General features: G+C 42.9%; 1 protein-coding gene across 1 annotated transcript; it reads right to left on the bottom strand.

Annotated features, from left to right (window-relative positions):
- Positions 1–46,560: 46,560 nt before the first annotated feature.
- NDUFA12 (NADH:ubiquinone oxidoreductase subunit A12) lies at positions 46,561–71,413 on the bottom strand. The gene is made up of 4 exons (XM_080811862.1): positions 71,181–71,413; positions 70,153–70,235; positions 66,405–66,492; positions 46,561–46,845 (listed from the first exon to the last, which is right to left on the bottom strand). Exons 1-4 carry the CDS (start codon positions 71,402–71,404, stop codon positions 46,665–46,667), a joined length of 576 nt encoding a protein of 191 aa, XP_080667988.1. The 5' UTR covers positions 71,405–71,413; the 3' UTR covers positions 46,561–46,664.
- Positions 71,414–72,089: the final 676 nt, after the last annotated feature.

The raw sequence follows: 72,089 nt of genomic DNA, 5'->3' as shown, positions 1-72,089 counted from the left end.
GGATTTGGAGAAGATAACTGGGGAGCTCTCTCTCTCTCTCTCTCTCTCTCTCTTTTTAATTTTTAAAAATTTTTTAGGGTAGGCTCCACACCTGGTGCCAAGCCCAACACAGGGTCTGAACTCACAACCCTGAGATGGAGACCTGAGCTGAAATCTAGAGCTGGACACTTAACCAACTGAGCCATCCAGGTGTCCTGAGGAAATTTTTTAGAGGCTTTTGGTCTGCTTTAACGTCTCCTCTTTGGACCTCAGCCAAAAGAGGCTAAGCACACACAGCCAGATATCCAGGGGCTGAGCAGAGTTGAAAGAGACCACCCTGAGTGGAGAGCCATCCACCTGAGTCAAGGGAACTGTGGGAGAGGGGGCTGCAGGGAACCTCCAAAATTCCTACATAGGAGCCCTGAGAAAAGAACCAGCTGGAACCATCTAAAGTCCCCCTAGGAGTCACCAGCTTTAATCATCTGCAAGGCCTGGAGAACACAGAGCCACCAAACACTCACTCACTTGCCCCTCGCTCCCTCTCCTCCCTACCCTGCCTTCAGCCTTGGAGGAGCAAGAAGATGGCAGCTACAGCAGGTAGAGGTGAAGGTAGGTGGGGAGAGAAAGAGAAGCTATGGGAGCTGATGGAAGTCTCGTCCACATGTGGGGGAGGATCCTCTCCTCCTCCTCCAGCCTCTGAGTGAAGTTTAAAGAATTAGTGGAAGGGAAATACAAAATTGCACTTTTTAAAAGTAACCTCTGCACCAGTGTGGGACTTGAACTCACAACCCCGGGATCAAGAGTCACACGCTCTACCAACTAAGCCAGGCGTCCTAATATAAAATTGCATTTTGATTATATCATGACTTGTGCTCAGAGCCGTCCCTGGCACCCAGGGGCAGAACAACAGAAATATTCCTATGGTCACACAGAATGAAATGCCTGGTAAAAGCAAGGCTCTGGCAGATCATGGAGGGAAGAAGATGAAGGCTAAGAGGTGAACAGTTTCATCGAACTGCACGATAACATTTGAAGGAAAAAGAAATCACAGGCTCAGGATTTAAAATCTCGCTTCAAAGCATGATCAGGGAATGAAGAGGTTTCTGTGACTTCCCTCAAATAGTCTTTCTGTCACTCAGGCAGAGGGTTAATGAAGCCGAAGATCAGAGGCAGAGATGGATCCTCGAGACCGACGAATTACAGAACAGACTGAATTCACCGTTTCACCAGGCCCTGCACGGTATTTGTTGGGGAAAGTGGTTCTTCCCTTGAGTGCTGGGATGGAGTTATTTTGTAGGTGTCAGATAACTTTGAAACTCACAGAGCTTTCTGCACTAACAAAAGCAGCTTTTCTTCCTATTCTGATGAGGCGGGCCCTGTCTGGTTCAAAAACACTGCAAGTTCATCGACTGGTCACCTTGCAAGGGGACGTCCTCGTGGCCCACCCCATTTCTGCTCATTGACTCCAGACACACAAGGAGAGTCGGACTACCATACGCCCTGAGACCAAAGTCAGACCTGGGAAGAAAAGGCTGACATGACAAAAGCATTATGGGAGAGATTGTGGGAGAGAAGTGTTCAGAGAGTGTTGGCAAAAGAAGAAAATAATTTTAGATCGGATCAAATTTATATTACATGTGTCCTCACTGAAACTTCTGGATTCAGTGTGCTACATGAGACAACTGGAATGGGTTTACATGTCTTGCTTGATTGTCTGAAATGGGGGCCCATGCCCGTGAAGTTCGGATGCTCTGCCTTCCTTAATGACAAGGGAATCCAAAGGCTTAAAGGAGAAAGGAACAGTAGAGCGGATTCATAATACCTCATCTACTGGCCAGCTTTGGAAAGAGGAAAACCACAAAACAAAATACCCCACACAGTGGTGAGAAAAGTATTAGCATTCTGGAAAAATACTTGCCCAAAAATACTTGCCCTCTGTAGGCCAAGGATGATAACTTGAAATGCTTCCACGGACAATGTTTTCCTGAAGGGGTTAACAATCCGAGGGAGTGGGGCCTGATTCCTGAAACAAGTAAAAGGCTTAGGTGTGACTGATGATGATGATGCCTCATAGATCCCAGGGTCTTTAGGGCTAAAATACACAGGCACTAAAATGTTTGTACTTTTTTTTGTATTAATTTATATAACAACAACAAAATCTAAGTCTCGGGAACAGAGGACTGACTTGAGTCACAAAGATGGAGAATCACGGTCTTCACCCAATTCCCAGACCTTGAGGCACCTTCCAGACCCAGAGCCCCTTGAGGAAAGAGGACCAGATGCTCTTGAGGACGACCCTCCAACAGTGCCCAAGTATATACCAATGATTTCCTCCTTTCCTTTTTTTAAATTAAAGTTCAATTAATTAACATATGATATATTATTTGTTTCAGGGGTCCAGGTCTGTGATTCATCAGTCTTATATAATACCCAGTGCTCTTTATAACACATACCTTCCCTCATGTCCATCACCCAGTTACCCCATCCCTCACTTTCCTCTCCTTCAGCAGTCCTTACACTGTTCCCTATGATTAAGAGGAATGGTTTGTCTCCCTCTCTGGTTTCATTTTGTTTCATTTTTTCCTCTCTTCCCCTATGATCCTCTGCCTTGCTTCTTAAATTCCACATATCAGTGAGATATGATAATTGTCTTTCTGTGATTGACTTACTTGGCTTAGCATAACACCTTCTAGTTCCATCCATGTCGTTGCAAATGGCAAGATTCCTTTTTGATGGCCGAGTAATATTCCATCGTATATGTGTATGTACATATATGTATATGTATGTATCACATCTACAAGGGCAACTGAGCCCTGAGAAAAGAGACTTAAACAGGCCTGACGGGATTATTACTATCTCCTAGCTAATGCTAATCCCCAGAGGATCCAAATGCCGTCTCTGGTTAGCTCTGGTAGGTATAAGCAAATTTATGGGAAACAGGCGATAGCAGGGCTGACTCCCAGCAGGACCATTCACGGTGAGACTCTTGGACCCCTGCACCCACCCCATAGTGATTCCCTCAGTGCTTAGTTGTAGCTGAAGTCCTAGCAGATAGCCATGCTGACTCCCTGACCTGTGATGTGAATCTCACTATGGTAGGAAGGGTTAAATGGAAGCCTCTGGAACGATCCCTCTATACTGAAATAATAAAGATGCTTTGTATATATGAAATCATTTAATCTTCACAATAAACCTGTGATGTAGGATCTATTATCATCCCCATTTACTGAGTGATGAATGAATGAAACTGAGGTGCAGAGTAGTTAAGCAATTTGGCCAAGTTGACACAGCTAGTAAGCCTGGATTCAAACCCAGTCAGACCCTACAGTCCATACACCAAGTAAAGTCCATACATCTAGTCAACTGAGATGTTTGCTGCAGAGAGAAGGAACAGAAAACAGGTGGCGGAGGAAGGATGTTCTAAACACCGAAGGTGCCTTTGTGAATGTTGTAGAAATGAGGGTTGTCGTGGCTGTTCATGGCGAGAGAAGTACAGTAAAGTGGGTAAGGGCATAGGATTTGAAGCCAGACTGCATGGGTTCAAATCTCACATTTACTGCGGAAGACTTTGGGCAAGCCTCTTAACTTCCCTTTTGGTCAATTTCCCCATTCACAAAATGATAGTCCCTACTTAGTAGAGTTTTTATGAAAATTAAATGAGTTCACAGGTAAATAAAGTACCAGGAAGGTAGTGTTTGCTATTATTACCTTCCTTGCCTTATCATGTGTATTTTAATGCAATTAACTGATTTTGTTCTTCTCTTACTATTTTATCTAGGTTGTCTTAATGATGATTAACCTTAAAACTTAGTCCAGGGCTGGGACGCCTGGGTGGCTCAGTTGGTTGAGCAGCTGCCTTCGGCTCAGGTCATGATCCCATCATCCTGGGATCGAGTCCCACATCGGGCTCCTTGCTTGGCAGGGAGCCTGCTTCTCCCTCTGCCTATGCTCGCTCACTCTCTCTCCCTCTCTCTCTCTCTCTCTGACAAATAAATAAATAAAATCTTTAAAAAAAAAAAAAAAAAAAAAAACTTAGTCCAGGGCTGCCTGGGTGGCTCAGCGGGTTAAAGCCTCTGCCTTCGGCTCAGGTCATGATCCCAGGGTCCTGGGATCGAGCCCCTCATCGGGCTCTCTGCTCAGTGGGGAGCCTGCTTCCCCCTCTCTCTCTGCCTGCCTCTCTGCCTACTTCTGATCTCTGTCTGTCAAATAAATAAATTTTAAAAAAATCTCTTAAAAAAAAAAAACCTTAGTCCAAAGGTCATAGAATAACAAGATGGGCTTGTTACTAACCTTGAAAAAGAATGTCCGCCAGTCAGGGGTGCCTGGGTGTCTCAGTGGGTTAAAGCCTCTGCTTTCAGAGGCTTTCAGAGATCAGGTCATGATCCCAGGGTCCTGGGATTGAGCCCCACATTGGGCTCTCTGCTCAGCAGGGAGCCTGCTTCCTCCTCTCTCTCTCCCTGCCTCTCTGCCTACTTGTGATTTCTGTCTCTTAAATAAATATATAAAAACCTTTAAAAAAAAAAAAAAAGAATGTCCACCAATCAGAAATCCTGAACTTAGAGCCAGAGTCAGACACCACTATGACTTTAGTTCCCTCCTTTTGGAGAGACGCCAAGTATGTTCGCATTTTTACAAGGAATAATGGCATTATCTTGGGCTACAGAAAACTGCACAGCTTAAAGGTAGATTTCTGTGGATGCTTTACTGAAAAAAAGAAATTATGATCATGGTGAATGTTCAGTGATAGTCATCTATAGTCATCCAATTTGTTATACTGGTCATGGACCCAAATGTAGATGGTAGTTTTTTTTTTTTTTTTAATTTTATTTTTTCAGTATCCCAAGATTCATTGTTTATGCACCACACCCAGTGCTCCATGCAATCTGTGCCCTCCTTAATACCCACCACCAGGCTCACCCAATCCCCCACCCTCCTCCCCTCTAAAACCCTCAGTTTGTTTCTCAGAGTCCACAGTCTCTCATGGTTTTGACGGCAGTATTAAGTGCAGAGTTCATATTGTAATTATTTGTCGAATGACATTCTGATGTGTTTTTTCCAATGCCATCAACCAATTCTTCAGTTCTCAGCAGACACTGACTGGGTGTTTAACTCAGTTCTTATGCTGTCTGCCTGCAGATAAGCATCAGTTCGCCCCAGTTAAGGGCTCACTCCCACAAGACTGTCCCACTTCCAATGCCAATCAAAAGTCTAGGCTTTCACTCATGCTTCTGACCAACTAGCTATAAATTAGAGGTTCCCAAAGCTCCTTCCCCAAGTCTAATTTGCTAGAACAGCTCACAGGACTCAGAGAAACATTTGCTTATATTTACCAGCTTATTATAAAGGATATGAATAGAAGCCAGGGGAAGAGGTACATAGGGTGAGATCTGGAAGGGTCCTGAGCTCAGGAGCTTCTGTCCCCATGGAAGGGGACAGAAGGTGCACCATTCTTCCAGGACGTAAGTGTGTTCGCCAAGTTCATCAAATCTTGTTGTTCAACAGTTTTCACAGAGCTTAATCTGCAGTGCCCCCTCCTCTCCTTCCCAGAGCTCAGTGGAAGGGGCTGAAAGTTCCAGACTTTTAATCACTTGGTTTTCTGGTGGTCATCCTCATCCTGAGGATATTTAGGGGTCCCACCCTAGGTCACCTCATTAACACAGACTCTGGTGTGCTCAAAAGAGGCTCCTTATGAATCGAAACAAGACACTCCTATCACTTAAGAAATTCCAAGTGTTTCAGGAGCTCAGTGCTAGGAACCAAAGATGAAGACCAAAGATATATTTCTTGATATAAATCACAATATCACAGTCATCCATGTCATGAGATTGTAAGTTCCATGAAGACCCATTTTCTCTCTTGTTCACTGAGGTATCCCCTGGGCTAGTGCAGGGTTCTACACATGGGATTATATCAATAAATATTGGCATTTGTGACCCATTGGTTCTGAATATGCTAATTGTATTATCTATTGCTGGATAACAAATTACTACAAATTTAGCAGCTTAGAATGACATACATTTATTATCTCCCAGTTTCTGCGGGTCAGGAGTCCAGGCATGGCTTCATTGAGTCCTCTATGCCAGGGTGTCCCCAGAGAGCTATAACCACAGTCTTGGCCAGGGCTGCAGTCCTACCACAAGGTTCGACCAGGGGACGATCTACCCATAAGCTCATGTGATTGTTGGCAGGAATCAGCGCCTTGTGGGTTGTTGCACTAAGGGCCCCAGTTTCCTGCCTGCTGTCAGTTGGAGATTAGCCTTGGTTCCTAACATGTGGCCCTCTCCATAGGGCAGCTCACCCTGTGGCCCCTTGCTTCATCAAAGCCAGCATGGAAAAGGGTCTGTCCGGAAGAGGGGCATTGTAATCATATGTAACGTACTAACATATATGTCATCACATACATTCCATTACCTTTTGGTCAAAGGCAAGTCGTAGGACTTGCCCACACTCAAGGGCAGAGAATTCTGCAAGAGCACAAGTACAAAGAGGCAGGGATCACTAGACACCATCTCAGAATCTGTCTGCTTCAAGAATTCGCCAGTAAATACCCTCATCAACTGAGCTAAGTTGTAGCCATTCTCTAGGGAAGGCAGGATAGTGAATGTCTGAGAAAGGCCAGAGGGTTCTCATTAGCTCTGACTTCACTGTCTAAGGCCCTGCTGTTGTCAGGTTGCACAGGGAGGCAAAGGTCATCTGAAGATGAAAATATTCACTAATATCAAATTAGTCCCCATGCAAACAAACCCCTCTCCTCTTTTTTTTAAATTTTTATTTTTTTTAGATTTTATTTGACAGACAGAGATCACAAGTAGGCAGAGAGGCAGGCGGGGGTGGGGGGGAAGCAGGCTTCCTGCCGAGCAGAGAACCCCGATGCGGGGCTTGATCCCAGGACCCTGGGATCATGACCCGAGCCAAAGCAGAGGCTTAACCCACTGAGCCACCCAGGCTCCCCCAAACCCCTCTCCTCTTAATGCTAGGATATGTCCATGTACGTCTCATCTTGCCAGAGCTGCCTCTTGCTAATTGTGTGAGTCTGCAATGCAAATACCATCCAGCCAATTGCACAGATGCTCAAAAGAAAATTACTTGAATAAAAAGAAAGAAAGAAAGAAAATTATTTGAGTACCAGAGCCTTAGAAGAGGCTCTTGGGAAAACTGATGAAGCCCTCAAATAATTTTGCAAAACAGATTCTTGTTTTGATCGTGTTGGGTAATTTAAGGATAAAATGTATCCTGTTATCATACTATTTGGGAATAAATAAAATGAAAAAACATAAGCAAAATGGATATTTTTTTCATTCTAAGGAAATTGTCTGGATGCAAAATAACCTAAACAATGTAATCTTACATGGAAGAAAAAAATAATAACACTGTCCCATAATTTTATTTTATTTTTATTATTTATTCTAAATAAATTTTATTATTTATTCTAAATTATTTATTCTAAATTCTAAATTTTATTATTTATTCTAAATTTTTATTATTTATTCTAAATTTATTCTAAATTATAAATAAATTATTCTAAATTTATTCTAAAATTATTTTTATTATGTATTCTAAATTCTAAATTTAGAATTCTAAATTCTAAATTATTCTAAATTTATTCTAAATGTGTGATCTTGGCCAAGTTACTTAACTTTTCTGTGTCTCAGTTTACACAGATAGATCATGAAGAGGCTGGTAATAATGATGCCCGTATCACCCACTAGGCCATCACCTACTTTGACCCTACTAACAAGGCCAATATCGAGGCAGGTGTCCATGACATTTACAGTTGGGGAGAGATGCCCAGATGTCCCTTTTCTGTCTCCAAAAGGCTGGGCCTCAGCAGCATAAACCAGAGTGGCCGAGTAATGAAGGGCAGGAGGGCTTCAAGTTCAGGATAACTTCTTCTCTAGCCACTTTTGGAAAAAGTCCATCTACCATGAATCCACCTACAACAAAGACCAAATAATATACTGCCCCTCGAAAGATTCAAGAGCATATAAGTAACTTTCCAAAGGGCAGCAGATAGCAAGGAGTGGACTCAAAGCCAGTTGTAAGTCACTCCAAAGCCCAATCTGATGCTTTTTTTCATATACTTCTCTTTGCACAGTCTAGTGGGTTGGAGGACAGGCAGGGAGAACTGACCTGACTGGGGGAAATGCAATAGCACTTGGAAAATAAGGGGTCAGATCAATAGCCAACCCAAGAACATCAATAGCCTTGCTTATCCTTCCCCCCTCGACAAACCCTTCCATCTCTCAGCTCTCCCCTGCCTCCGCCCCTCCTCTCATGTCCCTCCAGTGTGCTGCTTAAGATTTGTGAATGGTCATGATCCCAGGGTCCTGGGATCAAGCCCCACATCGGGCTCTCTGCTCCGCGGGGAGCCTGCTTCCCCCTCTCTCTCTGCCTGTCTGCCTGCCTACTTGAGATCTCTGTCAAATAAATAAATAAAATCTTTAAAAAAAAAAAAAAGATTTGTGAATGGTACTCTTGAGATCTTAAGGGAAGAGAAACCATCTAAATCAAAAAAGCAAATAGGGGCGCCTGGGTGGCTCAGTGGGTTAAGCCTCTGCCTTCGGGTCGGGTCATGATCTCGGGGTCCTGGGATCGAGCCCTGCATTGGGCTCTCTGCTCAGCGGGGAGCCTCCTTCCCCCTCTCTCTCTGTCTGCCTCTCTGCCTACTTGTGATCTCTCTCTGTCAAATAAATAAAATCTTTTAAAAAAAAAAAAAAAGCAAATAAATAGAAATGGAACCATCTTCCAGATGCTCTGTTTGAATAAAGAGGGAAACCCAAAACCAGGCCCAGGAGTATTAAAGTTCATTTTCAAAACACAGTGCATGCAGGGCTCATTCTTAATAAACCTGTGGAATGAGACAGAATCTAAGGGAACTCATGGGAGGGTCACTGCTTGGCAGATCGATGACACGGACGTAAGCGGCGGAGTCCACACGCAGGCAAACTCAGCGGACTGAGGCGCTGTTTGGCCCTTCTTATCTGCAAGTCAGGGTACCTCTGTTCTTCAGACGTGAAGTAGAGAGTAAACAAGGTCCTTGGAGGCCCAGCTTGGAATGGACAGGGAAATGCAGTGTTTCTATCCTAGTGGTACTGCCTTGGGAAAAAGGCACTAAGGGGACAGGAAGTATTGTTCTCTAGCTGGGGCAGGGTGCAAGCTGGGACTAAAATCAACTCGTGCCACTGTGGAAATATTCTCGTTCAGCTTTAACTGAGACTAAGAGACCGAAGGTAACACACCAGGCGGTATTTACCTGTGTCTCATTGACGAAAGTACATCAGGACTTCGACATCCTGAGCTTATCTTCCTCTTCTCAGTAAAATGATGAAAGGGGATTAGAGAATATTTACACCCCAGAAACCTCAGAAAAACAAGGAACAATAAATATCATCCAGGTGGGTCAAATATCTTAGGTTAAAAATCTGATCTCCCATAATCCTGATCACTACAGTTTCAATGTTTAAGGGTAAAAAACTCTCCAAAACACAGGGGGCACCTGGGTGGCTCTGTTGGTTAAGCCTCTGACTCTTGATTTCAGTTCAGGTCAAGATCTCATGGTCGTGGGATCCAGCCCCACGTAGGGCTCCCCCCTCAGCTGAGGGAGCCTGCTTCTCTCCCTCTCCCACGGCACCTACCCATGCTTGTGCACACTCACTAAATAAATAAATAAATAAATAGAATCTTAAAAACAAAACAAAAAAAACCCCTCTCCAATATAGTTAACAATTTATTACACATGTGTGAAAACTTTAAAAAATATACTTTTGAGGGGCATCTGGCTGGCTCAGTTGGTGAAGCATGTGACCCTTGATCCTGGGGTTGTAAGTTCAAGCCTCAAGCTGGGTGTCGAGACCACTTAAAAATAAAAATCTTCAAAATCAATAAATAAAATCTTTAAAAATATACAGTCTTTACCCTAGAGTCTCTAACGTCTACAAAGTTTGTAAAACATGTCTGTTATATGTATTAGATTATAAATTACATGCATCAGGATGTTATGGGAAATGAGATGTTCTTACTGTCTTTGATTGTACTCCCTAGAAGTGGAGCTTGAGACAGGGACTGGAATGCACACAGTTTTCCTAAAGGAGCACACTCAGGAGAAAGGGATCGAGGGAGGACAGGGCAGGAGAAGAACTAAGCAAAGGCAGGGTCCCAGCTGGATATGGGCTCCAGAACGGTCCCACGAGGAGCTCTGCAAGTTTAACTTGCATCTCCGAGTTGGTCTCATACTGTGGTAAGGGAGCCAGGCTTTCATACTTCTGTGTCAATTAGCCACTGGCTACTGGTTAGCCCTAGGGATGGGGGTACTTTCCTGAGTGTGATGGCTCCCTTTGGGCTGAGGGCAATTCTGTGAAGAAGGGAGGCAGCCAGGAAAAGTCACCCGGCCAGTGCACCAGCCCCAGCCATTACGCTCATGACAACTGCAAAATAAACACACTTGCCAGGGCTGAGAGTAACCCACTGTCTAGAACCCCACGAGCTGGGGACGAAGGGATCTTACCACTGTCGGTATGGTATAGATTTCTTGGTGGTCAGTCACTGGTATTAGCTTCCTCCGTGAAAGCCTGTTCAAAATAAACACTTTGGCAGGTTCCAGTCCAAATACAAGAGAAATCTTCATTTTCCCACAGCTACAGACAAAAACCAATTCAAAACGGATAAGACTAAATAATATTAAAAATCAAACAGTGAAAAACTGGAAGAAAATAAAATTAAGTATTTTCATCATTTTCAAAGAAGGGGGTGTTTTTCGTTTTTTTTTTTAATGCCTGGAAGTAAGGAGGAAAAATATCATAAAGGAAAAGATCAGCAGTTTTTACTACATGAAAACAGAGAACTTCTATCCGTCAGGGAAAAAGAAACAACTCTTCATAAACAAAGTCAAATAGTAAACAAAAATTAGGAAAGAATGTTTCTGCAAACTTAAAAAAAAATAAAAAGAAATCCTTGACAAATAGAGATCGCTAATTTGGCAAGGGGAGCATTTTCACAGCACGCTCCTTGCCAGATTCTGGAATAAAATCCTCGATGAGCAAAAGGGATTAAAAAGGGATTAAAATATCCCTTTTCAAGTGCTCCCTGGGACTAACCTTGCACAAGTTACTTTATTATTCTGTACCTCAGTTTCCTTATCTGTAATATGGTGATGACAACAACAACAACAACAACAACAGGGGGCTAAAACAATAGTAATAATGCCTACCTCTTCTTTTTGTTGTCATTCTTGGGGCTTCAAGAACCAGGTGGTCTACAAAAAATTGCCCGCGCTTGTAAAAAGAGGACATCAAGAATTAGAAAGAGAAAAGGGAGCTACCACGGGTGACAGAGCGCAAGCATCGTGGCACTAACTGGAAGTGGAGTTCTGGCGTGGGGGCGTGTATCCGCTAGCTGCATCCAGGCCCCGGCATGAAGCCAGAGCTCTAGAACTTAGGGTGGGCAGCTGCCAGGGGACCCTTGACACCACTAGAGAATTCCTCCTTCCCTACTATGGTAGAGACAAAATCTGTTTCCTGTCACGCTCCCTTGTCAGATGTGGTCATGCCACCAAATTCGAGCCTCTAGAGTGTGACAGGAAGTGACGTGTACCACTCCTGGGCAGGCACCCATCACATCCGGTCGCAGTCTCCTTCCCTTTTCAACAGCTGGAAACTGCATGTTGGGAGACTCCACTCAGACCACGCAGATGATAAGGGGTCCTCTGACAGGGCAGAGCCACTAGGTGGGGAAAGCTTAGGTCCCAGAGGACTCTGGGGAATAGAGCCACCTACCATCTGGGAACACACACCCTGGATGGTTTGATGAGCAAGAAACAATCTTCCATATTTGTGTCCCTAAATGACTGGGACTTCTTACAGTTTGGCCTGCCTTGATACAGTAATGTTGAGCTAAACCTGTTCCTAAATCACACCTGCAGCCTTTTCTATAGAAACCTCCCGGGCATTGCAGAACAGTGGCCCTCGAAACAAACAGGAGGAGACAACGTCCACATGTTGAAGGCTATGCATACGATTCCAAGGCAGTTGCTAAAAGGGTTGGGCCTCGAATGCTTACCCCTCTTGACTTATGAAAAATATGGACAAGCTTTTTCTGTAAAAGGAGAGGTAGTAGGTACTGTACATGACTTTGCGGACTACAGAGTCTCCCTTGAAACTATTCATCTCCGCCCTTTTGTAGCACAAAGATTGCCTCAGGCAATAAGTGAAAAATGGCCCTGACTGTGCTCCAGGAAGTTCTTATTCACAAGGACAGGGAGCCAGGTTATTTGGCTGCAGGCCACAGTTTGCTGTTCTCTGGCCTATAGGGGTCCCTAGAATTCCCACTGTTAGAGAATCATTTGTTTGGCTCAAACCTAGCAAAGTTATTAAAATAGAAATGGGCAGTAAACCAAATTGTAAAAGGTTCCTATCTTGGGCACCTGGGTGGCTCAGTGGGTTAAAGCCTCTGCCTTCGGCTCGGGTCATGATCCCAGGATCCTGGGATCAAGCCCCGCATCAGGCTCTCTGCTCAGCAGGGAGCCTGCTTTCCCCACTCTCTCTGCCTGCCTCTCTGCCTACTTCTGATCTCTGTCAAATAAATAAATAAAGTCTTAAAAAAAAAAAAAGGTTCCATTCTTTGCATTTTAAGGACAGCCTTATGTTGCACCTGCTTTTCTTTCTTTTTTAAGATTTTTATTTATTTGACAGAGAGAGAGAGAGCATGCACGTGCATGAGAGAGTACAAGCAGGGGGAGGAGGAGAGGGAGAAGCAGGCTCCCTGTTGAGCCGGGAGCCTGTTGTGGGGCTCAAACCCAGGATGCTGGGATCATGACTTGAGCCGAAGGCTCAAGTAAGCCACTCGGGTGCCCCTGCACCTGATTTTCTTGAGTTGACATTCCTGATCAAGAGCCTAAAGCTAAACTTTTAAAAAAATGATGAGCATCATATTTAATTAATCATTAACTCTTTAACTGCCTAGCTTAAAGCTTTTCAAAATAGATTAGCATCAATTTAACAGGACAACTGTTGGAAACATACCAACTTTACTTAAGATATTTCTAGAGAGGGGCACCTGGGGGCCTCAGTCTTTAGGTCTTTGGCTCAAGTCATGATCTCAGTGTCCTGGGCTCCAGCCCTGCATCAGGCTCCCTGCTCGCCGGGGGGCCTGCTTCTTCCTCTCCTGCTCTCTCTGCTTGTGTTCCCTCTCTCACTATCTCTCTCTCTGTCAAATAAATAAATAAAATCTTTAAAAAAAAAAAAGACATTTCTAGAGAAAGTCATGATTGATTGATCGATTGGACACCATGGTCCAGATGCTGATCCACATGCTTTAAATACATGATATCCAATCATCACAGAAACTCCCAAGGCACCTTACAGAGGTGGAAATTGAGACTTAAGAGAGGTAAGCAGTTTGTTTAAGATCACAAGGCTAGATGTGTCTAGATTCAAAGCCTCTAGGCTCACCTCATAGCCTCCTGGTTCAGAAACTGAAGGGCATGGGCAGAGATTTTGATGGAAAACAGAGGCTGGGGGCTTCTGGGTGGCTCAGTCAGTTAAGCATCTGCCTTTGGCTCAGGTCATGATCCCCAGATCGAGCCCTGCGTTGGGCTCCTGCTTCTCCCTCTCTGCCTGCTGATCCCCCTGTTGGTGCGCTCTCTCTTTCAAATAAATAAACAAAATCTTAAAAAAAAAAAAAAAAAAGAAAGAAAGAAAGAAAAGAAAAGAAAAAGAAAACTTGTGCTGCTTGGTTCTAGACCTTGAGGGATAGGTTTCTGTGGTCGAGAGCATCAGGAAGCAGAGGTTGGGCCACTGCGTGTCCTGGAAAGGTCGTACCATGAACCGCTGGCTGAATAGTGCAAGTGCAACTGTTTTACTACAATGGGTAGCCTACAAAGAGCAGAAACAAGATTATTACACTTGCTGAGCACCGACTATGTGTCAGGCAACATTCTAGATACTTTACATGGATTTACATGGATCCTACTGTGCAATCTGCACGAGACCCCTTTGAAGTAAGTGCTATTATCATCTCCATTTGAAGGCTCAGGAACTGAGGCACAGAGAGACCAAGTAACTTACCCAAGCTTTAGAGGCGGCAGAGCAAATGTTAACACCAGGCCCCAAAGCTCATATCTTCATCCCCTTACTATAGAGCTCCCTGAAACAGGAAATAATAACATTCCATGTCCTGTAACTCTTCTCTCTCTCCCTCCCTCCCTTCTTTCCTTCCTTCCTTTTGAGAGAGACAGGGAGAGCAAGTGGAGAGAGGGGCAGGGGCGGGGTGACAAGAGTGGGGGGCGGGGCTCCTAAGCAGACTCCACGCCCAGCATGGAGCCTGTCTCGGGGCTCGATTCCACAACCCCCGGAGATCATGACCTGAGCTGAAATCCAGAGTCTGACACTTAACTGACTGAGCCACCCAGGCGCCCCCATAATTATTCTTATCACCGTCCTGCATAGCAGGTGCCCACTCCTACCGAGAATTGGCCTGGAGTCTTCATCACACTTGGGCAAATCTCGCTCTCATTTTTATGTCTCACAGACACAGAGGGCTAGGGGATGTTAAGTAAGAGGGAAGATGTTAAGAGCCAGTCTTGGAAATGAATGCTGCCTCTTTAAATTACTGGCTTAGGAATTACTTAACGTCCCTGCAAGTCCATTTTCTCAGCCAAAGAATAGGTTCCCATCAACATATTAAGGTAATGCCATAAGCCCTGTGATACCTAGTAGGTAAGCAGGCAATACCTAACAGGTAATACCTATTATGGCGACGCCTACCACCATGCCTGGAGCACAGATACATGTTGCTCACGTGTCCGTGTCCTGCCCTCCTCCAGGATTCTAGTCCTGCACCCTGCCTACCCCCACGTGAGCAGGAATTGCTGCATTGCATTCATTCTGCTGGGGGGATCTGAGCTGTCAGAGGTCCGCACTCTCCTTTCTTTTGTTACAATTTGCATCCTCTAGTTGTCTGCCCCTCTTCTGAGAATCTCTGAGGACTTGGCTGGCTCCAGGGGGGCATCACAAACCATTTTTACTTGACTAAGAGGAAAGCTGTGACACAATGCAAGATCAATGGCTTTTCCAGAAAAATTTGAGAGAAATTCCACATTTTCTTCCTTTCCCACAGTCCTCTCCCAGTCTTTGAATGGCTCCCCTAGAAACCAGATGGAAGCAGGTGGCAGTCAGGAAGCCCTGCACGGTCCACAGTGTCAAGCAGGAGCCGGCTGCACCCAGATTCTCAGTCGTCGCATCTTCTGAAACCCCCTCCGACTGCTCTCCTGAGGAACAGCAGTTTTAGGGCAGGAGTCCATTTTATTCTGAAACAACTGCCAAGCATGAGGAGTACCCAGCCCGCGGCGCTGGACAGGAGTGAGTGACGTGCTGCCTCTGATTTACGTCTGTTCGTCCCTTTGAGAAAATGTTCATTGCTAGGTGATGTTAACCTCTTGTATCAGCCTCTATTTTTAGCCTCCGAGGGAGTGATGAATCAGGCTATAATCCGACAGTGTGCTTACAGTCACACTTAGGGCAAATTAAATTATAGTGCCTCAGACATCATCACATACATTTCTAAAGAATAGAGCCAAAATGCATTATAGCCTACATTTTTTTCTAAAGGACCAACTATACATCATAACGTCAAATATGACTATAAAGTTTCCTCCAATTTTATTTTTATTTATTGATTTATTTATTTATTAGATTTATTTGTTTATGAGAGAGAGAGAGAGAGAGCTAAGGGTAGAGATAGAGGGACAAAAAGAATCCCAAGCAGACTTTCCACTGAGTGAGGAGCCCATGCCAGGCTCCATATCAGGACCCCAAGATCATGACCTGACCTGAAATCAAGAGTCAGATGCTTAACCGACTGAGCCACCCAGGTGCCCCAAGTTTCCTCCAATTTTCATCAAGCCTCACATGCCCATGCAGCTCATACCAAAAGCCGGAGATAGATATGATTTCTCTTGGATATTATTATGTGGTGAGCTCAGACACTTCTGGTAGAAACAATATTCTCAATCACCTACTCTATGACAGGTACTGTCTTGGCACCAGCGAGACAACAGTGAACAAAAGCAAGACATAATTCTTACCTTTGTGGAGCCAGTTAAGTGAGGAGATCGATGTTAACCACATAATCAAATAAATAAATGGTAAGGGTTTGAGTGTTAAATTATATTATTTGGTCTCTGATTCTATCTGTCTCCAACCGTCTCTTAGCTCTGCTGTCTTCTACTTGGCTTCCTCTTCCAGCGTCCTCTCCCTGTGTGACTAAGATGGCCACTTGCAGCGCCTGACTACTGTGGTGCTAATAAGTGATGATCCCAGAGGAACAACTGTCCCTAAAACTCCAGCAAAGTTCCAAGGAAGATGCTGATTGGCTTGGCTGAGATCACATGCTCATTCCTACACTTCTATGGAGACTGGGAAAGGAATAATCTGATTGGCCAGCCCAGGTCATGTGTGTACTCACTAGGCAAGGAAGGGAGGGGCAGTGTCAGTCTCTCCATATGTCAGGCACCCTATGGCTGAGCAGGATTCCTGAGGCGTAGGAGAAGGTGGTTTCCTCCCTGAAAGAATGATGAGCTAATCAATGTTTGTCCACCAAAATGTCAGAGGGGTGACATTTAAAGTCAGTCAGGTAAAAGAAGAGAAGTAGCATTATAAGTTATCCTTTTTTCTGTGTTCCATCTGGTTCCTCTGGGGGCCAGAGACTGAGGCATACAGCATGTTATGGAGGGAGGTTTTCAGAACCACACAGGCATGGACTCCAGTCCTACCTCCCTCATGTCTTAGTGGCTCTGTGGTCTTAGACAAGTCGTCTACCTTCTGTAAGACAGTTCCTCCACTGGTAGCATAGGGATAATAATTCCACCTCTTTGGGGGCTATTAGGGAGATAAAATGATACCATGAAAACAAAGAAGTGCAGTGCTGGGAGAACTGGAGGTGCTTGGTAGATGTGGGTATTTAGAAATCTTCCTGAGGGATCGTGTTGTATAACAAATATTGTAGACAGGCTCCTAACCTGTGGGGTGGAGGGAAGGACGGTGTTTGGAGGCAAAAGGAAGAAAAAATATGTAAACAAATTAATAAGCATAGTCATATTCTGAAAAGTGTTCTGATGGAAATAAACAAGAAAACCACCAACAAAAAAATCAGATAATGAGGGGGTGCCTGGGTGGCTCAGTGGGTTAAAGCCTCTGCCTTCAGCTCAGGTCGTGATCTCAGGGTCCTGGGATCGAGCCCCGCATTGGGCTCTCTGCTCCGTGGAGAGCCTGCTTTCACCTCTCTCTCTGCCTGCCTCTCTGCCTACTTGTGATCTCTGCCTGTCAAATAAATAAATAAAATCTTTAAAAAAAAATCAGATAATGAGTGGAAGCCTCCTTTAGATAGGATAAACCAGGACAGACTCCCTAAGAAGATGACATGTGAACTGAGTACTGAAGGCAGAGAGATTATTAGACAAAGAGCTTGGGAGGGGGTTCTAGATAGACAAAACAGAAAGGGCAAAGGCCCTGAGGCAGGAAAAGGATGGGCATGTTCAAGGAACAGAGGGAAGACTAGTCGTTGGAATGGTGAGATTAAAGAGGTAAGTAGGAAACAGATCAGAAAAGGGCTTCCAAGCCTTAGTAAGAGTGTAAGAGTGTCAAGTTCCATGCTCAATGATATACCTGGTTAGAATTCTAGTAAGATCATTAGAATAGTATTCCAGGTATAGAATACAATGGAAAAGGGCATGTGAAGGGAGACCAGCTAGGAGACCATTGCTGTCTGTGATAGACAGTGGGGATGTAGCTTAAGGCAGTGGAAGTGGAGACCAGAGAAATGCATGGATAAGAGATATGTTTTGGTTGTTAGGACCAGGAAGTCCCTGGGATGAATTTGTTATGTGGGAGAGGAGGGAAAGGGAGGAATTAAAGATAAGTCTTGATTCTGAGGTCTGAGCAACTACTTGGGTGAATGTGGGACCATTCACCCAATGGAGAAGCCTTGTGAAGAAACAAGGTACTGAGGTACTGAGTTTGAGGTGTCTACAGGGACCAGGTGGCAGGGGATTAGGCAGTCATATGATCAAGGCTGGGTCTCAAGGGAGAGGCCAGGGCTGGGGTACAAAGTGTAAATTATGGGACTAGAGGAGATCATCAGGAAAGATGGGACATAAGAGAAGGGGGAAAGCCCCATCCTTGAGGCTCTCCTGCATGAGACTTGAGACTCACAGAGGAAGAATCAGCCAGGAAGAGAAGCCATGACCCAGGATGGGAATGAGAAGAGTAGAGGTGATAGAGAGCAAGGGAGAAAAATATTTCAAAAGAAGGAAGCAGTCAGCTCTGAGAAGAGCTATGAGAGATTAGTAAAATGAGGACAAGGACATGAGCTCTACATTTAGGAGGGAAAAAAAATCTACCCTTTACAGCAGTGCTCGCAGACTGATCTCTTTCTCAAACAGATCTGATAATGTTACTCCCTTCATTACAAAATTCAGTGGCTCACCACCAACTCCTTAACAAGGCATATTGGCCTGCTTCTTTCCAGCTTGGCCTCCATCTGCTCTCATTCCCCACTCCTTTGCCTGGGCTCCCTCTGAGAGCAACCATGGCTGGTCCTCTCTCTCTTAGCAACACTGCTCTCCGGGTCTGTGCAGTTTCTTGGACCTACACTGCCCTTCTTCTGACGGATGCTGCCCCCTGGCCCAGCCCTGATTCTACCTCCAGACCATGTGGTTTGAGCCATTCTCTAGGATCTCACAAATCCCCTGCTTGGATCTCTAATACAGCACTCCTCAGGTTGCATTAGAATTGTTTCCCACCTGGGGAAACAATCAGTTCAGTCAGTTCAGCATCTACCTTTGGCTTGGGTCATCATCCCAGGATCCTGGGATGGAGTCCCACAATGGGCTCCCTGCTTAGTGGGGAGTCTGCTTCTCCCTCTGCCCCTCCCCACCACTTGCTCCTCCCCTCCCCTTGTGTGGGTGTGCACTCTCTCTCTCTCTCTCAAATAAATAAAATCTTTAAAATTTTTTAAAAAATAATTTTTTCTTGATTGGTCTCACCCATTAGACTATGAATTTCTTTATAGTTAGGACTGTGTTTTGTGCCTCCTTAGTGCCCAGCATAATACCTAATCTAAAAGAGATGCCTACTAGGTATTTGTTGAATAAATTTCCTAAAAACTAGTATTTCAAATAGGAGTTCTAACAATTCTTTTTTTTTTTTTAAAGACTTTATTTATTTATTTGACAGACAGAGATCACAAGTAGGGGGAGAGGCAGGCAGAGAGAGAGGGGGAAGCAGGCTCCCCGCTGAGCAGAGAACCCAATGCGGGGCTCGATCCCAGGACCCTGGGACCATGACCTGAGCCGAAAGCAGAGGCTTTAACCCACTGAGCCACCCAGGCACCCCAGGAGTTCTAACAATTCTTAAAGGAAAAGCAAAGTTAAAATGTATCTTTTGAACTTGAATACACATACAAATCCCCTCGCTCAAAAAATTGTCTTGAAAGGTACCAGGGCTCCTGGTTGTGGGCTGAATTGTGTCCCTCGCCCCCAAATCCCCAAATAAGTCCTAACTCCCAATACCTCAGAACAGGACTTTATTTGGAAATAGTGTCTTTATAGAGGTATTCAAGTTAAAATGAGGCCCATAGGGTGAGTCCTGATCCAATATAACTGGAGTCCTTATAAAAAGGAAAACTTTGGACAGAGACAGACAGATACACACAGAGAGAAGCCATGTGAAGACACGGGGAGAACACCATGCGAAGACGGAGTATCCATAAGCCTAGGACCGCCCGAGGCCGCGAGAAGCTAGGCAAGACCTGGAATGGTCCCTTCCCCTGCACCTTCAGAGGGAGCGTGGCCTTGCTGACATCTTGATTTAGAACTTCTGGCCTCCAGAACCATGAGACAACAGATTACTGTTGTTTCAAGCCACCCAGTTTGGGGTATTTTGTTATGGCGCCCCGGGAAATGGATATACTCCCCAATATGGAGAGAGCCCAAATTTGCTGTCACTTTGGCACTCCATAAACTTAGCTCTTTATGTTAAAGAGTTGAAGAATGAAAAAAACAGGAGGAAAGAAAAAACAAACCAAAGATCACTCTCCTCAATTTTGCTAACAGGGAATTGAAGAGAATCACCAAAGACTTCCTTTAATCAGGTTTAAATTAATCTACATTTTGTATTGATATTAAATTAACTCGATGCACTTTGATAATAATAATATACTCTAAAGAGTGGAAACTGATTACATTAATTTGAATGTCATATTTTTATTCAGTAAAAGAAAGTCAAGTATTTTCTTTTGCTCATTTTATAAACTCGGATGCATCTCATTATTAAATAAAATAGTGTATTAATTAAAAAGTTATGGGGCTGCCTGGCTGGCTGAGTCAGTGGAGAATGCAAGTCCTGATCTTGGGGTTGTGAGCTGGAGTCCCACGTTGGGTGTAGAGATTACTTAAAAATAAAATCTTCAAAAAAGTAAAAATAAACATTAAAAATAAAAAGTTATTTATAAAACTGTAAAGGTATGGATTGAAACAGATAGATGGTGTGAAGATTAAGTTTGTATCAACTTGGGGCACCTGGGCGACTCATTGGTTAAGTGGCTGACACTTGATTCCAGCTCAGGTCCTGATTTCAGGATCCTGGGATCAAGCCCCACGTTGGGCTCGGCGCTCAGAGGGGAGTCTGCTTAAGCTTCTCACTTTTCCTCTCCCTCTGCCCCTCCCCCCTGCTCTCTCCATCTCTCTAAAATAAACAAACAAAGCTTAAAAGAAAAAAGTTATGTCAACTTGGTTGAGCTAAAGGACGCCCAGGTAGCTGGTGAAGTGTTATTTCTGGGTATGTCTGTGAAGGTGCTTCTGGAAGAGATCTGTGCTTGAATTGGTAGGTGGAAGAAAGCAGTCACCAAAGCAGGTGGGCATCCTCCAATCTGCCGAGGGCCTAAGTGAAACAAAAAGACAGAGGAAGGGCAGATTTGCTTTTTACATGAGCTGGGACATCCCTCTCCTATCCCAGGGCACTGCTCTTCCTGGTGCTTGGGCCTTTGAACTCAGACCACTGACTTTCTTGGTTCTCCAGCTTAATGACAAGCTTCTTGTTGGGACTTCTCAGCCTCCCTAACTGCAAAAACCAATTCCAACAATAAATCTGTTATATATATCTTTATATATATCCCATTTCTTTCTGTGTCTCTGGAGAACTCTGACTAATACATATGGGGAGGTGAAAATTTCCAGAATCCATGGGGGGCGGCAGAGAAATTACCACTGGCTGATTTGAATAGAGAAGAAAAAAGAAAGGAAGTTCATACTTTGGGGAGGCATTACTCAATCTAACCAAGAAAACAAGCCACTGTGAGGTTTACATAGAGGGATGTAACGCAGTGAACGGAGTACACAGACTGGGAGAGCCAAGCACCAAATAGGACAATGAGGCAGACCTGAAATTAACAACCAAAGGAGCCACTGCTGCCTCAGGCTGGAGCAGGTTTCTCAGTCTGGCCACTACTGACATTTTGGGGGTAGATCGTCCTGCTGTGGGGGGGCTGTCTTGCGCCTCATAGGATGTTTAGCCTTGATCTCTGGCCTTTATCCACTGGATGCTCAAAGCACCACCCATGCAAGTTGTAACAACCAAAAAGGGTTCCAGACATTGCTAACTGTCCCTTGAGTCGTGGGGAAGGAGGAGCAGGGAGGAGGGGTAGACAGAAATGTTCCTGGTTGACAAACACTGAGCTAAAGGGACGAAAGGAGGAGGTGATACTACCAGAAGCCAGGGTCATTCAGGGTCACCCAGGAAAAGCTAGAACCATGAGGCAGAGGGGTCTGTCCGGTGGGACTTAGAGGAAGAAGAAGCCCCAGGCAGAAACCAGGAATACACTGGTTTCTCTCTTGCCCCTCGACCTCCTTCAGGCTGGTGCTGCCCTCCTGACACCCAGAGCAAACCAAAAGCAGGGTATGGTCCCGAGAATGCAGGCCCCGGAGCAGTACAAGGATTACCTTAAAACTCTGATTGTAAATGAGGACAACAATTTAAATCTGAGGTCGAACTTTGAGACTGGTGCTCGTTCCAGCTGGTTGCTGCACACTACCCAGAGGCAGCTGAGTGTGACACCAAAGCAATCCCTCACCTGTACAGGTACCTTCCAAGGCCCTGGAAGCATCCTAAGAAGGTGCTCAACACACCCCCCTGTTTTAGTAAAATTTGCATCATGCTTCCCATCGCTTTGGGTGGAATGGAGAAGGTGGGTTATTTTGAAGATCTGGTTAAAGGAAAGTTGAGGTGGGTATCAGCTCTACCCTTGGACCTGAGCAACAGGGGCTCCTGTTCTGGGCCCAGACTTTAGAACGGCTCACTCTGGCTCTCCTCCTGCTGCACCCTGCCCTTGAGATGAGAAGTCTATAGGGCCAAAGGGATATGCCCACCCAGAATTTATGCCCTCCCATTCTTACCCAAACTTTGAGTACCTCAGACCCTAGAATTCCCTGCCCAAATGGTCCTGGGCCTGCTTCCAGGATCTACATGGGCCTCTCCCCTCAGTCCAGCCTTCTGAAAGTGGACCCTGCTGTAGGAATGCACACCTCTAGGTCCCAGACAGGGCTGGTTGCTGGAGGTTTATGGGTATAGCTCAGATGTGTGGACCAGAATGTCTGCAAGTGATTGTGTGAGGCTTCTCATGGTATAGAATGGAGTTAGGAATGGGAACAGATGGGGGTCATAAACAAGTAATAAAATCAATAGAAGCCATTCTGACACTGAGAAGCACATTATAAGCCAAAATAATAAATTGTTTCAAATTATACCCAAAGTAGGCATTCATTAAGAGGAAGAAATATATTTTGGATAGAAGTAAAGAAGAGGTTTTTATTTTGTTTGATAATCTATTCTTGATCTAACATGAAATACTGACATCATAAGCTACCAGCACCGTGGGGTTACCATAAACAAACTGTTAATGAGAGCCATCAGTTCAAAAAGTATCTAAGTTTAGATACTTTCCTATGCAAGAAAACTTGACATGTGCATGAACTTTTACAGCTCATATATGAAAGAAATTTGATAAAGGGTTTCCCAAATTTGACAACAAATTAAAAAACTTACATGTCTTACCAATAACCAGTTTTGAAGCTGAAAAACCTTTTCTAATATAACAGCAATTTAAAAATATTCAATCATGCTGAAGAAAAAACCCAATTTATCTTTCAATAGAAGATGCTATTACAAAATCATTGCCATATAAAGAAGTGTATACAGGGTACCTGGGTACCAGGGGTATGGGCCCCTCAGTCCGTTGAGCAGCCGACTCTTGGTTTTGGGCTTGGGTCATGATCTCATGGGTCATGAGATGGAGCCCAGCATCAGGCTCCACCATCAGTGGGAAGCTGGCTTCAAGGGTCTCTCCCTCTGTCCCTCCCCCACTTTCTCTCTCCCTCTCTCTCTCTCAAATAAATAAATAAATCTTAAAAAAAAAAAAAAAAGAAGAAGCATATACAGGTATGTCACCAAAAAATATAGAGATAAAGGTATTAGAGAGCTATATCAAGCTGTCAAATAATAAAGATTATTTTTCTAGATTTTTGTAGTATTTGTGACCTTTTCAAATTTTGTGATTTGCTATAATTTCTCTCCTCATTTTAAAGATTTTATTTATTTATTTATTTATTTTTTGACAGACAGAGATCACAAGTAGGCAGAGAGGCAAATGGGGCAGGGGGGAAGCAGTCTCCCTGCCGAGCAGAGAGCCCAATGCAGGGCTCAATCCCAGGACCCTGGGATTATGACCTGAGCCAAAGGCAGAGGCTTTAACCCACTGAGCCGCCCAGGCGCCCCTCTCTCCTCATTTTAAATATTATTTAACTTCATACTTTTTTTTTTTTTTCCAGAGAAGGAGAGAGAGGTGGTTGGGGGAGAGGAAGAGGAAGAGAATCTTAAGCAGGGTCCACACCCAGTGCGGAGCTCGACATGGGGCTCCACCCCACAGCCCCGTGATCGTGACCTGAACTGAAATCAAGAGTCAGACCTTTAACTGACTGAGCCACCCAGGAGCTCCCCATACTCGATTTTATATTCATAATTTTCCATTCTCTTTCCTAAGGAAGGAACCCACCTATCCCCAAATTGTATAAGCTTAGTGTCCACAAAATCTGGATCTTTCCCTGGCATAATTTATTATGAGGTGTTTGGGTGTGGAGAGGTGAAGTGAACGTGTGGTCAAGAAACGACCTCGACCTTGACGCTTTGTAGTCAAAGACAGTTTGGGATAAAAAGGAATGATAGCTTTATTGTTTGCCATGCAAGCGAGGCGGCAACAGGCTAAGGCCTTCAAACACTGCAAGCCTGCCCAGAGGAAGGGACTGGAGGAGGGCTACTTATTTATTTATTTGAGAGAGAGTGCAGGCAGAGGGGGGAGGGGCAGTGCCAGAGACAAGAGTGAGAATCCCAAGCAAACTCCTCGCTCAGCCTGGAACCTTCCACAGGGCTGATCTCATAACCCCGAGATCAGAATCTAAGCCAAAATCAAGAGTCCAAGCCTCAGGCACAGACCCCCAGGTGCCCTAAGGCTGGGAGTAAGGAGATGGTTTAAAGGGAAATACAGGATCTATCCAGTTTGAGAGGAATTGTGTAAGTGCTGTCAGCCTCCTTATTTGTTCTCAGGGTGGTAGTGGTCCCCCCGCCCCCCCCCTGCCAAAAAAAAGGCTAACGGGGAGGTTTGCAGCAGAAGAGAGGGAAAAGGTCCCTTTAAAAATCGAGCTTTGCTGAAGCATCAGTGTGGCCATTTTGACTTTTGTTCCACATCGTTTTTGTAAGAAGTTTCCAGAGCAGGCTATGTCTGGGGAAATGGATAGAAAATTTTCTGAGTGGGCAGCTCATCCTGACCCCGAGATGTCAAGATGTACTATTGTAAGGTAAATGATTCAACAACAGGGACTTCCTGGTGGCAGCTGATATGGGAGGGAGAACTGGGCGAGGGGCAGATGACTGTTTAGCCTGACTCCACAGATTCTCACACAGTAGAGAGCAAAGAAAGACAATGCTTAAAACACTAAGCCAAAAAACTAACCAGCGGTCTATCAGAACGCGCCGTCAATCCTGACAAGGAGCTGGTATCCCCAGGGACAATCCCTGGGGCAGACAAAGCAGGAGTGGGTGTGAAGCCGGCAGGAGCCCCGAGCACACTGGTTTCATTTGCAAGACCATAGATGGCAGTGCCAAGACCATTCATCTCATTAAACCAAGCGCAGGGATTAATTCTTACTATGTAATTTATTATTTCTTTTATTTTAATTTTTATATATTTTTAAAAACATTTATTTATTTATTTATTTATTTGAGAGAGAGCGTAAGAGAGAGCACAAGAGGGGAGAAGGTCAGAGGGAGAAGCAGACTCCCCATGGAGCTGGGAGCCCCATGTGGGACTCCATCCCCGGACTCTGGGATCATGACCTGAGCCGAAGGCAGTCACTTAAACAACGGAGACACCCAGGTGCCCTATTATTTCTTTTAAAGTGAAAACATTTCACCCTGAAGGGTGTTAGGTTTCTGAGTGCTCACATTTCCTCAAAAATAGTTATCAGGATTTGTGGATGTGATTTCTACCTGAATTGGTATAGTCTGGGGACTGGGAAAAGATGCGCTGCCCTGGGCAATGGCGCCCATCCATTTTCCAGCCAGGTTCTTTGCACGCGCCAAAACTTTGTGGGGCAATAAAGTGGGCTGAACACAGGCTTTTATCTCTTCTCTCTTGTGAAATCCCAACAACATCACCATAAAAGAATAAAATACGTCTAAATCTACAAGGACAGAAAGAATGAGAGAGATGAGAGCAGGCTAAAGACTCAACAGCATCTGGAAGTTGTAGCCTTGAGAAGCGGGGATCAGCAGGGGAGAGAGTTGGGTCCACAACCCTGGCTCTGCTCCTGTCACTTTAGAGCAGAGCAGACAGCTTCCACGAATTAATTTTGAATGTCTATATGATGTGAGTATTTTCTTTTATAAATTGGATCACTTAAGTTACTCAGAAGCAGGCAGTTGTTACCCCAGATCCACTTCCTGGCCGAGAAGTTTCCTTCTGGAGAGACTGGGCTTGGGAGCCAGACCACAAGCAGAGGGAAAGGAGAAGCAGCTCTCTCTGGGACACAGAGGCTGAAGGAAGGGCAGAGATGTTTCCTCAGGTGGAAACTGGGGGAATCGTAACAACAGCTCATAAATACACTCTGGGTCAAGCAGTGTTTGAAGCACTTTATTCACATTATCTCAATTAATTCTCATAACAAGCACATGCTGGCAGTACCTGTATCAAGTTACTTTACATATAAAAACCTGAGATGCTGAGTTTAAGGACATTGCCCAAGATCACCTAGTTAGTAAGTGGCAGAGCTAGAGACGAACACAGTCTGGCCATACTGAGAGGGAGCCATGGATCCCAAGTGGCAAAACCATTGCTGGTCTACTACAGAGAGAGCCATGATTTATGTTCCAAGATTTTCATTAAATTGTGTGGGCTGTATGCAGCATCGTCGTATTTCCAATGGTTACAATGTGGGGCAAGAAAGTGACATAATGCCAAGTTTGTTCCTTTTCAGCAGCAGACTTTGGGATCTCACGGAAGACTTTGGGATCCTTGTATGTCCACAGCACAGATCATGAGGGAAGGAATCCACAGACTAGACACCCCCCTGCAAATGCTCCATCACTGCTCCAATCACTACTAAGACCTTGTTGACAGAGGTGAGTGGGACCCCAGACAGACCTGTCCCTGAGCTGTGATATTAACTGAAACTTGGCACTGATCATACACTGTATTGGATACCCATTTAAGAAGTAGTTTATAATCACAGGACAGAAAGTTGTCCCATTAAAAACAGGATCAATATACTAAGGCATTTGTGGGGCTCAAATGCCAATACAAATGGATTTTGTTCGGGGATCAGAATTTCTACAGTGCCAAAAGACTGTGCTGTGGTTTTGAGGAGAAACTCATGAATAAAGTTTGGCTCAGATATGTCTATAAAAAGGATGAAGCTTTATTAGTCATGGATGGGAGTTGGTGTGTGATCAACAGTCCACATGTTCTCTTGGTAGAAATCATGTCTGTTCGTGCTTAAGCTAGATTCATACTGTAAATTTATCCTTCTAAACTGACCTTTGTAGCTGGGGGAAAAGAGGGAGGAACCCCACTGACACTTGAATGAGCCACCAGAGACCTGAGCAGATGGAAGGAGCAAATCATATAAACCAGGAAGGGTGATGAGCGAAGAATTTGCCTTATGGTAGGTCAATCACTTCAGGTCAGTAAGAGGACTGTGAACTCAATGTGTTCCTTAGACAAGGAAAGCTTATCAGGTGTGTCCGTAAGAGTCACGAACCAAAAAAGGACACATGTAGTCACTGAGCGGCCATGTGAATACTACAGGAGCTAGGCTCAGACCTTGACTTAGAACAGTGATACCAGAAACATGAGGTACACAGTCACTCTCCACTCCATGCAGATGGCAGACATCACTAAGTGTTCATCATACATTTTCTTGCTGAAGCCAGAGATAGTCTCAGAATTTTTCTTTGCGCAGATCCCAGAGAATTACTATCGATGGCTCAGAGTTTACCACAAGATTAAACCTATTTGCTGGGATGCCTGAGTGCCTCAGTCAATTAAGTGTCTGAGTTTGGCTCAGAGATCATGATCCCAGGGTCCTGGGATCCAGTCCTGCATTGGGCTCCTTGCTTGGCAAGGAGCCTCCTTCTCCCTCTGCCTGCCTCTCCCCCTGCTTGTGCTCTCTCTGACAAATAAATAAATAAAACATTAAAGGAAAAAAACCAGAAACAAAACAACAACAAAAACCCAATTTGCTATCCCTGGTTTAGAACAAGAGGTAAAGGAACCAAACTTTAGTTTGAGTAGAATCTGCATTAATATCTATCTTGACAAAGCACTCGAGAGGCACATTGAGTGGAACAGAAAGATTCGGACATGGAAAGAAGGGAGGACTTCCCGGGTCTGAAACCAAGAGGTCATCCGTGAAGTAGCAAGACATGATAAAGAACTTCAGCAAATACTTCCTCATCTCTTTGGCCTCAGTGGGGTCATGCACCCATCCTGAACCAATCACTGTAGTCCAATGTGTGGGCTTTACTGACAAGTTCAAGTTAATCAGAGCCCACCTGTGGAGCCAAGGGCATTCCTGCCCAAACTACATGACTATGTGGGAGAGAGGAGGCTCCTGAGAGGTAACAGGGTCCTCTCACCTTGAAGGAAGAGCCTTAATGCTGAGGAAAGAACAGCGGGTGTTATATGAACACTGTGTTATTTACAGTGGGGGAAGATATCCAAGGGCCAGAGTTGAGAGCTGTCTTAGAAGGACAGATGAGGTATCTAGAAAGTAGGTGCAGAGCGGCCTGACAATCAACGTAATCACGTGTGGGGATGAGTTAGGAAGTGCTTTCCTCCTCTAAGGAGACCCAGAAATCCATACCCGCTGCAAAAATGAGGAAGCAAGTTTAGGTTGCAACTTAAGATGTCCCCAGAACTAACAAAGGCAGGAGCTTGAATTATCCTGAGCCAATCAGTTTCGGACAATTATCTAATGTCATCCAAGGGAGAAGCCCTGGAACCAGCCAGGAACTAGGTCCTTCAGCAAGTGCTTTCCACGACCTGGGGAAACACCCTAGGCTTGCAATTTTGTTTCCCTGAATGTTTCTCCCTGCAGTGGTTAGCAACAACTCCTGAAGTCAGAAAGATCCCCAGAACCTGCCTTCTAAGAAAGGAAAGAAGAAGGAAACTGTGGGGACTGTGTCCCCTTTCTTTGTTCCTCCTGGAAACAGAAGATCTCCCAGGGAGAAGGGGATAGTGGCTTGGAAAAGAAAGGGAGGCTGGCTGGTTGCTTGGGACCCATGGAAAAGGGGAGAGGTACAGAAAGGCATCGATGAGAACCAGCTGTGGAGGCTTAATGGGCAGGAAACCTATGGGTTACGGAGGAGGAGGAATTTGCAAATAAGAAGGGTGTCATAGGAAAGAAAGGGAAGTCTGCTATAGTTTCTTCACAAATGGCCTCCGTTAGTTTAGGGATGTTTCAGCCATAAGCATTAGAAAACCTTTCCCAGGGGCGCCTGGATGGCTCAGTGGGTTAAGCCTCTGCTTTCGTCATGATCTCAGGGTCCTGGGATCGAGCCCTGCGTCGGGCTCTCTGCTCAGCGGGAAGCCTGCTTCTCCCTCTCTCTCACCCTGCCTCTCTACCTACTTGTGATCTCTCTGTCAAATAAATAAATAAAATCTTTACAAAAAAAGAATTAAAAAGAAAAGAAAAGAAAACCTTCCCCAAAGTGGCTTAGACAGAAAAAGAATTTATTGGCTCACGTATTTGAAAGGAACAAATGTAAAATGAACTCGGGCAAGATCTCACCCAACAACTCAAAGAACTCAGTTTCTTCCCATTTCTGCTCTCTTCACCCTAAGGCTGGCTCTCCTCATTGTTGCAGTATGGGGACCAGCAGGACCGGGCAGGGAAACGGGGGAGTCGGGGAGCAGGCTTCCTCATTACATAGTCCCCTCTTGTCTGGAGGGGAACTCCCCAGTGGATGCCTAAAGCCATAGATAGTACTGTATCTTTTTTTTTTTTTTTTACTGTATACACTCTATACAAAATGTTTTTCCCTATACATACCCACCTGTGGTAAATCTGACTTACAAATTAGGTACCCTAAGAGATTAACAACAATAACCAACAATAAAATACAGCAGTTATAACAATACACTGTTATAAAAGCTCTGTGAGTGTGGTCCCTCTCTCTCAAAATAGCCTACTGTCCTGTACTCACCCTTCTTCTTGGGATGATGTGAGATGATAAAATGCCTACGTGATGCGATGACGTGAGGGGAAGGGTACTCCGGGCCTTCATCCATCAGAACGAGGATCACCTGCTTCCATACCACAGTCTGGGGTAACTGAAACTCGGAAAGTGGTGGGAGGGGGGACTACTGTACCATCAAATAGGAAAGAAAGGACTCTGTGTCCCAGAATCCCTGTCAAAGGCCCTCTGATTGGACTAGCTTAGGTCTTGTGACCAAATTTGAACCAATCACTGTGTCCGGGGGAAGGAAATCAGGTTCTAATCAGAGGTGGCTGTGGGGTGCCTCACATCAACTCTTCATGGGTGAAAATGGTGGGAGTGCTGGTTTGCTAAGATAAATAGGATGTCATTATTATTATGAAGGAAGGGGACTAACGGCCAGATAGCCAACAACCAGTCGCTGAGTATCAGATGTACAGGGAAAAGTGAAATGTACATAATGTATCTTCTAAATCAAAGAAAAACGAAAATAGTGAAAGTTTCTCTCCTGGAAGTGGCTTTTGCTTTAAAAAAAAAAAAGGGGGGGGGGGATGACTGGAGAGAAGGTCCCCATGCTATGATTGTGGCCATGCTCAGCTGGCCAGCAGCTCCTGCACCAAGTGAAATGAGACACAGGAAAACAGCCCACATGAATAATGTCCAGAGATGAATATCGATACATATACTTTACCCAATGTTCTTGGAAGGACTCATGGGGCAAACCCTAGGGAGGGAATTCATGTTCTGTTAAGTTTTCTATTTGCTATCAAGGATGGCTGCTTCCTGAAACCCAGCACTCTATTAACATTCTGCATGTCCCTTTGGTTCAAGTAAGCCAGAGGAAGATAGATCACTATTCATTCCCTCAAGAATTTCCCAAGTTTGGGGCGCCTGGGTGGCTCAGTGGGTTAAAGCCTCTGCCTTTGGCTCAGGTCATGGTCTCAGGGTCCTGGGATCGAACCCCGCATTGGGCTCTCTGCTCAGCAGGGAGCCTGCTTCCCCCTCTCTCTCTGCCTGCCTCTCTGCCTACTTGTGATCTCTCTCTCTGTCAAATAAATAAATAAAATCTTAAAAAAAAAAAAGAATTTCCCAAGTTAGAGGTATAATTAATAACGTTAGAGTCACCCAGTTCAAAACTCTAACAAGTTACATAACCTGAAAGATAGAAAATAATGAGAACAGTCATTCTTTTGTGCTTCGAAGGGAATACTAAAATGGTTTTGGTAGCATGGCTGTGCAATAAATTTTCTCTTACCTCCTGAGATACTTGTCCCTGATTCATGCCAGGGGTCCAGCAGGCTGAAAGAGTCAACTTATTTATCTGAAATAAAAGTTTCCAACCAGGATGTTAGAATGTAGCAGTAGATTTCAAAGGTTGCCTGGGAATCAGGTAACTGTTTAAATAAATTATGATATATCTCCATAATGGAATTCTATTCGTTCATTTAAAATGATGCTGTAGATGAAAATAAGTTTGTATAATGCCCACAATATATTGTTGAATAAAAAAAAAAGTTAAAAAACAACATGGAGGTTATAATCACACTTTTTAAAAATACTGATATATTTACATTTTTGCACAGAAAAAATGAGAAGCTATCCTATAAGGTGTTTCTAGTGGTTTTCTCCAGGTGGTGGGATCATGAATATTCTTTTCCTTTATTATTTAAATTTTAAAAATTTTTTATGAATATTCTTTTTGAATCTTTTTCTTCTTGCTTATTTTGTCTAAATTTTCTACAAGACACATTTATTACTTTTATAATAAGAAAAACACAGCAGAGACATTTTTAATTAAAAAATTATACCCAGTACAGGGGCACCTGGGTGGCTCAGTGGGTTAAGTCTCTGTCTTTGGCTCAGGTCATGATCTCAGGGTCCTGGGATCGAGCCCAACATGGGGCTCTCTGCTCAGTGGGGAGCCTGCTTCCCCCCTCCCTCTACCTGCCTCTCTGCCTACTTGTGATCTCTCTCTCTGTCAAATAAATAAAAAATTAAAAAAGTTATACCCACTACATCTGTAAATCTCTTATTGTACTTATATTTTATTCTTGAAATTTTTCAGTATTCTTTTTGTAAGCAGCCACAAATCCTCCGTGGAATGAGGCAGGGGAAGAAATGCATACATGCATGTATAAATGAGTGATTGAATAAACACAGCACCAATTAGAGCGGCAAAGGAAACTCTGGGGAATCCCGAGGCTGACTGGCTGTTCCCTTACTTGGATTCAGTTCTCATCTAAATGAGATCCCCATTATAGCAGAATAGTCCCAGTCCCAGCCACATGGGGCCTTTTAGTGTTTCTAGGTCTGGAGGTGAAGTTTTCTTGCTCCCAGGAGTGACGACTCAGGAGTCCAGATTCTCATACTTTAGGAAGGGGTCAGTCCCCTTCCCCTTCTGCCCCTCTGGAATTTTTCATCTCCTGATTCCCAGATCCTCCCAGTCCCCCCAGGTGGGGCACAGTTGGTATTGGAGAGAATGCTACCACTGCTGGACCTCAGGGGCTCCTTGGCCACCCATGCCAGGGTTTCGGGCACTGTCCACTGCTTCCACCACCTTCTCCAGCACTGGCCCCCCTACGTAGCCCTCATTAGTGGCCACCATCGTTGCAGTCACCAAGCTCCAGATATGTTAGAGGTCACCTCTCTCTTCTTGAGTTCTGAGCAAAGAGATAAAGAAACTCCCTCTCGACAAACTCCATGGTCTAGAAATGTAGATGTCCCAACATAGGTCTTTTCCCAAGTAGAGAAGCAGATGGACGCATCAACCTTCTGTCTCAGTCCCCCAATCCCTCTCCTTTCCGCTCACCAACCTGCTGGACTGGGGGACACAACGTGAGAACGCCTGTTAAGTAACATAAACGAGTTATCCACAGTTGTTCATCTGTGGCAGATTGTTGCCGAGGTAATCCAGGCCCTGTGATGATAGGCTGACTTTTCAAGAGAAAGCAGAAATCTAGATTGTTATGTGTAATCCCCCAGTTTTTAAATATTGACAACTAGTTTATTTTTTTAACCCCAGTATAGGTTAGGAATTCTGTTAGGGATTCCTCATTATGAATAGGTTAGAAATTCTGTCCAGCTGCTAGTAAAAGAAATGAGAAATAATATAGCTTAAGACAGAGACTGGATGTTCTATTTTGTGGAAAACCTGCAAGTCTTTCAAAGGTGGGCAGTCCAGGGCTCTGGGCAGCTCCAGGAGGCCGTCATGTTCAAATCACCTGGCTTGGGGTTCTTTCTAGCTGTTGCTGGACTACCCTGGAACTTGAATTCAAAATCAACTAGCTGAGTGTCCCTAGGCACAACCACTTCCCTCTCTATGCCTGTGTCTCCTCATATGGGAGGGCAGCGTGAACAGCACCTGCCTCACAGCAGGGTTTTGAGAACTGAATGAGATACACACGGAAAACACTTAGCACAGAGTTTTACTGAGCACTTAGCCCAGCAACCCCCAGAATGCTGGTGTGAGGCAGAACGAACTCATACACACTCTTTGATAACCTGAGCCCTTGTACACTGTTAGGACAAAGGAAAAGCCTTAGATATGCCAAGGGACATACGATAGATGAAAACTGAATTGCTCCGTATTATGTAAATGAGAACTCCTTTTCCTTTATTTTTTCCCCCTTTGTACAGAGCAGGGAATAACAAGAAAGAGAGGGAAGAGAGGAGAAGCAAAGCAACACAGCAGAGTGGAGGAGGGCATATTATATCAATATTAATTTTGAGATTGATAATCTTTTTCAAAAGAAGACCATCGATTACCCCCAAATTCTCTTTTTAAAGGTTGCTAGGCACAAAATATCTATTGTAATTTTTGATGTTAAGTATGAGAAGGGGCTGAGTTCCCTATTTGTGTTGACGCAGAATAGCAATGGAGAGCAAATATTAGACTATGTATTGTACCGAATGCACTAATTCTGAATATATGAGCTCAACAGAAATGGGAATCTGGAGCCAGATCTTAATCTGTAAGAACATGAACTGTACCTCTCCCGGAATCTTTGGAAAGATTATCTGGCTTTCTTCAAATGCGAAAGGAGCAGGGAGAGTTTGGATCAATTTTATCTAAAAAGTAAAGGCGCGGAAGACCCTACCCAATGTTTGAGTCGAGTAGCTAGCACCTACCCTCCCCGAGGCCCCAGCGACATCCGAAGGACTCCTTGCAAAACCCGAATAGGAATCTTCTGACATTGCCTCTGCTTTTGCAACACTGACAAGTCAGGAGAAGCTGGAGTTGGCTGTGATTCTAAAAGAGAACTGGATGCTGATGGCGTATCCTAGCAACGGCTGAAAAGAAATCAACATCAAGTGATACAAGCTCCATGAGTAGAAGCAAAAGATCCCCAGAAACATGGTCAGAAGTAACATGACCTAGGTGATGACTGCCAGACCCAAGTGCGGGTTGTAAGCTGACCTTTTGTCAGGGTGCTGGACAGAGAAAGCAAGAGAAAAAGACTGAGTTGGGCTAAAATGACCCAAAATAACAATGTTCAAACAAAGTCCAGGTTTGGAGCCAGGGAAAGCCATTTCATCTGTAGAAAACTGAAGGCTGTCAAATAAATTTCTTTAATCTAATTACAAATGACATTTATTCCTTTAAAGCCACACAGTATTAAATAAGTCGCTAATGATCATATCTCACAAGAGTAAAAATTACTAATCCCCTTTATGAGTTTGGAAAGCACTGATTGTTAGCCAAGTGCCACAGAGGACTACTAACATCCTATTGCATTTGTCAGGGCTATTTTTACTGTCAATAAAAGAAATTCATCTTGAACTTCACTTGAGCTAAAAGGGGACTTGTGGGAAGGAGGAAGTCATAGAATCAAAATAAGACACAGGAAATGAGGCAGCTCTCCAGGACTCTCCAGGCCGAGGCACCAGGGACTTCACACACCTGGCACTCTTTTTCTTTTTCTTTCCTCCTTCCTTCCTTCCTTCCTTCCTTCCTTCCTTCCTTCCTTCCTCAAGCAGACTCCATGCTGAGTGTGGAGCACCACATGGGGCTTGATCTCATGACCCTGAGATCATCACCTGAGCCAAAATCAAGAGTCAGATGCTTAACCAACTGAGCCACCCAGCTGCCTCCATAAAGTAACTTTTAAAAATATCTCTAAGTCATTCTTGTATAGTGACCTATATTTTTTATTAAGTTTTTAATTTTAATTCCAGCATAGTTAGCATAGTGTGATATTAATTTCAGGTAGACAATACAGTGATTCAATAATTCTAAATATTACTTAGTGTTCATCATGGTAAGCGTACTGTATAGGGACCTATACTGACATCTATTATAAGGTTTAGTTGAACTAGTATTTATTTGATTCTATTTATTTAAGATAAATAATAGTAAAAAGGCCTAAAATTGATCATGTTTTTAAGAACTATAAATCAGTAAACTAAATTATCATTATTCCAAAAAAATTTTTTAAAAGATTTTATTTATTTATTTGAGAGAAAGAGAGAGAGAGAGAGCATGAGAGCAGGGTGAGGGGCAGAGGGAGAAGCAGACTCCCTGTCGGATAGGGAGTTCAATGTGGGACTTGATCCTGGGACTCTGGGATCATGACCTGAGCTGAAGGCAGACAATTAACCAACTGAACCACCTAGGTGCCCCTATTCTAAAACTTTTGTTAGATTCTTGGATTTTTGGCCTATGAGCCAATCAAAATAATTAAGGTATGTCCTCTAGAGATCCACTACATACCACAGAGCCTATGGCTAACAATGCTATATTGCATCCTTAACATTTGTTGTGAGAGTAGACTTTTTTTTTAAGATTTTTATTTTTATTTGTCAGAGAGAAAGAGTGAGAGGTAGGCGGAGGGAGAAGCAGGCTCCCTGTGCAGAGAGCCTGATACGGGACTCAATCCCAGGACCCTGAGATCATGACCTGAGCCCAGGGCAGACGCCTAAACGACTAAGCCACCCAGGTGCCCCTGAAAGTAGATCTTATGTTAAGCGTTATTATCACAAAAAATGATAATAATAATAAAGAGTTGGGAGGGGATGGATATATTTATGGCCTTGATGATGATGATGGTTTCATGGCTGTATACTTATTGCCTAGTTTATTGAATCGTATACAGTAAGTATGTACAGCTTTGTACATGTCAATCATACCTCAGTAAAGTGGTTTAAAACCAAATAAAATTAAAATTACCAAAAATATTAAGGTATCATGATAATAGTAATGACTACCATGTATCAGATGCTTTGCCTAACAACTTCGTGAGGAAGGTTTTATTAGACACATGTTATAGATGAAGAAACTGAGTTCTTAGAAGTTGTTAATTGTTCGAAGCTACGTGGCCAGTACCCTCTAGGTGGTCACTCTAGAACCAATTGCCTTTCCAATCTAGCACACTGCTTCCCTCACTAAGGAATGCTGGAGAGAAGAACGAAACTGTGCAGGGTGTTTGTTAATAAAATAAGAGTCTAACAATCGAGCATTCTGAAATAATCATTGAATTGTAAATTGTATAAATATGCTGCAAAGTTGGGCAAAGAATTTCTTAGATTCCAAAATGTTCTTTAAAACCAGAGTTGACACAATTTGCAGTGTGCAAAATGAGCGGCTAGTTTGAGGACCCTAAAAGAAATCTCAACATCAAACTCAATGAGACAACACACCAACAAGAAATGAAGACAAGGTAGCAATTACTCAGTCAAAAGTCAGGGAGAAACTGTGCTCGAAGGGACGGTGAGTGAAAATATGAGAAGATTGTAGCTCTTCTTCAACAAAGGAAAATTAGTGAAGGGTTTTAATTTAAAGTATGAGAACAGCAAGGAAGCTGCCGCAAATGACAAATACTAATGACCATCTCAATTCTCAAACCAAAAAATCCAGGTCAACCTGCAGGGCAAGCCGTCTCCAAATGCAACAGCCTTTTTTGAGCTCCTCTGGTAAAGCCTACCTAAGTGAAGAAGGTCATCTGCAGTTGCATATAAGCACATAATCCAAAATAAAAAGAGGTTTGTTCAAAGAGTTGTACATTTTTGGACAAAGTCTCAGTAGGATTGTATTTTCTCCAGCGTAAAGGCCACTTTTCTCCACTGGGGAATATTAATCATGACACCACTAGAGTCAGTTGGCATCATCAAGCTCAGATTAGGAGTCTCCATGACAGATATCATTAATGATATCTGTTTTCCTCCAGCCTTTGCTAACGGAAACTTAATTTTGTTTGCCTTTTGTGTCTTTCAACAAGACTGAGTCCTTGTCTGGCCTCTGGAGATGACTGTTGATAAATAAATCAGACTTGGTCATCTTATGAACCTTGCCAAATGACTGGCTTTGACATAGGCAAGAGATGCAGTTCTGGCCAACAGACTGCTAAAAGTTTCTGGTAGGATTTTTGTTCTCTCATAAAGGATATAAGACAGGGGCATCCTCTGTTTCCAGGCTCTGGATGTTGTCATCTGTGTGTGATGCCCAGAATTGTGGTAGCCATTTTAGGACTATGAAAGGAGCCAAATTAAGAGAATAAATCACCATATTGACGATGGAAGAGTGGAGAGATGGGAAAATTCAGGGTCCTTGATGATGGTATTGAGCCACTGAACTTTGAAACTACTATTTACTAAAGTCTAACTACAGATTCTTTAATATGTGTATTATTAAATGTCTTGTTATTGATGGCACTGTTTAAAAAGATTTTATTTATTTATTTGAGAGAGAGACAGATAATGACAAGAGATAGTGAGAGAGAGCACAAGCAGGGAGGAGAGGGAGAGCAGACTCCCGCTAACCAGGGAGCCAGACATGGGTCTCGATCCCAGGACCCTGGGATCATGACCTGAGCCGAAGGCAGACACTTAACTGACTGAGCCACCCAGGCACCACTACTGATGGCACTTTTAGATTGGTCTTCTCTTTAGTCAAAGCTTCCGGAGGTTCTCTCTGAGACAGAGGTATCAACATCTAACATCAGGACACCCTGGTGAGATCAGAATCCAGCCCTCCTTATTGGCTGTCCAACTTCTGTGTGGTCTTAGAATGCTTAGGAATTTGACATCATCACCTACCTTCTCCTCCCTCTCTTCCTTTCTACTCTCTTCCCAGACCTTTACTCCATACCTTATCCGCCCTCAAGCCACACTCCACTTGCCTTCAGGTAATGGAATTTGGAGAAGACTCAACTCAAACTATCTTAAGCCCAGTTGCCCAAAGATGGAATAATCATATGGCGCTGGCCCAGGAGACAAAGTTGACTTTAAGATCTATAGTAGGGTAAATGTCACTTTTTTATGTGCCGAAGATACAGGATTACTATCAATAATCTATTAGAACTAGGTTTCTTAAACCTCCTAAAAAAAAAAAAAAAAAAAAAGAGGGGTGCCTGGGTGGCTCAGCGAGTTAAAGCCTCTGCCTTCGGCTCGGGTCATGATCCCAGGGTCCTGGGATCGAGCCCCACATCGGGATCTCTGCTTGGCGGGGAGCCTGCTTCCTCCTCTCTTTCTCTGCCTGCCTCTCTGCCTACTTGTGATTTCTGTCTGTCAAATAAATAAATAAAATCTTTAAAAAAAAAAAAGAGACAAAAATCAATGGACTAGAATATGCCATTTTAAAAGGTCTAACTCAGTAGTTCTTAGTATATTCAGTGTTGTGCAACCGTTATCACTACCTGATTCTAGAAATTTCCATCACCTCAGAAAGAAACGCAGCTGATCCCATTCTCAATCTTTTTTTTTTTTTTAACTCACATGTCCAAATAGCCAAGAATTTTGCTGAGCTTTGATTCTTGTAGATTGTATCTTGAAAATAATATGGTGGATTGTTTCATTCATTTTACCAATGCAAAATTATGTTTTAATGTTGTATACTCTTTAAAAATATAGACGCCTCCCCAATTCTAATGACCAATACCCACCCCCATGGGCATCCTCTCTTAGCCCTTGTTGAATATTGATCTATTTGATTAGATGATACTTGTGATATATATATATATTTTGTGTGGATGGTCTTTCTACAGCCAACTGTTTCTTCTATGAGTAATTTTTTAACATTAACATTTTACATTTATTAATCCTACCTGCAAAGAGATAGCTTTTCATAAATGAGAAAATAATTTTTCGTGGAAATTTAATTTAAATTTCAAATTAGGCCACAGATTTTCTGGCACATAATTTTTCATCCTCCTTCTACTGCTTTGGAAAAAAGTATTATAAATTACCTAAAACTGTAGGGTTGATGCTTAGCCTTGCTTAGTAACATAAAAGTGTCCATTTTTTAACAATTTTACTGCTGCTCAAAGTTCCAATACCAGGCCATATGCCACTGACTCTGCAAATCCACAGGCCTCTCCAGCTGGAATCGTCCATCACATACCGGAATTTTAAAGACCTGGACGTATCCTCAAATGCATATACAGAGGCTTCATGGAATGGATGTATCCATCGCAGCATAAACATAAAAAAATTTAAATATAGCTATTTATTAGTTGACAGTAATAAAACCTAACACATACCATCGGTCTATCATACCACATTTATGAATCAGAAAATTAATAATCAGGGATTTATTTTTTTTAAGATTTTATTTATTTATTTATTTGATAGAGAGAGAGAGAGAGAGAGAGGGCACAAGCAGGGGGAGCAGGCTTGGTTCCGGGACCCTGGGATCATGACCTGAGCCGAAGGCAGCCGCTTAACCCACTGAGCTACCCAGGTGTAGCAATCAGGATTTTATCTAATAAGAAAGTGCATACCAATGATGAATTTCATTACTATAGAGAAGTCATAAAGTCATAAGGATGTTATATCATGAGGACATTCAGTTACAAGGGAAAGAACCCCAAGTCAATCTAGATCCAGGGGGAAAAAAGCAGGAAAATGTATTCGTTCATGTAACTGAAAAGTCTACGTGAGTTCTAGCTTCAGACACGTCTGGAGCCAGATGCTGAACGCTGTCATCAGGAATCTGTCTTGTTCCTTGTCTCGGCCGCACTGTCCTTTACACCGACTTTACTGTCAGGCTGCCTTCCTTTAGTGGACTGTCCCCTTGCCCCCACTGGACACACAGCCTCCAAGCTCCAGCTCTACCAAATGAAGAATTCTATTTTCCAGTATTTCCAACTACTCTTCTGTATTTGAGTTTCATTGGCATGCCTTGGGTCACTTATTTTTTTCTGGAACCAATCACTGAGGCCAGTGGGATACCATATTCTGAGAACTAGAGAACTAGTGGTTAAAAATCCGCTGATCCATATAGACTGAAAGAAGGGGAAGGATGGACCCGGAGAGAAATCAGGATTCTCTGATAGAAGAATGGAAAAGCAACGCTGGGCAAGCACAAACAGCAGATGTCTAGACACAGGCTTTCCAGGAACTGGACTGTCTCTCTGACACATCTCGGTGAGTGACCCACAACTGACACGCTGCGCAACGCAGGGGGCATCCCGGATGCGGGATGCGCGTACATGGACCGCGCCCGGCAGTGGCGCTCGGGTTTCCCCCTCGCTAGGGGACAGGGAGTAGGGTTCAAGCCCAGACGTCAGGATGGGAAACGACTTTCCAGAGCCCAGTTCTGTCCCAGCGGGTTTGTTAAACAATCGACCACGACAAGTGCAGTTCTGTCATTCCATCATCTGCTTAAGTCTTAGACGTCACCTTCCCGGAGCCCGATGCGCTCACGACTCAGCCGCATTTCACACTCGCGGACAGTTGGCACCAGGGTATGAATTAACTTGCTTTTGAGGAGAATATTATAGATGGGGTTTCTCCATGTGGAGGAACATGATTTAAAGCAGTGAAGCGGGCCTTGAGGTCTTTGCAAGCTGATCACACACGCGACTAACCAACCCTTCAAGTAATAACTGGTGTTTTTGAACACGTAGCACAACATCATGGTGATTAGTGTACTTACTTTTTTCTTTTCTCTCTTAAAAATTGCTCAATGAGGGGCGCCTGGGTGGCTCAGTGGGTTAAAGCCTCTGCCTTCGGCTCAGGTCATGATCTTGGGGTTTGGGGATCACCGGTTGGGCTCTCTGCTGGGCGGGGAGTCTGCTTTCCCCTCTCAATCTGCCTGCCTCTCTGCCTACTTGTGATCTCTCTCTGTCAAATAAATAAAATTTGAAAAAAAATTTTTTTTAAATTGCTCGATGAAACTTTTTCTGTTTCCTATTCATAACGATTTGCATGCTTTAATGTTATTTCCACCCCCCCCCCCCCGCCCCAAGGGCTTTTGCTTCCTGAAACTTCAGAATTTGCTGGTCAGGGCTGCTGCTATTTAACTCCAGTTCCTATCTCACCTGCAGCAACATTATGAAATCTGGTCGGTACTGGTTTACTTCCTTATGTGTGCATCATAGGGCTTTAGCAGGTGGATGGTAGGTGTTCAGGAAATACTGAACAATTCTTTTTTTTTTTTTTTTAGATTTTATTTATTTATTTGATAGACAGAGATCACAAGTAGGCAGAGAGGCAGGCAGAGAAGAGAAGGGAGGAAGCAGGCTCCCCGCTGAGCAGAGAGCCCGATGTGGGGCTTGATTCCAGGACTCCAGGATCATGACCTGAGCCGAAGGCAGAGGCTTTAACCCACTGAGCCACCCAGGTGCCCCAATACTGAACAATTCTTTACTGGAATCATTTTGTTCATGCTTTTTCTCAAAAAGGAACAGTAAATGCTATGAAGAAAGTAAAGCAAAGAAATTTATGTAAATAAAATTGGAAACTAATAGGTTTCAAGGGAGCTACTTTTAGATTAGGTGGACACAGAACATCGTGTTGAGGTGATTTAGGTGAACTGAGACATCAAAGATACAAAGGAGGAAGCAGCACAAAGATATTACTATTCCAGGCAGAAGGAACAGCAAGTGCAAAGGCCCTGAGACAAGAATGAATCTGGGTCTTTAAAGAACAGAAAGGCTGGATGTGACGGACATACAGTGGGTGATAGAGGGAGAAATGAGAGAGAGGATGTCTGAGAAAGAGATGAGGGCACATAATGAACACAAGCAGGGACTCCCACAGACAGTGGTTCACTGTCTCTTCTCTTTTCTGTGAAGTGGGTTTCTTGCCCAGGGGCGCTCTCATGATGAAACAGAAGGCATTCTAAGCCCAAGGATGTTAGTGCTGGCCAAGGTATAACAGGCAAGGAAAGCAGATCCTCATTTAGAGTAAGTGCCCATTTCCTTGGAAACAAATCAAGCTCCCCCCAAAATGGAAGAAGTCCAATGAAATGAACTTGCTGCCATGAGGCTGCTGGTCTTAGATGTGTGTTTTATGTTGGCTTTCCCCAGAAGCCAACACTGAGACAAGGATTTATGCTCAGGAGATGATCCCTATAAGCACTAGCTGCTTTGCTCTAATCTTGGATCTTAGGTCTAATCCACAAGATTCATTTGCAAAGCTTGTCCCAAAATGTTCACACAATTTTTTTTTTTTTAAGATTTATTTGAAAGAGAGAGAGAGAGCACCAGGGAGGGACAGAAAAAGAGAGAAAGAGAATCTCAAGCAGACTCCCTGCTGAGTGGGGAGACCGATGCAGGGCTCGATCTCATGGCCCTGAGATCATGACCTGAGCCAAAACCAAGAGCTGGACACTCAACTGACTGAGCTACCCAGGGATCCCTCCTTCTGTTTTTTTAAGGTTTTTTTTTTTTGAGAGAGTGCACCAAGAGTCGGGGGAGGGGCAAAAGGAGAAGGAGAGAATCCCAAGCAAACTCCCCACTGAGAGCAGAGCTCATGCTGGACTTGATCTCCCCACCCCGAGATCGTGACCTGAGCCAAAACCAATAGTCAGATGCTCAACCACCTGAGCCATCCCGGTGTCGGGTCACACCAATTTTCAATGCTGCTCTTTTCAAGTCTTTGACCATAGCCAGTGATTGGTTATAGAGCTGGAGTCAGATCATGTTTCCTTCAAGTCAAAGTACACGAAAAAAGGCACTGCTTGAAAACCTGCCTACTGAGATTTGCTTCTGCTGCCCTTCAAGATAACTGCTAAGAGGGGCTGTGGTGCACAAGAGCGTGCTTGCAGCTGGTAGTGAATGTTGTTCAGCAACATCCATAAGCCAGGCTTGTCTTTCTGCATTCTCACTTAATTAGTGGACACAGGAGTGAGGGGACAGATGGGAGCAGCAGGGTGTGGGAACAGAGTGGTTTAAAGGACAGAGTGGGGGAAAATCTGCTCCCACTAGACATGTCATCGTACCCTGCTCTCTCACCACCTATGAGGTGACACAGTGCTATCGGAAATGGCCAACTCTGAGTAGGTGGATCTGACAATACACAGTGTCCCATTTCCTCCAACACACAGAGCAAATGGAAGCTGTTTCTCAAAGGGAAAACAGTCAACTTCCTGAAGGGGGTCACGGCCTTGCTCCAATATCCTGTGGGCTTCCATTGTGACGCTGTGGACAGACTTGTTTCTGACTTCAGTAAGTCTCCCGATCATCCAGATACTGTGAGAGCTAAACAGAGCTGCTTGGACTAGAGCCTGGGCCACCGAGAGAGATGATTTCTGCACTGCCAGGTTTTCAGGTCATCTGGTAAATAAATAAGTATGAGACATCTGTGTGCTATATGCTGTCTCTAAAATCCAGGCCACCACAAAGTACCATGCCTTTCTTATTTGTAGCAATCTATCCTTAACCCTGGAGGGGCTATCTCAGTATGTGCTGGACCACTGAATTCCTGAGAATGTCACTAAGGAATCAAGTCCCTATATTACTGTGACACTCAGATTCATCTTTTGGCATCTGTGTCTTACCAAGGCATTAGGGTATCTGATATTTCCCGCTCCACATCAACACAGTAGACTGCTGTAAGATCCCATGGTTCAGCGAGGCATTCGTGTCCTTGTGTAGCAAGCAGCTGGAGCGGACATCTGTGGGACAGGCTGAGAAAGTTATCTCTGTCCCTGCCATGTAAAAGGAAACCGCTGGGGCGCCTGGGTGGCTCAGTGGGTTTAAAGCCTCTGCCTTTGGCTCAGGTTGTGATTCCCAGGGTCCTGGGATCGAGCCCCGCATCGGGTTCTCTGCTTGGCCGGGAGCCTGCATGCCCCCCCACCCCCCCGCCTGCCTCTCTGCCTAATTGTGATCGCTATCTGTCAAATAAATAAATAAATAAATCTTAAAGAAAAAAAGAAACCGCTGTTGATGGACTCTACAATCCTAAATGGATAAAAATGCAGTGGTCAGACCAATAGTTACTTCTCAAACGCCACAGGCTGCATTAAGCTGCTCCAATAAAGAGACCATTTCAGGAACAGCAGCTACGGTTTGGATCGCCAAGATTAGTTTTACTGTAGAGTCCACGGTTGTTCTCCAAGACCTAACAATCTCACTGGTCAAATGAAAGTACACTGTCCGTTTGGAGGTTTGACAGCAATGGTCCGTGTATCTTTCTACCTGTTGGTGGTTGTACTAACCTTAGTAATTACCCCCAAACAGATACTGCTTTTTCACGTATTATTCTGGTAGGGAAGGAACACTACAGTGGCTTCTCCTTGGCCTTTTGCCACAGAAGACTTATCTTCAGGGTAGAACTTAACGGGGAGGTTGTGCAAAGGACGTCCATCCCATCTACACTGAGGAACTGAGGAAATAAACTATGGGATGGGCTGAAGGGAGAGGAGTCCATGTTCCAGAGAGGTGAGGGTCCCATCTGCCTCCCCCAGTCTCTATTCTGAACAGTGGGCCGTAGGGTTCTCAGTCTCCCATTAGGTTGGTGCTAACTTGGAGCAAATATTCACTGATCCTGGAAACTGTAGAGATTTCTCTATTCCAAGTATATCAAGTATATCTATTCCAAGTATATCACCTGAAGAAGTAGCTGGTTAGAAGATTCATAGTACATATACCTACTATTAGAGCACAGCCCTAAGTCAAGAGTTCTGGTCCTGAGAATTTGCTCAGGTCCAGGAGTTAAGAGAGAAACTGTGATCTTGTAGTTTGATTCAAGTGCTCATTGCCTTGTTTACAAAAAAAAAAAAAGTTGGGGGGGAGGTGGTGGTGCCTGGGTGGCTCAGTTAGTTAAAGTGTCTGCCTTTGGCTCAAGTCATTTTAGGTTCCTAGGATCAAGTCCTACGTCAGGTTCTCTCTCCCTCTGCACCCCCACCACACCCCGCTCATGCTTTCTCTCACTCTCTCTCAAATAAATAATCTTAAAAAAAATCAGGTTAAGACCTAAGCTAGATGCCTGGTGCTCTCATTCCTAAGGGCCCTAAGATGACTTAGTCACAGCCAGAGACTGCTGCAGCTCACACCATTTCCTAATGATCACCTCTTTCTACCTTCTCCCTCCCCATTTTCTTCTAACAGGTAAACCTCCAGCATATCTGACCCCAAAAGTGTAGCAGCCAGGACAGAACTTCTAAATGCTCACAAGTGTGATCTCTTCCTAATGTCATTAGAAAGCAATTTTGGGCCCTGACAGAAAAGTTAGTGAAGTGGTGGATGGACAGAGTGTAGGAAACCCCAGTCTAGCAGCGGCCAGCTTTTAGTGCTCGGTTCTGCTCTTCGTTAATCAATCAACAAGCTGTCCACCAGAGCACAATGAATACAGTTATCTCCTGAGGGCACCAAATTTAACCTAATCCAGCTAATAAGGGAGACACAGCAGTGAGGCCACGAGCAAACTTTTGTGTCTTATGATCGAGAATGTTTCAGAACAATGTTTGGTGTCTTGATTTCTTTAGCTCGGTAGTTCACAACCTTGACTGCAGATGAATTCATCCAGCAGGGAACAGAGTGGGGAGCTTTAAAAAACATTGGTGCTGGGATCCTACCCTCAGAGATACTAACTTATAACTTGGATCTCTTTATTAAAAACAAACGAACAAAACACCCCAGGTAACCCTAATGTGTAGTCAGTGATATACTAGCTTCTCCCAGGTGTCCCTTATACTAATAGTCAGTCAGTTCGCTCTCTTAATTCTCATCTAAGAAATGTGAAGATGTTAGCAAAGTTATACAAATGCCCTGAGTTTTACTCAATGTCTTGAGTTGAGATTTGGGAATTGAAGTTCATTTTTTCCTATAAGTTATCCAGTGCTCTTGAAAGCAACCATCTGGTTCCATAATCCCAGAATTTTTTCCCCCATCACCGTTAAGTTGTTCTATGGGGGCTGCTAACAAGTATCCAAAGGCCATCTTCTTGGGGGCTCACGGAAACTGGGGACTAGAGGCAATATAACCTGATAGGCTTTCTGATTACTGAAGCCACTAGCCTTCCAACCAGAATACAGAGCGGGTGTTGCACTGCCTTTCATCCTGCCCAGATACCCAGTTCTGGAGATCCCACATTTCTCTGAAGGGCTTTTGCCTACAACCCATTCTCTGGAACCAACCTGGATACTAAAGTTCTTTTGTTTGCAAGCAACATCACAACAACAAAATCAATGACCCTAGTTAGCTTAAGGAAATAAGAATATATAGGAATGGCTCCTGGGATAGTTCACGGGTCCAAATGAACTGCAAAAGGACCAAAACTCAGGAAATAGGAAATCTCTGATAACCTCCTCCTCAGAGAGCTACCATAAAGCCATCCAGCTTTGGGGACGCTAGCCTCTCTGTCCTTCTATTTGCATTGCAGATTCCCACAAGAAAATCTGCCGGCTCAGCTCAGCCGGTCTTCCCCTCTCAATCACCTGTGTGAGGCCAGGTCGCAGAGGTCACGTGACTACAGTGGGGGGGGTGAGAGGTGGGGCAGCTGTAAACCCGGGCACCACCCAACAGAAGTCTACTTCAATGACCCTTGTTGTCAACTTCCATTCTGCAGCTCACGGACAACAAAAGAAAGGGCAAAAAGGCACAAAAGACACTGCTTAATCAAACAATTTTAATCAAGTGAACAGTAACCAGGAAAAGTGCAATTACACGGACAGCCCCGTATTTCACATGTTCGATCTGTTCTCCAGTGTCTTTACTTATAAGGTGTTGAAGGCGGGACCCACTCTTGAATCTTCTTTCTAGTGGTAGAATAAGGTACATACTGTTCTGGAGTGCCGCTCACATTGAACTTATGGTTTGTCCAGATGAATTTACGAGCAACAGGTGGTTTTGTTGTTGGAGGATCATCGGTCATACAGTGAAGCCAACGATGCCTTAAAGAGGGAAAGAGAGACAGTTACAAGAGGCAGAGTAGTGTGGTGGGAGGAAGGTGAAGTGGGTACCTCTGGGGCTACTCTGTGGCTTGAGCTCAAATCTCAGCTTCAAGCTGAACTGCTATGTCTTAGCTTTTTCTTTTTATTTATTTTTTTTTAAAGATTTTATTTATTTGACAGAGAGAGAAGAGATCACAAGTAGGCAGAGAGGTAGGCCGGCAGTGGGGGGGTGGGGTGGGGGTGGAGGGGAAGCAGGCTCCCCTCTGAGCAGTGAGCCCAATGCGGGGCTCAATCCCAGGACCCTGAGATCATGACCTGAGCCAAAAGCAGAGGCTTAACCCACTGAGCCACCCAGGCGTCTTAGCTTTTTCACCTGAGCATCCTGACTTCCAAAGGATGGCATAAGGATTAAATGTACCTAGAAAAATTCCTGTGCACACTAGGTACTCAACAATGTTAGCTACTGCTTTTATTGTTACTGTATCTTGAGGACACGAGCGTTTTTAAGATATACATTATTTTATGTATCTCTAAGACAAAAATGCTGCCAATTAACACATACTAGTATTGATTAAAATAAGTGTCCTAATTCTAGATGTAAGGAGGGATTTCAGAACTGCTGCACCCAGTGTTGCTGACAGACGCCAGAGGCTGCTCTGCGGGTTAAGCTCTAGCTTAAAACTCAACAAAGCTCCTGCTGAAGAAGCGGTCTCTGCTAGCACCTTAAATTCAAGCTTATGACTGAATCTTACAGAACATACAACTTGTTATATTAAAAACATTAAATCACAGCCTAAAGTTCCCAAGTATTTCAGTTTTGAGTGTTTAACAATTTAATTTCAAAGGAAGCTGGGTACATGGGAGTAGAAAGGAAAGAAACCAATGCTGCTGCTGCTAATGTCAGAGAAAGAAGGAAGAAAGGGCAATGGACAAAGAGCAGAGCTGAATAGGAAGCCACACCAATTTATATGGGACAGGAAACAGAGAGAATTCATAGCAGATCACCCAAGGCTGGGAGCTCATGAGACAGGATGCTGTTATGGGAAAAGGGCGTGAGGGGAGGGAACACACAGAGAAATGTGGCTTCAAGGGAAAACAACGAAAACAACAACAACAACAACAACAAAACGGACTTTCCAGCTATAGAGGAAAGGGAAATGGAGGAACTCTCAATAAAATAAATAAAATAAAATAACTAAGACTAAAGCTAATGAGAAAAGTTTATGAAGCTATTTAAGCATAAGGATATTTGCTAGCAGTAATTGATAGATATAGCTAGGTAACTGGCCCAAACCAAGGATACTGTTGCTGTATTTGTGTCTAAAGAAAAAGACGCATCATCATCAGCTAACATAATAAAGAATGAAGACGTCTGCACTCAGTGGACTGGCGTCTCTCTCATATTCTCCGGCGGAAACAGGATTACTGGACCAATAAACTGTGACTATGAACATGAGCTTTGAACCTCTGAGATGATGGCAGTGAGACAGGCTCCACTAGCCGCTCAAAGGGGGGATTAGTTGTCAAAACCAAGGCTGATACTCACATGAAGGAGCTTTACGTAAGTTTAAGGCACAGCAGAGATATTTAACTTTTACCTTGTCGAGGCAGCTTAAGCAATTTATTTTAATAAAGTAATAGAAAAATTTATTCAAAATTTTGCTGTCAATTGCTGTCAAGACTCTTGAAGGTTAAAATGATATTTAAGGAATCAGAGTCCAAATCTTACATACATCTGTTCAGTTATTTAAGTGAGGGACTGAAGATCTCATGGAGAAACAGAAAATGCTCAAGAAAACTAGAAATATCTTTTTGCCATGATACATAAAATCTGAACTTTTTAAAAAAGATTTTATTTTTTTATTTGAGAGAGACAGTCAAAGAGAGCACGAGCAGGGGGTAGGGGCAGAGAGAGAGAGGGAAGCAGACGCCCCACTGAACAGGGAGGCTAACATGGGGCTCGATTTCAGGACCCTGGACCATGACTCGAGCCAAAGGCAGACGCTTAACCGACTGAGCCACCCAGGTGCTCCTGAAAATGTTTATTCAGCAAGGCTACAGGCAAAAGTCAAGGAATGAATAAGCGATAATTTATTCTCATGATGGTAATATGAAGAGCTATAAGAAACAAGAACATGTTTATAATCTGCTAGGCTGATGTAACCTTCTGTTGTTATTAAATAAAGGCTAAATAAATCATACCTTTTAGGTTTCCACACCAAAGAATTTTGGCCAAACAGATTTTCAGCTGGGTCATAAAAGTTATTTTTTATTTTTTAAGTTATCTCTGCTCTCAAACTGGGGCTTAAACTCACAACCCTGAGATCAAGAGTCCCATGCTCTACCAAATGAGCCAGCCGGGCACACTCAGCTGGGTCATTTTATTCCAATAAATTAAAGATGTAAATGGCCTGACAGCAGTGTTTACAAAACTATGTTGTAGCTGGCATTAAACCCACTTCAATTTTATACCACCATTATTATCTTAAAGGACAAAATATAAAACTGCTTAAACTTGATGCTAGAGTCAATGAGAACAAGTAGTAAGAAAACTGACAGGAAGAGGAAAATTATAAATTCAAGAGATCAATATTTATAAAGAAAATATATTACATTTTAGAAAAAAACCCAGTATTCAAATATACTGAAGTGTGTTGAAATAAATGGAAACAAAGATATTAAATCACAATTACAATATAACCCAAATGGAAATAAATCCCATCAGTGGTTGATCCTATTTTCAGTTGTTTAAGAGGAACAGTATGTCAAGGAACAGGGAAGGACATTCTCCTTCTTTGAAAATGTACTTCATTTAAATAGTTCCTCAGTGTGAGGTTGTCCACCATTCACAGTACAAAATGGAGAGATTTATTTGTGAAGAATAAAACAGCCTAACAGGAAACTTAAGAAATTAAAATATATGCCACATAAAATAGATTTTTTAAAAAACATTGCAAATGGGGATGCCTGGGTGGTTCAGTAGGTTGGGCGTTTGCCTTCAGCTCAGGTCATGATCCCAGGGTCCTGGGATCAAGCCTGGTGCCGGACTCAGCACTCAGCGGAGGTTCTGCTTCAGATTCTTTTTTTTTTTTTTTTTTAAAGATTTTATTTATTTATTTGCCAGAGAGAGAGAGAGAGAGTGAGCACAGGCAGACAGAGTGGCAGAGGGAGAAGCAGGCTCCCTGTGGAGCAAGGAGCCCGATGTGGGACTTGATCCCAGGACGCTGGGATCATGACCTGAGCCGAAGGCAGCTGCTTAACCAACTGAGCCACCCAGGCGTCCCTCTGCTTGAGATTCTTTCCGCTTCCTTCTCCCTCCCTATCTGCTTCTCCCTCTGCTCGTGCTCGCTCTCTCAAATAAACAAATAAAATCTTTATTTTAAAAAAGGCATCAGAGAATGGAGAACAGCTTCAGAGGAAAATAATGGATGATTTGAATGAAAATACTCATTTTTCAGGAAGTCCGGACCTGCTCCACCAAGAGACTGTGAGACGGAAGCAGAGTCCAGGAAAAGGATCAGGGGGAAGAAGGGCTGGAGCCGCTGGATGCACGAATGGGACAGGAACTGAAAGATAAAGTCAGCCAATCAGCAGCATCCACGGCTGAACACCTGCTGAGGACCATCCCCTTGCCTTATCCCCTTAGACATCACACTGGGATCACATGAACTGGGAAGCTGACCAAACAGTGAGGCAGAAAATGGTAATGACCTTGTTTCCCGGACAGAAGGTGATCTGAAGTGTATCACTGATGACGCAGACTTCAATGGAGCCTTTCAAAGTTCTCAAGAGGAAAATCAAGAAATAACCAGAAAATTGGGGGAAGAAAAGCAAATGACTGAAGAGCTTACAGGACAAACAAGCCTCCAAATGGAGGAAGCATCTTTGCAATGTGAAAATTCACAGCTTGAAAGTGAGATTCAGCAGGTGAAGCTTCAAGTTACATTAGGAACATGTCATGCAACTTCAGGGACAATGATGTGAGCAGGAAATACACTGCCTGGAAATAAAGAAGAAACTTCCCAACATGTGTGGAAACACGAACTCCACATAGCAAATTCACAACCTCTATAAGAAGATGGAGGAAGATATGGGCAAAGAACTGGAGAGAATACTTCCTACTGTAAAAAGGAGATCCTCTTCCATGGGAAAAGAGCCCAAGAAAGCTGTATGGCAGCTGTGCTGATGGACAGAAAACTCAAGAAGCTAAGAAAAGAAAATGATCACAACTGGCAAATGTTGGCCAATGTGAGTCCAACTTCCAGCCTTTCCCAAGCCGTCCTTTTACTCCTGCTGCTCCACCTGCGGCCCACGGAGGCCCAGAAGTGTCAGGGGATCCCTTGCAACATCAGTCCTTCCAGGAACGAGGAGGGTCATGCGCTGAGGGCCCAGGCCCTGGAGACACCTGCAGGTTTGACTCAGCTCACCGCAGCCAGGTCCTGAACACTTGCAACTATGGCATATCTGTACGTGTTTTCTTCTCTAAAGTAATTTCTGATTTATCTCTTTTTGGTTTAGCTACTGTTATTTAATTGGAGCTACAATTGCTCCTATTCAAGTAAAAATGGCATTATAATTTTAAAATGGTATTTTTCAGATAAAGATTCATTTAATTAAAAAATGTTACTGACAACAAAGAAAGTTTAATTTTCCCTTTCAGAAAATTCCCAGAAATAAAATAATAGTAACAAAAATCTAGGCAGTTTTGAATCTTACTTCTCCTTGGATAATATACATTATTAATTTTGGGAATCAAGGCTGGCTTCTGACCATAATGTTCATGTTTCAGATGTTTGTTTTCTTTCCTTCTTTCTTCCTTTTCTCTTTTCTTTCTTTCTTTTTTAAGATTTTACTTATTTATTCAAGAGAGAGAGACAGTGTGAGCATGAGCAGGGGGAGAGGCAGAGGGAGAGAGAAAGGAGAAAAAGACCCTCTGCTGAGCATGGAGCGTGACGTGGAGCTCCATCCCAGGCCCTAGGGATCACGTCCTCAGCCAAAGGCAAGTGCTTAACCAACTAAGCCACCTCGGTGCCTCTCAGATGTTTTCACTTAACATCACTGGGCATAAAAATTCCAAAGATTTTTTTTTTCAATTTTTCTAAAAATGGATATGAGGGGCATCTGGCTGGCTGAGTTGGTGGAGCACAAAACTATCTCGGGGTTGTGAGTTCGAGCCCCATGTTGGTGTAGAGGTTACTTAAAAAATAAAATTATGTTTAAAAATACATGAAAGACTAAAGAAAAATGTGGGGTTTTTTTGAGGTAAAAATACACATCACACTAAAATGATTACTCTCTCCCACTTTAGTTTATGAAATATGCCCATACACACCATTCAGTCACTTATTTAATACTAATGTAGGTAGTTCATGTTTTAAAACTGAGCAAACAGAATTGAAATGACTTTCCCAAGGGTCCACAGCACCTAGGCCACAAAGCTGAGGCCTGAACACAACTTCGCAATGGATGAAAAGAACACTTTGGTCAAAAAATTATAATCAAGAGATGAAACTGGATTAGGATTATGATAGGATCTAAGTATCCACCAAAATCCTGAGATCCATCTAACCCCAGGATAGGGATGATAAGTTTTACACTTAAAAAAAACACAAAAATAGGGGCGCCTGGGTGGCTCAGTGGGTTAAAGCCTCTGTCTTTGGCTCAGGTCATGATCTCAGGGTCCTGGGATCAAGCCCCGCATCAGGCTCTCTGCTCAGCGGGGAGCCTGCTTCCTCTTCTCTCTCTCTCTCTGCCTGCCTTTCTGCCTACTGGTGATCTGTCAAATAAATAAAATCTTAAAAAAAAAATAGTTCATTACAAGACAGTCAACTCAAATCTCGCTGGCTCAGTAACTGTGTTTTTAATTAATGCAATATGAAGCAAAGTCCCAATAGGGTTTGGCAATTATAATTCTAAGGATCAGCTGAAAGTCTACCCAAGAAAATTTTGAAAGCTCACCACAATCAGGAAAGGCTGGCATTACCAGACATTAAAGGCTCAAATATTAGATCAGTATAAAAACTAGTTAAAAAAATAAGTATAATAACACTACAGAATAAAATTCCCCAAACAGATGAAAGTATATATAAGGTAATCCTGGCATATCAAATTATTGGGGAAACTAAATATTTCTCAACAAATTATGCTAGAATGATTAATATTGTTGGAAAAAAAACAAGTCAGATTTCCTAAACCATATATCAAAACAGATTCCAGACAGATTAATGCTGCTCAGATACAATGTGAGTGAATATTTATATTCATAAAATACAGTGGTATTTATAAAATGTGAAGAACAATTTCTAAGATTAACATTAAAAGCAAAAAAGCCATAAAGAAAAAAAAAGTGTAATTCTATTACATAAAAACTGAAATGTCTATGTCTTAAAACTCTGCAAATGAGATCTCAGGGTCTTAAGTTGAGTCTGCTTAAGATGCTCTCTTTCTGAGCGCCTGGGTGGCTCAGTGGGTTAAAGCCTCTGCCTTCAGCTCAGGTCATGATCCCAGGGTCCTGGGATCAAGTCCCACATCGGGCTCTCTGCTCAGCAGGGAGCCTGCTTCCCTTCCTCTCTCTGCCTGCTTCTCTGTCTGCTTGTGATCTGTCTTTCAAATAAAAATAAATAAAATCTTAAAAAAAAAAACTGTGATAAAAAAAAAAAGATTCTTTCTTTTTCTCAATAAACAAACAAGCAAATAGCTAAGAAAAAAAAAAAAAGCTGTTTCAGGAAGAGAGAACAGTGACTTGGACCAGAGAAATAGTGATAAAGATCATGATCAGACGTGGGACCTATTCAGAAATCAAGCACAAAGAACCTGCTGACAGACTGGGTATTAGGGAGACTTGTGAGGATGGCCATTCAGTGTCTGGCTTGGCTAAACACGAGTCATCTAAAAGCTTAGAAACATTCTGCCTGATAGGTCTGTTCATCTATCTACGTTGGACATTTGAAGATATTGAAAAAAATAAAATACACTGTATTTATAAATGTGACCTAAAATGTTGAAAGGAATATAATTAACAAAAATTGCAAATGGAGACAATTGTTTAGGAGATTTTAATCCTTTCCATTAGAATTTATCAAACATTCATCACACAAGAGAAAATAATTGTTCTTTATTTTAATGCAAAAATGTTCAATTTACTAATCTTCTTATCCTATTTATAAATTGGACCTCAAGACTTAAAGAACTAGGTTTTAAAAATTGCAGCTGTAACTATTTTTTTTTTTGAGATTTTATTTATGTATTTGTCAAAAAGAGAGAGAGAGAGAGAGAGAGATTGCGTGCATGCACAAGCAGGGGGAGCAGTAGGCAGAGGGAGAAGCAGGCTCTCCACTGAGGAAGGAGCCCGATGCAGGACTTGATCCCAAGACTCCGGGATCATGACCTGATCCAACGGCAGACGTTTAACTGACTGAGCCACCCAGGAGTCCCTGCAGCTGTAACTCTTAATAATAGAGAACAATCTGATGGTTACCAGAGGGGAGGTGGGGGGATGGGCAAAATAGGTAATGGAGATCAAGGAGTGCACTTGTGGTGAGCACCGGGGATGTATGCAAGTGCTGAATCACTATATTGTACACCTGAAACTAATATAACACTGTGTGTTAACTAACTGAAATTAAAGCAAAAACTAAAAAACTGTGATAATAAAAATTTCAGCTGTAATAAACAGCATATTAATTTTAAACCCAAATTTCCATTAATCCTTTATATATCAAAGCCTCTGAGACACTAAAAACCTCAAACTGACAAGTAGAATATTTAGTGAAATGGGGGAAAGTCTGTGACTTATTAAGTGAGAAGAGGGGGACGGCAAACAAAATATTATGTATAATAAAGATGTATATGTGTATATATATATATACACACATACATATCTATATTTAGTTATTTATAATCACAAAGCTTCTTCTGCTTCTTCTAAAAAGAGCATGATTAATATATTACATACACTGTGATCCTTTCAAATTATTCCTCCCCTATTCAAAAGCAAACCCTCAAATATTCAATCAATGAATGAAATATTAACAGTGCTTGTTTCTGGGCCAAGGAATTAAGAGTTTTGTGGGTTTTTTAAAGATCTTATTTGTTTGTTTCAGAGAGAGAGAGAGCAAGAGCAGGGGGGAGGGGCAGAGGGAAAAGGAGAAGCAGACTCCCTGCTGAGCAGGGGGCCCTACTTGAAGCTCGATCTGGGGAACCTCAGGTCATGACCTGAGCAGAAGGCAGATGCTTACAGAAGCGCCCAAGGAATCAGAATTTTTGTTTCTACCTCATATACTTTGGATTTTCCAGGTTTTCTACAACAACTGTATATTTTTATAATTAGAAAAAAATTAACAGTGATTGCACTGATTGTTTTAAGAACATGGAGAATTGCCTATAATACTAAGAGGAAAAAAACCTTGAATGATTATGAGCCATTACATTAAAAAATTATTTAAAAGGACTAAAGGAAATATGCCCAATGTTGGCAGCGGTTGTCTCATAGGGGGTTATGTAGATTATCCCTGTTCCCTGCCAAATTCTTTAAATTTTCCGATCCCTCAGGTTTTTTCTTGAACCCACAATCCTAAAATCAAGACCCAAATGGAGATGAAGAGACAGATACTCAACCAAGTGAGCAACCCAGGCACCCTTGATCTCTCACATTCTTTTATTTTTATTTTTTTAAAGATTTATTTATTTATTTATTTGAGAGCAAGAGCGAGAGAGAGAGGCGTATGTGGGCAGTGGGAGGAGCAGATGGAGAGGGAGAGAATCCTCAAGCAGACGCTCAGTGTGGAGCCAGGGGCTCCATCCCACACCCTGAGATCATGACCTGAGCCAAAATTAAGAGTCAGACGCTCAACCACTGAGCCAGTACCCCATGATCTCTCACATTCTGAAGAACAAATTCCATGAATTTCATACTGCTGAATCAAATGGGACACTTCTCTATCCTTATTCTATGTAATCTCTCAGCAACAATCAGTACGGCTAGCCTTCTTACCTTTGCTGAAATGCTACTCTCACCTAGCTACTTCTCATTCTTCTTTGCTAGCCTGACCTCTGTCCTAAACTCCAGACTTATAAATATGTTCACTAGACATATTTATTCTCTGACAGGTATCTCAAACTTACTACATCCAAAAAAGAGGCTTCTGATGGCAACCCTCCACTGCCTAGCCTACCCTTCCCTTCTCCCAGTCTTCCCATCTCAGTGAATGGTACTACCATCTACCCAACCTCTCAAGCTCAAAACCTCTGAAGCATCCTTGATTCCTACCACCCCCAAGCAATCCCAACTTGCACGCCACTCTTCCACAAAGGCATCCAGAACGTCAGATGTTAACTGAAAAAAAGCTGACCATAAGGAAAAGGTATTCTCAGAAGAGGAAAACATTTAATTCCACCATGGCACAGCAAAAATCTTCAAGAACAAAATTATTTTATGTTAAAAAAGGGAAATTTTCAACATATGCTATTATTTTTAAAAGAATGTACTTATGTATTACTTCAGTAATTTAACCATTAGTCTTAGTAAGAAAAATCAATATACAAGGAGATACTGGCTGTACTACACTAAGGGAGAGAAGACGTTATTTAGAAATGAACATAAGGTGCCACCAAGTGGGTAAAGAGTATACAAACGGCAGAGAAAAATCTAGGCAAGCCATATTTGTTTGTTTTAACTTGATTTAAAGGATTTTAGGGTTCCAACACTTCAAACTACAAAAAAGCATCTTTGTTTCTCCTAAGTAGAAACAATAATTTTATACTACTATATATAAAAGAGCCCGAACTTTCCACCAATTTACTCTCCACATCTTACCTTGTCAAATTTCATGCAGATACTAATTACTTACTTGGTTTATCGGTCACTTAATTCTATGCAAAAGCTAACTACCATAAAGATAAAAACTTTTATGCATTACGATATAGATGGTGGCAATTAGCTAATTTAAAACAAAGATAAAATTAAGGATAGTCAGAAGTGGTATAAAACAGTATTTGTAATCTACCAAAAACTGAGTATTCTGTTTGGTCAAGTTAAGCTAATATAAACTCCTAAAAAAGAAATTTAAAATCTCACTGCTGAATCTATAAGAGAATAGAACTTCGGTAAGAAAATGAAGGTACTGTAACAAAGAAAAATAAGAGACACTAAGTTAGAGTACAGTAGTAGTCTACCGGCTAGTGAGTGGCTTCTGAACACGAGGCAGAGGAACGTGGTCTTGTGGGCAGTGAACCTTACCTGTGGGATCTGATGCTAGCCATCTCCAGGGTCGACAGTGTCAAAAATGGGTTAAACTGGAGGACACCCAGCTGGTGTCAGAGACTTACTTATTGTGGGGTGAAATCTCAACACATTTGGTGAACAGAAGCGTCAGAAGTGAAGAGTTTTGTACAAGTAGTACAAGGAGATTCACAAGAGAAACATATAGTAGGGAAGAACAGGGTTTCTCCCTATTGAGGAAGGAAAAGACTGAAGTTTTTTTCCCCTTTCATTCTCTCTCCATGAGTATGGGCTGCATTTACCGACTCACTTCTAATAACTAAAATATAGCGTAACTGTAGAATGTCACTTCTGAGATCAGATTTTAGAAAAGCTGGGCCTAACGTATACTGTGTTAACTATACCTCAATTAAAAAAAAAGGAGCACCTGGGTAGCTCAGGCAGTTCTGCCCCTCCCTCTGCTTTCTCTCTAAAATAAATAAATCTTTAAAAAAAAAAGGGGGGGGGGCTACTCATACACAGAAGTCTATGGCTTCCATCTCAGGTGATCTCTTTACTTGCTCTCAGGAAGCCACGTCCAGAGATGGCCTTGTGGAGTGGCCCACAGGAGTGAGCACAGGAACAAATCCTGGAGGTCTGCCGACAGTCATGTGAATGAATTCAGCCAAAATCAAACAATGAGGGGACTGCAGCCCCAAATGGTATCCTGAGTGTAGCTTTGTGAAAGGTCCTAAACCAGATGCATCTAGCTAAGTGGCACTCAATTCCTTAAGCACAGAAATTATGAGATACTGTTTATTGTTTTAAGCTAAATTTGGGATAATCTGTTATACAGTAATGGATAACGAATACCCCAAAACTCACAACCCCAAAACTCACTAGCACCTTAGTCCAGCCTCCAACATCTCCTGCCCAGACAACTACATACAACAGCTTCCTAAGTGATAAGCCTGTTTCCACACTGCCCCTTTCCTCATTCTTCACAGCAATGGCAGAGATGGCTTTAAAAATGTAAATCATAGGCAGTAATCGCTTGGACATTGTCCTTAGCAACATATTTATGGACATGTCCCTTAAGACAAAGGAAACAAAAGCAAAATTAAACTATTAGGACTACACCAAAATGAAAAGTTTTTTGCACAGCAAATGAAACCATCAAGAAAACAAAAAGGTGACCTAGAGAATGGGAGAATGTATTTGTAAATGAGATATCCAATAAGGGATCAATATTCAAAATATATAAAGAATGTATATAACTCAACACCAAAAGACCCCAAATGATCTGATTAAAAAATGGGAAGGGGCACCTGGGTGGCTCAGTCAGTTAAGTGACTGCCTTTTGTTTGGGACAAGATCTCAGAGTCCTGGGACTGAGCCTCATGTTGGGCTCCCAGCTCGGCAGGGAGTCTGCTTCTCTCTCTCCCCCTGCTCATGCTCTTTCTCTCTCTCAAATTAATAAATAAAATCTCAAAAAGAAAAAAAAAATGGGCAGAGAGGGCGCCTGGGTGGCTCAGTCAGTTAAGCATCTACCTTCAGCTTAGGTCATGATCACAGTGTCCTGGGACTGAGCCCTGAGTCAGGCTCCCTGCTCAGTGGCGAGTCTGCTTCTCCTTCTGCCCCTCCTCTCTGCTTGTGATCTCTGTCACAATAAGAAAAGTCTTAAAAAAAAAATGGGCAGAGGACCTGAACTGCTATTTTTCCAAAGACATACAGACGGCCAACAAATACAGGAAAAGATATCCAACATCACTAATCATCAGGGAAATGCAAATCAAAACCACAATGAGATATCACCTTATAACTGTCAGAAGGGCTGGCAACAAAAAGATGAGAAATAACAAGTGTTGGTGAGGCAGAGAAAAAGGAATCCTTGTGCACTGTTGGTGGGAATGAAAAACAGTATGGAGTGTCCTCAAAAAAATTAAAAATTAGAATTACCATATGATCAAGTAATTCCACTACTGCGTATTTACCCGAAGAAAATGAAAACACTAATTCAAAAAAATATATGCACCCCTATGTTAATTGCAGCATTGTTTACAATGCTTGGAAACAACTTAAGTGCCCACCTACAGATGAATGGATAAAGAAGATGTGGTGTACATATACAGTGGAATATTACTCAGTCATAAACAAGAATGTGATCTTACCATCTGTGACATGTGGATGGACTAGAGGGTACTGTGCTATGTGAAATAAGTCACACTGAGAATGACAAATATATGATTTTACATATAACAAACATACAAAAGATATAAAAAACAAACCAGGGGTGCCTGGGTGGCTCAGTGGGTTAAAGCCTCTGCCTTTGGCTCACGTCATGATCCCAGAGTCCTGGGATTGAGCCCCACGTGGGACTCTCTGCTCAGCAGGGAGCCTGCTTCCCCCTCTCTCTCTGCCTGTCTCTCTGCCTACTTGTGAACTCTGTCAAATAAATAAATAAAATCTTAAAAATAAAATAAAATAAAAAGCAGAAACAGACCCATAAATACTGAGAACAAACTGATGGTTTCCAGAGGAGAGGGAGATACGGCGATAAGCAAAATAAGTGGAGTGGAAAAACAAATGAATGAATAAATGAATGAACAAATAAATGGAACAAATATAGAAATGAATTATAACCCAGTATTATTATTTTTAAAGATTTTATTATTTATATTATATATTTAATTATTTTTATTATTTATTATTTATATTTATATTACACATTATTTATATTATTATTTATTTATTTGAGACAGAGAGAGAGAGACCAAGAGCACACGAGAGAGAGAGAACACAAGCAGGGTGGAGAGATAAAGGGAGAGGGAGAAGCAGGCTTCCCACTGAGTGGGGAACTCGACGCAGGTCTCCATCCCAGGACCCCGGGATCATGACCTGAGCCAAAGGCAGATGCTTAACCCACTGAGCCACCCAGGTGCCCCGATAACCCACAATTAAGAGGGGAGTTCATATCGACATAAATAAATGAGTAGACTTATACAATAGGATGAGTAATAGGATACTTATATAACTTCAAAGTACCTCTACACAAAATGCTAATTAATTGCAAAGGGAAAACTTTAGAAAGGAAAAACCTGGCAGAACCACCAAAACTTTAGAAAGGAAAAACCACCCTGAATTATTCAAGTGAGAGAACTTATCATCACTAATACGACAAATCAAAATAGGGTGCCACCTAACAGAATGCAACAAGAACATGACATGGCTTCTGTGATATTCCTGCTGAAGATACAAAGCCTGAATGTAGCCATGAGACTAGACTGACAGACCCACACTGAAGGACTTTCTACGACATAACTGGCCTGCAACTTTCAAAAGTATAAAGATCATGAAAATCAAAGAAAAGCTAAGGAACAAATCTAGAGTGAGACTAGAGAGAAATGAGATCCATATGAAATGTACGATTATATCCTCTGGCTATAAGAGACCTTGCTGGCAAAGTGATGCAAATGGAATGGGGTCTGAAGATTAGACAGTAGTCGTATACCACTGTTAATTTTCTGCCTTTGATGGGTAAACTGTGGTTACGGGGAATATCCTTGTTTGTAGGAATCACACACGTGAGTATTCAGGTCACCCCTTTGGCAACTTACTTTGAAATGATTCAGATGCTTGTACTTCTCAGAAAGTTTAGGACTGTTCCCAATTTTAAAAAATTGTAAAACAGATCACATCCTACTTTACCTTCCAGTGACTTTCAAAGAAACTTAGATAAAAAGCCAGAAAACCGTGGCTCCCCACATCTACATATCTAGGCTCTAGCTAGTTTTCCCACCTCATTACCTAAAGTCTTCCTTTCACTTGTTCAATTCCAGCCAAACTAGCCATATTGCTGTTCTTTGAGTACAAGCAAATAAATCTCAACACACAGGCTTTTGCCCTGTGGTTCCTGCTGCCTGGAGCTCTCCACCGTCACTACCCCCCCCCTCCCCGCTCCACCCCCCACACCACTTCTCTGGCTCTCTCCCTCCTCTCTTCAAATGTCAGTTTCTCAAAGAAGGCCTTCCCTAACCTCCAAATAAAACAGCCACCGGAACTTCCCATTGCGCTTTACCCCTTTCTGAACGCCAGCTTCATGTTTTCTTCCTTGCATTTATCACTGCCTAACATATAGAACCCTTTTGTTTTTCTGCCTTCCCCGCAATGAGAGCAAGAACTTTGTTGTATTACTGTTGTATTCCCCATGCCTACAATAGTTCTTGGCACCTGGTAGGCATGCAATAGTTATTTGAATGAGTAACGATGATAAACTGTGTTATTCATACTTTATATGTAAGATAATACCTGGCTCTCTAAAGATGAATCAACCCAACTTCAAGTTTTTTCATAGATAAAGGTAGTAAGAATCCAGAAATTTAGAATTCCACAGTGTATTACACTCAGCAAAAGGGGGTCTGAGAAACAAACAGCTAAACTTGTCCAACAGCACTTCTCCCTACATCATAAGACCTTAAGCTCCCCTTACAAACAAGGGTCATCAAAGGTACTCAGCCCTTAGGAGGATCCTCTCCACAAAGATATTCAGCTCTATATCCTCAACTGCCCTCAGGCTCCTGTTGGAGGGATGTTATCTTCTACAGCTTTGAACCTTCTTTTTTGTGTGATCTCAGATCATACAAAAGAACTTTCTTGGCTGATTTTAGTACTTTTATCTTTTCATATTTTTTTACTACTTTATCATTTTAAATGTGTTTCATCACATAATTTAAATCAGTCCCCCCTTGCCCCCACCACCCCCCCCCCGTCTCCCAAAATATAGTACATGAGCACCGATGTAAACGTTGAGTGCTTTGAAGGAGACAGATCTCAATCCATCTGAGTTCTGAATAAGACAGGTCACACGCCTTCTGCATCCTCCCAGGACCAACACCGCCCCCAAAACAATCAACTAAACAAGTAAGTAGGACACCTTGCCTCCTAAAACCAAATTCCACTTTGAGACCTGGGACTCACATAGTGTCCCTGACATATAAAATGCCCCTTCAGAGAAAGTAGACGGCTCTTGACCTAAAATCACAGCCCTTCAGACCTTAACAGAACCACAGAACCACAGGCTATTACTACTGCCCACTAAAAAGAGCCCAGGGGTGGGGCGCCTGAGTGGTTCAGTGGATTAAGCCTCTGCCTTCGGCTCAGGTCATGATCTCAGGGTCCTGGAATCGAGCCCCACATCTGGCTCTCCGCTCAGCGGGGAGCCTGCTTCCCCCTGTCTCTCTGACTACTTGTGATCTCTGTCTGTCTCTCTCTCTCTCTCTCTGCACCAAATAAATAAATAAAATCTTAAAAAAAAAAAAAAAAAAAGAGCCCAGGGGTGCCTGGGTGGCTCGGTAGGTTAAGCATCTGACTCTTAACTTTGGCTCAGGTCATGATTTCAGAGTCACAGTATAGAGTTGGGGTCCCTGCTCAGAAGGGAGTCTGCTTGAGACTCTCTCTTTCCTTCTACCTCTGCCCCTCCCCCACTCATGTGTACATGTTCGTTCTCTCTCTCTCACATAATCTTTTTTTAATATTTGCTTCCAATCTAGGGTGAGTGTGTATGTGTGTGTGTGTGTGTATATTTTAAAGATTTTATTTATTTACTTGTTGGAAAGAGAGAGACAGCACAAGCAGGGGGAGCAGCAGGCAGAGGGAGAAGGCTCCCTGCTGAGCCTTGATTTCAGAACCCTGATATCATGACCTGAGCTGAAGGCTGACGCTTAACTGATTGAGCCACCCAGATGTCCCTAAGTAAATAAATCTTAAAAATCAAATAAAAAGAACACAAAATCCAACCTCAAATGTAACATCACTGCTGCTTTCTCACATTAAGAGCCACTAAGTTTTATTATAAAGATATAATCCAATACAGGAATACCTCAGAGAAATCACAGGTTTGGTTTCAGACTAACACAATAAAGCAAATACTGCAATAAAGCAAGTCAAATGATTTTTGTGGTTTTTCAGTACATGTCAAAGTTATGTTTATACTGTACTATAGTCTATTACATGTGCAATAGCAGTGTGTCTAAAAACAAACAAAACCCCTACGTATGACTTGATTTAAAAATACTTTATTGCTAAAAATACTAACCATCATCTGAGCTTTTAGGAAAGGTTTTGTTTTGTTTTGAGCTTTCAGGGAGTTTTAATCTTTTTGCCGGTAGAGGGCCGTGCCTTGAGGTTGACACCTGCTGACTGGCCAGGGTGGTGAGGTGGCTGTGGGAATTTCTTAAAATCAGACAACAATGAAGTCTACAGCACTGATTAACTCTTCCTTTCATGAACGATTTCTCCATAGCATGCGATGCTGTTTGACAGCATTTAGCCAGAGTAAAACTTTTCCAAAATTGTGGAGTCAATCCTCTCAAACCTGCCACTGCTTTATCAACCAAGTTTATGTAATATTCTAAATCCTTTGTTGTCATTTCAACAATCTTCACAGCATCTCCACCAGGAGTAGATTCCATATCAAGAGACTACTTTATGGGGTGCCTGGATGGCTCAGATGGTTAGCTGTCTGCCTTCAGCTAGGGTCATGATCTCGGGGTCCTGGAATCAAGCCCCGCATTGGGTTCCCAGCCCAGCAGGGAGCTTGCTTCTCCCTCTCCCTCTACTGTTCTCCCTGCTTGTGCTCTCTCGCTATCAAATAGATTAATAAAATCTTTAAAAAAAACAAAAAACCCTAATTTATGTGCTCATCCATAAGAAGCAACTCCTCCCATCTGTTCAAGCTTCATCATGAGACTGCAGCAATCCAGACACATCTTCAGGCTCTACTTCTCATTCTAGTTCTGTTGCTATTTCTACATTTAGCTCCATTGTTACTTTATCCACTGAAGTCTTGAACCCTCAAAATTATCCAGGAGCAATAAGCTGGAATCAACTTCTTCCGAACTCCTGTTAATATTGATACTTTGAACTCTTCCCATGACATCACAAATGCTTTCAATAGCATCTGGAATGGTGACTCCTTTCGAGAAGGTTTTCAATCTACTTTGCCCAGATCCATCAGAACAATCACCACCTGTGGCAGCTACAACCTTACGCAATGTATTTCTTAAAAGAGACCTGAAAATCAAACTTACTCCTTGATCTGTGGGCTGGAGAACAGATGCTGTGTTAGCAGGCATGACACAACATGAAATCTCACTGTCCATCTCCACCAGACCTCCCAGGTGAGCAGGTGCACTGTAGTATTTTGAAAGTAATCTTTTTTTCTGAGCAGTCGGTCTCAACAGTGGGCTTAAAATATTCAGTAAACCATGTGTTGTCATTCAGGCTTTGTTGTGCTACTGATAGAGCACAGGTAGATTTATCAGACTTAAGGGCCATGGGATTTTCTGAACTGTGGGTGAATACAGGGTTCAGCTGAAAATCACCAGCTGGCTTAGCCCGTAATAAAAGAGCCAACCCATCCTCCAAAGCTTCGAAGCCAGGCATTAGCCTCTCGCTAGCTATGAAAGTCCTCAATGGCATCTTCTTCCAATAGAAGGCTGTTCCGTGTACACTGAACATCTGTAGTCACCTTCACTAATTACCTTAGCTAGGTCTTCTGGAGAACTCGCTGCAGCTTCTCCATCAGCACCTGCTGCTTCACCTTGCACTTCGATGTTATGGAGATGGCTTCTCTCCTTAAACTTCATGAGCCAAAGTCTGTTAAATTCACTTTTCTTCCACAGCTTCCTCACCTCCCTCAGCCTTCATAGAATTAGACAGAGTTAGGGCCTTGCTCTGGATTGGGCTTTGGCTTAGCATGTTGTGGCTGGTTTGCTCCTCTAGCCAGAATACTGAAACTTTCTCCATATCAGCAATAAAGCTGTTTTACTTTCTTATCGTGCTTGTGTTCACTGGAGTAGCACTTTTAATTTCCTTTAAGAACTTTTCCTTTGTGGGGCACCTGGATGGCTCAGTTGGTGAAACGTCTTCCTTCAGCTCAGGTCATGATCCCAGGGTCCTGGGATCCAGTCCTGCATCAGGCTCCTTGCTCAGCGGGGAGCCTGCTTCTCCCTCTCCCTCTGCCCCACCCCTGCTCATCCTCGTGAGCACAACTCTCTCTCTCTCGCAAAGATAAATAAAAAATCTTAAACAGACAAACAAGAAAACTTTTCCACTTTCTCTTGAAAAATCCTATCTAGAAACCACTGGCTGAATTCTCAGCTGATGGAACTGGGGGAGACAAACAGCGCTGCTGCCCTCTTTGACAGAGTATGTGCTTTCCAGTCCTTTATGGTCCCCACTATTCCCAACTGTCTCACACTGTACTTCACCCACTTATGTTACATGCCTGGATTTCTAATTGAGTCTGCAGAAATAAAATGAATACTCTGAGATAATGAGATAATTCCAGTTACTACTCAAGAGAGCCTGAAACTCTTTCTGATGCTCAAATACAACTAAAACAAAATGTCACAGTTAACCTAACCTACTTATTTCTAGCTTTTGGTGAAAATTTCTAGACTGACTGTAACAGATACCCAGTTTAACTGTGTCTATGAAAAAGATATGAGTACTCTGCTTTGAAATATTTTATATAAAATTTGATAATTCAAGTAAGAGCATTTAGAATTCGATGTCAAAATAGGTATATTATAAAATTAGTTTCTAAAGACCTAAGGAATTTGAGGGCTCTCATTTTACAGAGGAGAGAACTAAGCCCCAGAAAGATTAAGGAACTTGCATGAAGTCACATTGCCAAATATTCAGTCAGAATTCTTTTTCCTTTTCCCTTCACCCATAGCCAGGTGATAATGTGGCATGCTGTTTTTCCCCAAAGACAGCCATACCATTATATATGCCAACACATAATGTGATTTTGACATGCCTCCACCAAGAGATAGGGTCTATGTTCTCTTTCATTAAGCTTAGGCACCGTTTTCTAACTGCCTCAACCACTGGGATGCAGAAATGATACTGGATGATTTCCAAGACTAAGTCAGTAAAGGCAATAGGGCTTTTGCCAAGTGCTCTCTCTAGACAACTTGTCTGAGGAAGCCCAGCTACCTGAGGGTGTTCCAATCCGATGCCCCAGCTATGCCCCCAGCTGACAGCCAACACCAACCGCCAGATACTGAATGAACAACTCTTCAGGTGATTCTGCATTCCAGCTTCTGAGTCTTCTTCTACCTGACCCTGTGGAGTGGAGATAAACTGACTATATATTGCCTGAACTCCTGACCCATAAAAACTACGAGAGATAAATACTCATTGCTTTAAGACACAAAGTTTTAGGGTTATTTATTACCTGGAACAGACACTTTCAGAACACCACTAACTGGTTTATAAATAGATATTCAATAAATATTTGTGTCATGAAACAAATACTGCCAAGCCAAATAAAAGAAAGTGTTGACTAGTTTACCATTCAGGGGGCACCATGCTTCCATCCACATCCCAAAATGTGTTTTTGCCATTCATTTCAGTAGTGTATATAACCCATCGGTGACGGCCTGGATGGAAAGATCAACATTTATGAACATGTGAGGAAATAAAGACAACCTTAACAAAACAAAACCAAAACTAAACATAATTGTATAATATCGAAGAAGACAACTAGTTTTTATTAAAAAAAGATTTTTATGTGCTCTTACATAAGAGAAAAGTTAAAGGAATAGCACCCTGGGTATATTAGTGGAGGCATGCCTCAGGAAGTGTATGACAAGCTTTTATCAATAGCCTGGCAGCTACAAGAGCAAAATCCCTACAATGAGACCGAGACCCACTCTGTGCGTGGGGCTCAGGCATTTCCCATAGTGGAGAACTCTCGCTTCTCCCCTGTCCTTCTGCCAAGGGAGCAGAGGAGAGTAGGGGAATGTGTTCCCAGCTGTGCAGGGTATTCAGGAGAGAAACTGCTTTTCCTGAGACGGGGGCAGGAGAAATATACTCAAAGCAGTCATACTCAAATTATGTGTTTCCATATAAATATTTTAAAATGACCACCAGAGATCCTTCTGGAAGCCGGTGATCATAAGCAAACATAAACAATGGTTAGATTAGTAAGTCAGCTCATGTCATCAAACTAGCATGGCAGTATTTGCTATTTAACAAATTGCTATGGAATAGTTGGGGGCCTAACTACAACTTACACAATTGTTACCATTGGGTCCTTAAGTTGAGCAGAGACTTGGATTCTTTTTTTTTTTTTTTTTTCTGAGATTTTATTCATCTACTTGACAGAGAGAGAGACAGCGAAAAAGGGAACACAAGCAAGGGGAGTGGAAGAGGAAGAAGCAAGCTTCCCGCTGAGCAGGCAGCCCGAAGCAGGGCTCAATCCCAGGACCCTGGGATCATGACCTGAGCCAAAGGCAGATGCTTAACAACTGAACCATCCAGGCACCCCAAAGACATGGATTCTAATCAAGACTTTGTCACATAATATGAATGGCTTTTAGGCAAGTTTTATGAGCCTCAGTTTTTCTATTAAAAATGGATGAATAGGGGCACCTGGGTGGCTCAGTGGGTTAAGCCTCTGCCTTCGGCCCGGGTCGTGATCTCAGGGTCCTGGGATCGAGCCCCGCATCGGGCTCTCTGCTCGGCAGGGAGCCTGCTTCCCCCTCTCTCTCTGCCTGCCTCTCTGCCTACTTGTCATCTCTCTCTCTCAAATAAATAAATAAAATTTAAAAAAAAAAATGGATGAATATAGAGGCACTGGCTGGCTCAATCGGTAGAGCATGAGACTCTTGATCTCAGGGTTTTAAGTTTAAGCCCCATGCTAGCTGTAGAGATTACTTAAAAATAAAATCTTAAGGGGTGCCTGGGTGGCTCAGTGGGTTAAAGCCTCTGCCTTCAGCTCAGGTCATGATCTCTGGGTCCTGGGATCGAGCCCCACATCGGGCTCTCTGCTCGGTGGGGAGCCTGCTTCCTCCTCTCTCTCTGCCTGCTTCTCTGTGATCTCTATCTGTCAAATAAATAAATAAAATCTTTAAATAAATAAATAAATAAATAAATAAAAATCTTAAGAGGCGTCTGGGTGGCTCACTGGGTTAAAGCCTCTGCCTTCAGCTCAGGTCATGATCCCAGGGTCCTGAGATCGAGCCCCACATCGGACTCTCTGCTCAGCGGGAAGCCTGCTTCCTCCTCTCTCTCTGCCTACTTGTGATCTCTGTCTGTCAAATAAATAACTAAAATCTAAAAATATAATAATAATAATAAAAATAAAATCTTAAAAAAAAAGTAGATGATCACACCTACATCTTCAGGTGCTACGAAAATTAATTATCATACATATACATCTAGTTTAGCATTGGGCAAAAAAGTATATAAATCTTAATTCCTTTCACCTCTTCCTTACTACCCCTACCTCCCAAATAGAAAATACTGAATTCATCCTATAATTGATTTTAAGCCAATAAACAAAAAGTAATCTGCATTTACTTTATAGTGTTTTCTTTTTTTAAAAGATTTTATTTATGACAGAGAGAGAGAGAGCATGCACAGGCATGAGAGAACACAAACGGGGGAGTGGCGAGCAGAGGGAGAGGGAGAAGTAGGCTCCCCACAGAGCAGGAAGCTGGATTCTAGGCTCAATCCCAGGACCCTGGGATCATGACCTGAGCTGAAGGCAGAGGCTTAACTGATTGAGCCACCCAGGCACCCTTTATAAAAGAGTTTTCTGGGGCGCTTGGATGGCTCAGTGGGTTAAGCCTCTGCCTTTGGCTCAGGTCATGATCCCAGGGTCCTGGGACCAAGCCCCACATCAGGCTCTCTGCTCAGCAGGGAGCCTGCTTCCCCCTCTCTCTCTGCCTGCCTCTGCCTACTTGTGATCTCTGTCCCTCTGTTAAATAAATAAATAAAATCTTAAAAAAAAAAATGAGTTTTCCTAGGTAAACACATAATCAACAAATATCAACTAATGCTATTTAAATACAACCTTATCTATTAAAGGAACTACAGATTTTTCAAGCACAATTAGGATCCTCTGGAGCCCAGGTGCCTTTGAGGGACCCCTCTGGCATCCCCCTGGTGTTAAGTCATCTGCCTGAGTCTCTCCGTGCAGCCCCAAGGTAGCTTCTTAACCATTCCAGAGACTTCTCCCAAGGCCTAGACCAAATGGAAACAATAAAGCTTTTTGCAGGAAAAAAAAAATTCCAGATTTGCTTCTTCTATTCGAGAAATCAATCTTGAGAATAAGTAACTAAAAGTAAACTATAATCCAGTTAGGCAGGGCAATGTGAAAGCAGATGAGAAAACCCTGGAAAAGGTTTCACTGAATAGGCTATGATGATAGAGATGAGACTTAACAATCTCACAATATACATATATCAAAATTTTAAAGGTACATCCTTAGACTCAGCAATTCTACTTTCAGGAATTTTATTCTTACAATATTTAAACAAATGAATTTGGATGTAGTTACAAGCAAATCACTGCAGCACTGTTTCTAATAGCATAAGGCTGAGGGCAATCTAAATATTTATCAGTAGTGAAGTACTTGAAAAAAGAATTCTTTCATACACTAGAATATTGTTTACTTTTAAAAAGAATGCTCATTTTTTTAATTAAAAAAAAAACACACAAAAATTCAAACAGAGAAGAATGCTGTAGATATATCCAACTTACTACTATGGAAAAATGGCCCATAAGTTTTAGGTAAAAATATTTCCATTTACAAACAATATACATAATATAATCTCATGAAATTTTAAAAAAATGTATGTTGGTTACAGTCATTAAAGAAGCTCTTTGTACATTATGGAGAGCAGAGTCAAATCAAGTCTCAGGGCGCCTGGGTAGGTCATGATCCAAGAGGGCCCAGATGGAGAGTCTGCTTCTCTCTTTCCCTCTGCTCCTCCCCTCCAGCTCTCTCTCTCTTTCTCAAATAAACAAAATAAAAAATCTTTTAAAAATAAACAAAAAAACCCAACGGTGTGCCTGGGTGGCTCAGTGGGTTAAGCCTCTACCTCCGGCTCAGGTCATGATCTTGGGGTCCTGGGATAGAGACGCGCATCAGGCTCTCTGTTGGGCGGGAAGCCTGATTCCCCCTCCCTCTCTCTGCCTGCCTCTCTGCCTACTTGTGATCTCTCTCTCTGTTAAATAAATAATAAAAGCTTTAAAAAAAAAAAAGTCTCAATCTCAATCTCGGTATTTGTATCAAAAAATACTATACTCACCAAAAAACTGCTTGTTGTCTTCATAGTATTTGTTTCCATATTTGTCTTCCCCTACTAAGGTACCAACCCTCACATCATTTGCCCTGTGAATATCCAAAAAAAAAAAATAAAAAAGAGAGAGAGAGAGACATTTTACAATGGTTCTTTGTTCAAAACACTAACTTAATACAGTGAGTATAACAATTTTCAGAAACAAAGGCTGCTGCATCAACTAGTAAAATGAAAACTTAATACAGTGAGTATAACAACTTTCAGAAACAAAGGCTGCTGCATCAACTAGTAAAATGGGATCTGGGGATGGTCACTAGTTGTACACTTCCAGCCTTTATCTCCAGGATCAAGCCACCACTGCTGAAGAATCAGGTAAGAAGTCTAGAATCCCTGCTCATGTTGCCCCAGCACCATGTAGACACGTAGAAAGATCGACTCAACGGATATGCTTAAAATTACACTAAATATATAGATGCAATATCTTCAAATTACAAGACTACTTTTATCTTATTCCTCCAAGGCCATGAGGCACTGGAGTTAGCAAAAACCGAAGCCAAAGTATATCATCTTAAAATGATTCGCATGTCTCCAAGAATTTCATTCGATTCTGGGTCTCCGACTCGGTTCCCGCGGACGAGGCTGCTCCCCCAACTGAATGAATGTCAGGACGAGCGGGGACAGTTATTATCATCTCGGCCAAAGCCTCAATGTACAGAGGAGGAAACTGAAGGCCAGAGAAGGTAAAAACTTTCCCAAGGTCAGAGTGTTAGGCAAAGCTCACTACTCTCCAGGAAGCCGGGCAGGGGTGCAGCCCACACGCCCTCCACTCTTACAGTCTATACAGCTGGCTCTGATCCTGTCTCAAGGAGACTCCTGCACCCACACTTCGGCCTGGGGAAGCACGGCAGAGATGGGGCAGATTGTCCTTGACAAGAGCTGCGAATTCTCCAAGGGGATCCAAGCCCGGGACTCCTTCCAAGAAACCAGCTAACTCAACTATAGTCCAAGAGGCCAAGAGCTTGGCTCTGGCCGCCTACCTGAAAAAAACCCGTAGATAGCCACGGAGGCCGCCGTGGCCGCTGATCTGCTGCAGCCCCCGTCTCAGGACCTGCAAGAGCTCCATCTTGTCCGGTAGGCCCAGCCTCCCGGGTGCGGCGCTCAACAAGCACCGGAAGGAAGCGCACACTCGGCCAGACGGTACCGACCAAAAAAGTTCCCGGTACTGCCCGCGAACGAGGTACGCGACTGTGCCTCTACGCATGCGCGGCGCTGGAGCGCCTCTGCGCGACTATTTACGGTTTGTAGTAAAACGCTCAGCTAGTTTCCCTGGGAAGCGAAGGCACGCGTGATGAACTCCTACTAAGTTTTAGAGTTTTTAGTTTTGGAGTGCGGTGGTGCATGTGGTGGAGAGCTCACCTAGACTAGGCTTCCGTAGGTGGAGGTTGCTCCTTGAAGGACCTGAGTTTCTTCATCTAAAATGACTGTCTCAGACTGCTTCCAAAATCCTTTCCAGTGCCAAAATTCTTTAGAAACAAGATACCATTAACAAATTCAATATTTAGCACAAATGATATCGAATACATTCGATACGAGGACATATACTAGTGCCGTGTAGGTAGGAGAGCGAGGAGGATGTATAGAAAGGTATAAGGTTAATATCTGTTCTCAAGGATTTAGTTGCAAAGTTAAAATTCAAAATTTAAACACTGAAAATTTTATTAGAAATCTAAATCGTGCGTGTTACTTAAAATTTTTAAGTAATAAAGGATATTAAATGAATATTATTTTAATTTTCCAGGGGCTATTTTATTTTACATAGTATGCTCTAAAGCTTTTTTTGTTTTGGTTTTTTGTTTCTTTTTTATTTGTCCTTCCAACTTATTTGACGAAAAAACTGGCAGTTTCTCCTGTAGAGTGTTCCACAGCCTGCATTTTGTTGATCATGT

This window comes from Martes martes (assembly GCF_963455335.1).
Source record: "Martes martes genome assembly, chromosome: 8".
In the NCBI taxonomy this organism is placed as follows: Eukaryota; Metazoa; Chordata; class Mammalia; order Carnivora; family Mustelidae; genus Martes; species Martes martes.
The sequence above is the reverse complement of the archived record's forward strand: the minus strand, read 5'-3'. Positions and strand labels throughout refer to the sequence as shown.

Excerpts from the sequence above, each read along its gene's own strand:
- NDUFA12 (XM_080811862.1), bottom strand. The coding sequence starts at position 71,404 with ATGCGTAGAGGCACAGTCGCGTACCTCGTTCGCGGGCAGTACCGGGAA. Across the intron at positions 66,493-70,152 it reads AGACAACAAGCAGTTTTTTG|GCCGTCACCGATGGGTTATA; the intron begins GTGAGTATAGTA and ends CTTTCCATCCAG. Across the intron at positions 46,846-66,404 it reads AGCATGGTGCCCCCTGAATG|GCATCGTTGGCTTCACTGTA; the intron begins GTAAACTAGTCA and ends TCCCTCTTTAAG.